This window comes from Sarcophilus harrisii, chromosome 3 (genome assembly GCF_902635505.1).
Source record: "Sarcophilus harrisii chromosome 3, mSarHar1.11, whole genome shotgun sequence".
In the NCBI taxonomy this organism is placed as follows: Eukaryota; Metazoa; Chordata; class Mammalia; order Dasyuromorphia; family Dasyuridae; genus Sarcophilus; species Sarcophilus harrisii.
In genome coordinates, this window is record NC_045428.1 from 607,726,426 (window position 1) to 607,798,514 (window position 72,089).

Consider the following 72,089-nt stretch of genomic DNA (forward strand, 5'->3'; position numbering starts at 1 on the left):
TGAAAGATATATAAACCCTAATCCTCAGATGAATAAATGGAGTTTGCTCTTATCTCCCACTTGACCTGTGTTTCATGTCAGCTTGTCCTCCAGCCTTTCCCTGACCAAGATCTAGAAGCTCACAGGCTGCCTGGCTGCTAGAGCTGCAGGGGAGCAATGTAAGATAATTCTAAGATAATCAACTAAATTCATGTTATTTGGCAATTGTCCCTCATATTTCAAAAACATTATTCATACCATTATTTTTATTCTGATTTTTCTCATTTCGGAATTTAGGGGAAAATATTTTCTTAGAAATACTGGTATTTGAAAAATAATTTCTAGAGGATTATGTAAATGTGGCCTTAGAAAATGAACTCTTCTTTTGATATGGACTCTAAAATCAATGTGAAAAATTGTAGCTAGAATGTTTGAAAACTTCCTGTTTGGTATATTTTCCTTTAAAATGAATATTAAAATTTTTAAACCAAATAATAAATTCTTATTCCCAATTCTTTACTTTTTACATTTATCAAATACAAGATTATAATTTATATGACATCTCACACTGGGCTCCAAATCTGTCATAGGAAGCCATATCACTTAAGAACAGTAATTATACATTACAAAGCTTGCTGGTGTGGCAAAGTGGTCTGTGCAAGACTAAGCAACGGTACAAGAGGGAGAGTTTTTTTGGAACTGTAGCCCTAAACTATGGTGCTGTTCTGGGGATTTAGATTTCTAAAAAGGCCTTACTTCTCCTCAAACCCCAACACAATTTAGCAATATAAAGTCAAAATGGAGACCTAAGCCACAGATATTTTAAAAGAAAATTAGAACATATAACATATAACTTACCACACGGATGGAAAGCCAAAGAATTTAGCAATAAACAAGAGAATGAAGAGGAAAATTAAATAATAAAAACAATTTAAAATCAGAGTAAAAAATCTCTTAATCATTATTGATAGAGAAAGGAGATTAAAACAATTGGTTCCCCTCATTATAAAGACTCTTCTTTGAACACCAATCTTGGGATTTCAGAGAAAAACTCAAATCTATTTTCTGACCTATATACACAGGATAAAATTGCAATGTCTCATGAGATCTCTGCTATAGGAAGAGGCCTTTCCTTATTCATTATATTCACACGTTTCATCTGAAGCAAGATTTCTATACAAAGAATGAGATCCAGCCTTTCTGCAAATACATTTTATATGTTTTTTTCCAGTGTTACAATTGTGATTTATAGTGACCCTTATCTTCCAGGTAAGGGCAAGTTTTCCTTCAGCACATTTGCAAATCTTCTCTCCACTCAGTATCTTCAGATATAAACTCAGAGAGGAACCTGGGCTAAAAACCTTCCCATGCCAAGTCCATAGAAGATTTGTTCCCAAGCAGAAAATCCCTGCTAACTAACAAGATCTATCCTCCACTTTTATGCATTTGTCCTTGATTTCAATATTCTAGGAATTTTCTGAAGGCAATTCAGGAATGAAGTGAGCCTGCATGTTTTTCCACATGGATTATATGAATGAGGTTTTACATCTTGTATGGCAATTCCCCTGTGTAGTCAGGGACTAATATATATTAAAAACTTTACTGTGACATTGATGCATTATTGATAGTGTTGTGAACGGATCCAACCATTCTGTATAACAATTTGGAACTATCCTCAAAAAGTTATCAAACTGTACATACTCTTTGATTCAGTAGTGTTACTACTGGGTTTATATCCCAAAGAGATCTTAAAGAAGGAAAAGAGACCTGTATGTGCCAAAATGTTTGTGGCGGCCCTTTTTGTAGTGGCTAGAAACTGCAAATTGAATGGATGCCCATCAATTGGAGAATGGCTGGGTAAATAGTGGTATATGAATGTTATGGGATATTATTGTTCTGTAAGAAATGACCAGCAGTATGAATACAGAGAAGCTTGGAGAGACTTACATGAACTGATGTTAAGTGAAATGAGCAGAACCAGGAGATCATTGTAAACTTCAATAACAATACTGTACGAGGATCAATTCTGATGGAAGTAGATATCTTCGACAATGAGAAGATCCAATTCAGTTCCAATTGATCAATGATGGACAGAATTAGCTACATCCAGAGAAAGAACACTGGGAAATGAATGTGGACTACTTGTATTTTCATTTTTCTTCCCAGATTATTTTTACCTTCTGAATCCTATTTTTCTTGTGCAACAAGAGAACTGTATGGATCTGTACACATATATTGTATTTAAGATAAACTTTAATGTGTTTAACATGTATGAGACTGCCTGCCATCTAGGAGAGGGGGTGATGGGAAGGAAGGGAAAAGTTGGAACAGAAGTGAGTGCAAGGGACAATGTTGAAAAATTACCCATGCATATGTTCTGTAAATAAAAAGCTATAATAATAATAATAATAAAATCTTTACTACTAAATAATAAAACCTTTACCATGATCCAGACACTTAAAAGTTTTCTTCTAATGTGCACTCTCTGTTGTTAAGCAAGATTTGAGCTTTGTCTGAAGATTTCTGCCCCATGTGGATTTTCTCATGTTTACCAAGACCTTTGCGTCGTGTGAAAGCCTTTCCACAGTCATTACATTCATAAGGCTTCTCTCCAGTATGTATTCTCTGATGGGAAGTAAGACTGCTGCGCTGTGTGAAAGCCTTTCCACATTCGTTACATTCATAAGGCTTCTCTCCAGTGTGGATTCTCTGATGTACTTCAAGGGAGGAGCGCTTTATGAAAGCTTTTCCACATTCATTACATTTATAAGGCTTCTCTCCAGTGTGGATTCTCTTATGTTCATTAAGATTGGAGTGAGATGTAAAAGCCTTTCCACATTCATTACATTTATAAGGCTTCTCTCCAGTGTGGATTCTCTGATGTAGAGCAAGTTTAGAGTTGCATCTTAAACTCTTTCCACAGTGATTACATTCATAAGGCTTCTCTCCAGTGTGTATTTTCTTATGTTCATTAAGATTGGAGTGAGATGTGAAAGTCTTTCCACATTCATTACATTCATAAGGCTTCTCTCCAGTGTGGATTCTCTGATGGATAGCAACATGGGAGCGTTGTGTAAAAGCCTTTCCACATTCGTTACATGCATAAGGCTTCTCACCAGTGTGGATTCTCTGATGGACAGAAAGGTAGGAGCGATATATGAAAGACTTTCCACATTCATTACATTCATAAGGCTTCTCTCCAGTGTGGACTCTTTGATGTTCAAGAAGACTGGAGCTCTGTATGAAAGCCTTTCCACATTGATTACATTCATAAGGTTTCTCTCCAGTGTGGATTCTCTGATGTTGAACCAATTTGGAATAACATTGGAAATCCTTTCCACATTGATTACATATGTAAGATTGTTTTTCTGTATGAATTCTCTCATTTTTATCAGGAATAGATTGCTCTGTCAAAGTCTTTCCATGTTTCTTACATTTATAAGGTTTCTCCTCTCCAGCATGGATTCTCTGATACATATTCTTGTCTTTAGCAACAATGGAACTCTGTCTGAAAGCTTTTTTTTGTGTATTCCATTCACAGTGTTCCCCTCCAGTATGGTTTCTTTTCTGCTTAGCAACAACAGCCCTGTATTCACTATATTGAAAAAGGTCTTTCTGTGAAATCATTTTCAGATTTGCATTCATCTCCTTCATATCAAACCACGTCTCTGCATCTGAAAGAAATAAACACATGTGTATAAATATACTCTCTAATGCTGGTTGAGATAAAATCACTGAATTTTAATTTCTCTAGGCAAAAGGTTTTCAAGTTGAAATGGACAGAATCAATCATTTTTAAATGATATTAGCTCACACTAATAAAGTGATTCAATTAACACAGAGTTCCACACACAATACAATGACATTGGACCCCCACCCCAAAGCTGAGATAAAGGCAAGGTCAAGATTCTCATAATTTAGAAACCAGCCTATGAGCTCTAATGGCTGAGTAACCTGATCCAAATCCCTGCAGGTGAAATGAAAAATAGAACCTGGTAAAGGAGACTTCTCAATCCATTGCACTAGACAGATGTTCTCCATTTCACTTCTAAACTTTTCTTTCAAATTCAATCTCAGGTACCACCTAGCTCTGCACCCCTTAGAATGTGCTTCTTTCCCTCAGTTTTCCTGTAGAGTGAAGTTAATAATTGTACCCATTTCCCAGGTTGTTGTGAGCATCAAATGAGGTAATACCCATAAAACTCTTGGCACACAGTAGGCACCATATGATTGTTAACTATTATCATTGTCACTACGATTTTGATTCTCTCCACCTCAACTCTTCCTCCCTTCATAAACTTTCCTTCCCCTCTCTCTTTCTATGCATATGTCTGTTGAACATGATGCATTTCCATAAAAAACACTTTCCTTTCCCTGGATTACCTAAGTATAAGGTTCATAAACATGCTTATGTTCAAACCATTTCCAAGTTTATTTGCTGGAGTTAAAACTTCTTGAAATCTTCTCTTTGTATACATAGGGCTTAATGCAATGCATAGAACAGTACAGGTATTTAATTGATGTTTACTGATTGGTTGACATTCCCCAGGGCTGATCACATGGCCTAACCCCACTTCAGTGCTTGCATGCTGGTCCCTCTGAGGGGCCAAATCCATGTTTCCATTTCTTTCTCTTTCCTGCTCCCTCTCACCTATGAACAAATCCCATAGTGAAGATAACAAGGGCCTAGGGCTCCTGGTCCTGTTATGGAATAACCAGGAGTATTTCCCTCCCATATCCCTAACCCAAGGGAAGATGTCAATTATGTAGTGAGTGACTGGATTTAAGTGAGGGAGGTGTCCAAGGTCACCAGCCTCACTTTCCCCCACACAGCCATCTGTGTCCAGTAGCCAGTTATAGATCAGGCTTACTGGAAATGGCTCTGGATGCAGATGGCCACGGGAGACCTAGGTCTTATTAAGATAAGGTCTCCAATAGGTCTCCTGTGACTGAGGCTACACCCATCCTGTGATTAATGCTAGGGAGCAATGGAGGCAAAGAATCTCCTCTCTCACCTGGGCTAAAAAAACCTCAAATAAGAAAAACGAATCAATGAATGAGTGACTCTGGGAAGAACCTCAGGGTTTCTGGCCAAAGCAGAAATGACGGCAATTTACACTTAGTTTAAGTCATTGGGGACCCAAACAAAGACCAAATGAGTTTAGAAAGGGACCTATGAATGGTCAATGAGAATCAGACTGATTTTCATTTAAGGTTTGTTCCTTAAGAAAGGAATTGGGGCAGCTAGGTGGCACAGTGGATAGAGCACCAGCCCTGAAGTCAAGAGGAACCCAGTTCAAATCTGGCCTCAGACACTTAATACTACCTAGCTGCGTGTCTCTGGGCAAGTGGAAGGAAGGAAGGAAGGAAGGAAGAAAGAAAGGAAGGAGGAAGGAAAGAAGGAAATCTACCCAGGGATGGCTCAGTGGTAAAGAAAGGAGGGAAATGCTTTTAAGAGCATTTGTTGATAAGGGTATATGATATCCTAGGAGGACAGAGGGGAAGGCAGGAAAGAAGAAAAGAAAGAAGGAAACAGGCAATGAAGAAACAAGAGTGGGGAGAGAGAGAGAAGGGAGGGAAGCAGGCAAGAAGTGGGTCTTCCAACTCATCGATTCTAGCTTTTGACCAGCTTTCCTCAAAGGTTGAGGCTTTTCCTATGTATCTGTGCTTAACTGTAGCCTATGGGGGGGAGGGGAGGAGTGGGGAAAAGAAGAAAAAGTGCACAGCAGAGAACAAAAGAACAACTATAGGAAAGCAAAAAGCGATGGATAGTTCTGAATATAATATCTTTCATTTATGGTTTATGGAAACATTTATGTATTGTTACAGATTTTGAATCCTCCCTTATGTTCTGCTGAACATAAAACATTTTTTAAAATTGTTCTTTTCTGTATTTTTCTATTTTGTTTTTAGCTTTAAATAAATATTAAAAAAGTAAAAATAAATGCTTTTTGGCTTAAGGAAGGTCTAAGAAAAGTCATATTAAATAGCCTGAGCCCTCTTTCTTTGTTCTAGATTGTTGGATGGCCCCAAATTTCCAACAAAGACTTCCACTAGGACCACTGATTCTTCATTAGAAAGGAACTGAAAGACCTTGGAGTCCAAGGCCCTCATTTTGCAGATGAAGAGACTGAGGTCCAGAGATTCAGTGAGGTGCTCAGGATCTCACTACCACAAGAAAATGGATTCCAAGCCAGTTTTCCCTGCCTGCACTCCCATCACATGAAGAAGCCTCCTGGGATACCAGCTTGCACTTCAGCTTGCAACTCACTCACCAGGACAGGAGTTCCTCAGGCCTCCTCTCTCCACATGGGAGATGAAATCTTCTCTGGGAACTGGAAGTCCTGGGGAGGAAGAGGATAGTGGGTATGAGCCTTGAAACTTGTCATTTATTTCTCACTGTAACAAGGCAGGGGTGCGAGCGAGGTCCACTGGGTGGTTCCAAGGATAACAAGGATGGTTTTCAGGATGCTTTTTGCCAGGGGAAGAGGGCAGAGGGGAAAGGAGGCCATGCAAACAATATTTTGGAGTCAGAAGATCCTGATTTTGCTGCCTCCTTCCTAGCAGGATGGCCTCATCCCACTGCTTCCATTTTCTGGACATTAGAGGCAGCTGAGAGCACATAGAAGGGAGCACTGGGCATGCAGTCAGGAACCCCTGAGTTAAAATTTGGGTTTAGACACATCTTGGCTATGCCACTTTGGGCAAGTAATTTCATCTTTTTGCTTTAGCCCCCAGACTTGTAAAATGGGGATAAAAATGGCGCCCAAAACAAAGGGTTTTAGTGGGGATCAAGTGTGATAATGTGCATAAAGGAATCTCTGAGCACAAGGCCTGGATTCCAGCAAATGTAATAAAAGACCTCCTCACTTCCCTTTATCGCCTGTATCTGTATAAGCCTTTGGGGGATGCAGGAGGAAGGAACAAGGGCCCACTTGCTGTAGTAGGGATTTATGAGTTATACCAGGGACAGTGAAGTAAAAATATTTTTTACCCAAAAGAACATTGCAAAGACACAGTGGTTCTGCCCAAGAGGAAGGGGGTTCCTTCTGTTATCCCATGTTCAGTGAAAAGGGGCAGGATCAGTTTTCAGAAGGTTTGCAGGCAAAACTGCCGGGTTCTCATCCTACGATGTAAAGACCACTCATTGAAGAACCAGGCAGAAGGAGGACCCTATCTCTTGGGGACAGGAAACAGCCCTTGGGCCTTTCTGAGAACTAGTAAAAGCCTGCAACTCTGCATCCTAAGGAGGAGATGATGACACTGCTTTTGATAGCAGTTCCAGAGTTCCAAGAGAAGCGCTTCTTACCCAGGGAGAGCAAGTTCTCAGCATTCTCCAGCATGACCTCCTTGTGCAGCTCTTTTTCATCCGGGTCCAACAGACCCCACTCCTCCGGGCTGAAGTCCACAGCCACATCCTTGAAGGTCACCAGCTCCTAAAACACCAACACCCAGAGGACTTAAGAGTTGAAGCAAGCTTCATAACTGACCTAATCCAATGCTCCTCAATTTACAGAAGGGACCTGAAGCAAGGAGGAGGGATCTGCCCAAAGGTGACAGCCCTTACAGGATTCAGAGCCAAAGTCCCCCACAGACCAGTGGAATATAGAGAAACACATTTTATATTTTCTGTTGGAATAAAATTGAGAAATGTTTTACTAGGAAATGGCACTGCCTGTGGAATCAGGAAAACTATGGGTTCTATCAGAGAGAGATGAAGATTTTTGGAGGTGAAATCAAACAGTGCTATGTTAAGAAAATAGCATGAAGTGTTTGTGTGAAGCTAGCAAGTATTATGTGCTGTAGAGCTAAAACATTTCCATGATCACTGAGGAGAAAAAAAGATCTCGTGAATTTTCCAAAAGCCAGAAATTAAGTCTTATCTAGATGAAACCCTATCCTTCCGCCCAATAGTATTTTATTTTTCCAAATGCATGTACAGATAGTTTTCAACATTCAATTTTGTAAGATTATGCATTCCAAATTTCAGAATCACACACTTCATAATAATAGATCTGGCCCAATGATCATCACTTTACAAAAGCAAACTGAAGGAGAGACAAGGGATTTACCCAAAGGTCACATCCTGTATAAGAACTCTTGGAAGCACAGTCATGCAAAGGCCTTCCTCCTACACTGTTGACAGCTAGTATGGACCCAGCTGGAAACATGTTGTCTTCCATGTGAGAATGGAAGGTTCTTGACGGCAGGGACTGATTTTTCCTCCTTTGCATCTCCTATATATATATATACGGAAAGCCTATTCCCTTTCTAAATGCCTGCTATTTTGACACAAGCAATGGTAAAGGGAGAGAAAGGCAAAGTATGAGCTGAGTATGATGGAGTTTTTCTAGAAGTACCTAATTGCAGCTGAGGGGTCTCAGGAGATAAAGAAAATAAAATGGAATAAAAGAAAACCTACCAGGAAGCAAAGAAACAATGGACAGCTCCTGAACCATGGGTCGCATTTATTATATAGGTTTATTTTACCGAATATGCTGTTATGTTCTGCTGGTTACCTGAATTTTTTTTCCTTCTCTTAATTTGTATTAAGGTTAAAACAAATTATAATAGGGACCGCTAGATGGCACAGTGGTTAGAGCACTGGCCCTGAAGTCAGGAGAACCCGAGTTCAAATGCTACCTCAGACACTTAACACTTTCTAGCTGTGTGACCCTGGGCAAAGTCATTTAACTCCAATTGCCTTCACAAAAAAATTGTGTGTGTGTGTGTGTGTGTGTGTGTGTGTGTGTGTGTGTGTAACTAAATAAAATAACCACAAACATGGTAAAGAGAAGGGATTCAGAGATTTGGGAAGATCTGTATGGCCTGAGGCAACAGGAGCTGAGCAGCAGCAGGGGGACAGTTTCTGCCTTGCTCCCAGCTAGGGAAAGGAAAAGAGCTGAGGAAGCCTCCAGGGTTCTGCTCCAGACAACAGGGTCAAGGGTTTGAGGAAAGTCAGTGGCTGCAGGAGGGAGCCCGACCACAGGACACAGAGACAGGCTAGAAGGTGTGCGTGTGTGTGTATAGTGGGGAGATGGTGCTGGACTAAAGCAAAGACAAGATACCCACAGGACAGACACTAATGAGTGAAGTGGTCATCCTTGTCAGTGACTTACATTGAGGGAAAATTTAAACAAACATGGGGGGGCAGCAACTGGGGGAAGGGAGTTAGTGCTCAAGATGCCAAAGGGACAATACATCAGTCTAAAACATAGCAGAAAGGAGGGCAGTGTTGTTCTTACTGCATTCACTTTCCTGCCTACTTTTGTAAAGGATCTACAGATAAGAGAGATGGCCAGCCTACAGACCATCCTCCAGATCTGTGGTAATGTCCTCTTAGGCTGATATTGCCCACATCTTTGGGCAGAACACACTCACCTGGGGTAGGGGTCTGCGGCTCTCAGGGGCCATTTCCTCTGGCTTCAGGCTCCCTGCTTGGGCCAGGCCTTGGTCCTCTGTAGGCTGTTGGGGGGGGATGGTTATAACTGAATAGATGTCGTCCCCTTCTTTTCCTGGACAGGGAGCAAGCCTACAGGAAATTACAGAGGGTGAGGTTCCAGGAGAGTTACTAAACCCCTGGTCCTGCCCTTAGGGCACAGACCCCAACCAACAGAGGGAGGGAGGCTGAAAGCAGGTTCAAGCTGAAAAAGGAAAATGGTAGAGTCAAGATGAAAGAGAACAGGCAAGATATTGCCTGAACTCTCTCCAGTTTCCTATGAAATAACTTCCGATTAAGAGTGGAGTGACAGGACCTACAAAACAATGGGGGAGAAACAATTTTCCAGCCTTAGATAATTTAGAAGGACTGCAGGAAAGACTGATCTCACTTGGGTATAAGGGGAAAAAAGCCCCAACACAGATCAACAACTGAGGCCCAGTGGTCCCTGGTAAGCCAAGATTGGAAAGGTAATTAACTGAATTTGTTCAGGAGAGGAGAAAGTGGTGAGGTGCAAAGTCATCAGCCTCACCTCCTCCTCCCGAGCCCCCTGCTTCCAGTGGCCAGATATACATCAGGGTGACTGGAGATGACCCTGGAAGCAGTGGAGGCCTTGACCTTAAGGTAAGCCCTCAGTCTGAAGGAGGCAACACCCATTGAGTGATTAAAATTGAGGAAGAAATGAAGCCAAGAATATTCTCTTTTACCCAGTCAAAAACAAGTCTGGGAGGGAAAAGTCCCCAGGGCTATTGGCCATAGGGCAGGCAGGAGTTTATAAGATAGAAGGGACAGGGAATAAGATGCCTCTGGGGGGATGGTATAAACTTTAAAATGGGCTCACCTTCTCTTTACTCCTACTTTCCTGACTTGCTTCCTCTCCCCCACCTTCCTGCAGACCCAAGAGGAAGAAGGGATTTAAAGCCCCAGATGGGATGAGAGTGTGTACAACCTCAATGTCCCCTGAGTCAGAAATCTCCCTGCCAGTGATACTTGCCCTTCCCCTCATCCCTTCTTCCCAAGAGATGTATTGTCTAGACAACAGTAAGGAGGTAAGGGCTCTGAGATGGAGCACCCAGGGAAAGACCAGATGAAACCTAAGGCTGACAGACAGTCTAGTCTGGGATTCAGCTCCCAGAACCTATGGTGAGGGAAGGGGCAGGGTACTGGGAAGCCTGGATAAAAAGGAAGAAATTTAAGGGTCGAGAAGTGATTTAGGTGGGTAGTTGAATGAGGAAAAAGAGGATGGCTGAGTCCTGAAATCTAAGCAGAAAATGGGGGAAGGTTCCTAAAACTCTTAGGTAGATCTTAGCCTTAGAATCCTTAAAGTCCAAGATGTGCGGGTCCAGAAAAGCTGGCCTAGGAAACAGCTTCAGTTCCTGCAAGTCACTGTACCTTTGTTTTCTTCTGTTACTTTTCCATACACTTAGGGTACTAATAGTTCCTCCTACTTGCCATGGTTATTGTTAACATAAAATAAGATTTCTCTATCACTTGGAAAATAGATGATACTATATGAAGGTTAGCTATTAATGTTGTGATTTAGAAGGAGAAAACTTTGGAACAAAAGGTTTGGCAATGGCAAGTGTTGAAAATTATCTTTGCCTGTATTTACAAAAATAAAAAATACTACCAGTAAAAAAACTCTGGATTGATTTTGACCTAAAGCTACCTAAAATAGGAGACAAAATTAGAAGCAAAAGAAAGTTTCACTTTCTCTTCATAAAACTCAAAGACCTTTCATAGGAAAATCAACCAGAAGGACCTTGGGGAGAAAGCAGCACTTTTGCCTTTCAAATAATTGTCTTACATGTTCCTTGTAAGACATCTCGAATCAGACAACTGGTTCAAGATGTCCAAAAGACAGTTTGGAACAGAAGGGATTGAGGTTGATTGACCTCAATTTTTTAAAATATTGAATATTACTTTTTTCCCCAAAATACATGTAAAGACAATTTTTAACAATTTCAAAAAAAATTTCTTTTGGCGGGGGGTGAGGGGGGGAAGCTAGGTGGCCCATTGGATCGAGCACCAGTCCTGAAGTTAAGATGGCCTGAGTTCAAATTTGACTTCAGACACTTAACACTTTAGAGCTCTGTGACCCTGGGCAAGTCACTTAACTCCAGTAGCCTTAGGGGAAAAAAAAAATTTTAAATTCCAAATTCTCTCCTTCCCCTTTTCAATTCCTCTCATCCTAAGATGACAAGCAAATTGCAAAGGTTTCATAGGTGCAAAAATGTAAAACACATTTGCTCAAGAATTTTTACCTCATGAAAACTGAGTAGGGCAAGATTGAAGGATTCTAGTCCGAGCTAGCAATGCTGGCCAGACATTATGTTGGGCTGTGGCTGTGGACAAGGAGGAATGAGCACTTCCTAGGAAAGTGCAGTATTTTCAGAGAGGTTTGGAGAGACTTACATGAACTGATGCTAAGTGAAATGAGTAGAACCAAGAGATCATTATATACTTCAACAATGATACTGTATGAAGATGTATTCTGATGGAAGTGGATTTCTTCAACAAAGAGAAGATCTAACTCAGTTTCAATTGATCAAGGATGGACAGAAGCAGCTACACCCAAAGAAAGAACACTGGGAAATGAATGTAAACTTTGCATTTTTGTTTTTCTTCCTGGGTTATTTTTACCTTCTGAATCCAATTCTCCCTGTGCAACAAGAGAACTGTTCGGTTCTGCACACATATATTGTATCTAGGATATACTGTGACCTATTTAACATGTATAGGACTGCTTGCCATCTGGGGGAAGGGGTGGAGGGAGGGAGGGGGGAAATCAGAATAGAAGTGAGTGCAAGGAATAATGGAAAAAAAAATTACCCAGGCACGGGTTCTGTCAATAAAAAGTTATAATTATTTTTTAAAAATAAATAAATAAGAAAGAAAGAAAAAGTGCAATATTTTAGAGAGGAAAAACATTTCCAGGACAGCAGGTGGCAGACCTTGCATGTGACTTAGGTGAGAACTGTTGCTGAAGTTGAGCCTCTGGATAGAATTCAGAACAGAACAGTCAAGAGGAACTAAGGCTTAAGACACAATTAAGAACTAAGAATTCAAACTTCATTATAATAATGATCAGTATTATAAGCTATTAAAAATAAAATAAAACCAAATGAAAATTCAGGATGAGTAAGCAAAGCAAAAGCAATAGCTGACAATAGCTACTTTTGTGTGAAAGGATCTGAGTTGATATTCAGAAGAATATTGTGAGGTTAAAAAAAAAAAGCCACTTTGTCCCAAAGAGTAACATCAAAAGTATACAAGCCTAAAAAGAACACTTAGAAGAATATAAAAAGGGATTCAAAATCAAATAGGAAATCAAATAAATATTGGGGGGTGGGGAGTAGAGGGGAATGAAAGCAATCCAAGAAATTATGAAAACAAAGTTAGTCAATTGGAAATAAGTTTTTTAAAGTCCTTGAAAAATAGAATTGAACAAGAGGAATCTAGTAACATTATAAGACACCAAAAAAAAATTAAATTTGAAAAAATAGAAGAGATATAGTTGATTATGCTTATAGTTTTTCTAATATTGAACCAGCCCTGTACTCCTGGCATAAACCCTATGTGATCATAGTGTATTATCCTGGGGATGACTTTCTGTAATCTCATTGCTAATATTTTATTTAAGAAATTTTGCATCAATATTCATTAGGGAAATTGGTCGATAATTTTCTTTCTCTATTTTCACCCTACCTGGTTTAGCTATCAGCGATCGGTGTCATAAAAGGAATTTGGTAGGAGTCCTTCTTTCCCTATTTTTAAAAATAGTTTATATAGTTTTGGAATTAATTGTTTTTGAATGTTTGGTAGAATTCACATGTAAATCCATCTGGCCCTGGAGATTTTTTCTCAAGGAGTGGATTAATAGCTTGTTCTATTTCTCTTTCTAAAATGGGACTATTTAAATAATTTATTACCTCTTCTGTTAACCTGGACAATCTATATTCTTCTAGATATTCCTCCATTACATTTAGATTATCAAATTTCTTGGCAACTGGAGAATGACTGAATAAATTATGATATACAGATGCTATGGAATATTATTGTTCTGTAAGAAATGACCAACAGGATGATTTCAGAGAGGCTTAGAGAGATTTATATGAACTGATGCTAAGTGAAATGGGCAGAACGAGGAGATCATTATATACGGCAACAAGAAGATTATAGGATGACCAATTTTGAGGGACGTGGCTCTCTTCAACAATGAAATGATTCAAACTAATTCCAGTTTTTCAGTGATAAAGAGAGCCATCTACACCCAGAGAGAGGACTGTGGGAACTGAGTGTGAACAACACTGTAGCATCTTTCCTCTTTCTGTTGATGTTTGCTTGCATTTTGTTTTTGTTCTCAGGTTTTATTTTCCCTCCTATACCCAATTTTTCTTGTGCAGCAAGATAACTGTATAAATATGTATAGATACAGATATAGATAGATATTGGATTTAATATATATTTTGACATATTTAACTAGTATTGGACTACCTGCCATGTAGGGGAGAGGTGACGTGAAGGAGGAAAAAACTTGGAACAGAAAGTTTTGCAAGGGTCACTGTTAAAAAATTACCAATGCATACATTTTGTAAATAAAATTTTTTAAAAAGAAAAGTAAAAATAGAAGAGAATCTGAAACATCTCATAAGAAAAACTGAAGAATAGATCATGGAGAGACAATATAAGAATTGTTGGACTACAGAAAAGTTATTATTTTAAAAAGATTCTGGATACAGTATTTCAAGAAATTATGAAAGAAAACTGCTCTGATGTTCTAGAATAAGAGGGTAAAGGGGGAAAGAAAAAATCAACTGTTCACCAACTGAAACACATCAGAGGAGGAAAACTTACAAGAATATCTTAACAAAGTTTCAAAATTCCCAGGTTAAGAAGAAAATATTGCAATTCAACAAGAAAATAAGACAGACTTCAATAGTCTGGATTTCACAAAACCCAGCAGTTTCTACTCTAAAAGACTTTAGGTCTGGTTACATTAAATTTCATAAAACAAAAGAACTGCAGTTGCATCCAGAATAATTTACCCAGAAAGTTGAATATAATCTGGAATGAAGGGAAAAGGGGACTTATGATAAACTGAAAAGCTTTCAAGTATTTGGAACAAAAAGAGCAGAACTCAATGGAAAATTTAATATAAAAGATCCAGAAAAAAAGAAAACATTAAAGACTAATTCGAAGGCATTCCTTAAGGTCAACTATTTACCTCTAGATGTGAAAATGTTATCAGTGTAACTGTAGGTAGTTTGAAAGATGGGGGCCGAGTCATGTATGATGGGGTAGGAAAAGGTAAAAGGAAACAATTATAAAAACTGGAGAAGAGGAAGAACTAATACTGAGAAACAGATGGGGAAGGGGGTGGAGAGCAGGTAATATTATATATTTACTGTCTGAATTTCCCAGGAAACAATGTGTACATCCAAAAGGATGTAGAGGCCTTTTGAGTATATAGAGGTGAGGAAACTGGGGGATGGGGTGGGGGAGGGACTTTTAGCTGGATGGGATGGGGAATGGGAGAGAAGATCAAGTGACAGGGAGAGGGTAAAATCAGGCTTGAGAAAGAGAATGGTGAGTCACTATAAGATGGAAGGGCATTCAGTTGTTTGGATGGGATGTTTAAAGTGGCTCTTTGTGATAACAAACACCTGGAAATTGCAATGATCCCCCTTCACTCCATATTTATTTTAAATTAAAAATTCCATTATTAGCAATTAGAGACAGTTGATCTAGCAGCGCTAAGAATCCTGAGACTGGACTCAAGAAAGATTGCTTTCAAATCCATCCTCATACTCTTACTAGTTGTGGGTCCCAGGGCACATTATTTCACAGATGTATGCCTCAGTTTCCCCAATTATTAATAGGGAAAATGATAGGACCAAACTCACAGGTGGGACTCAAATGAGAAAAATATTTATATACTTAGTACAGTACCTGCCACATAGTAAGTATATATGATTATTCCTTTCAATTCTTTTCCCACTAACAGCTGGAATTTGAGGGACCAAGGAAGTATAAGGATAAATTTCTTATACCAGGCAGCATTACGAAAAAGGAGGGCCAATTTATGCTTGATAACAAGAAGACCTTTCTAAAGTCTAGACTGTCCCAACAATGAAGGGGTTGCCTTGACAAGTTAAGGGTTCCCTTCACTGCACAACTTCAAGAAAAGGCTGCAGGAGCAGTTTTCAGAGCCTTCATAGACAAAATTCCCGTCTGGTTAGAAGTTACACTAGATGTCACATCTCAGATTAACTCCTATTAAGCAAGTCTTTAATGGTGTATTGCTTTTTGACCATTGCAGAAATGAGGCTCTGACCAAGATCTAACACTTTATACTGAGATAAGGTCAGAATGAGTTCTTGATTCAGATATAGTGGACGATACAATAAACAAATTAGGAGAACAAGTATAAAGGGCTGAAACTCTAAATAAGTGCACTGGAATGAGAAAACCTAGCACTTGAGACTAATTACCTATTGGGCAATACTCTATTAACATATGCTTGGAAAAATGGCCCTTCTCACTATTCTGTGCTGGCTTGATCTTTTAGTATATACAGATAATTTTAGGAGGGATTAAGGGGTGGAGTAAAACAAGTCAGAGTCAGTTTGGAGAACAAGGAAAAAGGAGGTCGGTAGGTAGAGAACTTGTGGCAGTTTTGTCCATCTCCTTTACTTCTCCCCCTAAAGATCAAGGAGTTTTGCTGATCCTGAGGTCAACAGGGAACTAACTCGAACTTCACAAACAAGGGATAGTCTGCCTCTCAGATCTGTGGAGAAGAAGGGATTTCTGGCCAAAAAAGAACTCGAGAATATTATCAAATACAAAATGGATAGTTTTGATTACATCGAATTAAAAAGATTTTGCACAAACAAAAGAGCAGCAGTGCTGGCCAGACATTCTGCTGGGCTGTGGCTGTGGACAAGGAGGAATGAACACTTGCTGGGAAAGTGCAGTACTTTAGGGAGCAAAAACATTTCCAGGACAGCAGTAGAGGAATCCTACATGTGACTTAGGTGAGAATTGCTGCTGAGTTTGAGCCCCTGGAAAGATTTCAGAACATAACACTAAGGAGGATTTGAGGATTACCCAGCATGACCCAGAGCTCAGAAATCAAACTTGACTGTAATAATGATCATTGATATAAACTGCTAAAAATAAAATAAAACCAAATGAAAATTTAGGATGAATAACCAAAGAAAAAAGAACCTCACAATAGCTACTTTGCTATAAAAGAAGATTACGGATAATATCCAGAATATAGTGAGGTTAAAAAACAAGCCATTCCTGTCCCAAAGGGTAACATCAAAGGTACACAATAAGCCCAAAAAGAGTTCCTGCAAGAACATAAAAAGAAATTCAAAAATCAAATAAGAGATCAAGGAAATATTGGGGGGGGGAGGGTAATGAAAGCAATCCAAGAAATTATGAAAAGAAAGTTAATCAATTTGAAAGAGGTAACAAAAATGTTCTTGAAAAATAGGAGAAAAGGAATCAAATGACATGAGACACCAAAAAGTAATTAAACTAGAAAACAAAGAAGAAAATCTGAAACATCTCATTAGAAAAACTGGAGAATAGATCAAGGTGAGACAATATAAGAATTGTCAGATTACCTAAAAGTTATCATTTAAAGAAGAATCTGGATACAATTATTTCAAGAAATTATGAAAGAAAATTGCCCTGAAGTTCTAGAACAAGAGGGTAAAAGGGGAAAAGAAAAACTGTTTTACCAACTGAAGAGATCACCCAGGAAACCTTACAAGAATATCCTGGCAAAGTTTCCCAATTCCCAGATTAAGGAGAAAATACTGCAATCTGAACAGAAAATAAGACAGACTTCCACCCTGCAGAAATAGTCAGGATTTCACAAAATGCAGCAGCTTCCACTCTAAAAGACCATGGGTTTGGTTACATTAAATTTCAAAAAACAAAAGACCTGGACTTGCATCCTGAATAAATACCAAGAAATCTGGAATAGAATATGGAATGAGGGGGAAAAAAAATAAACATTTGACAAACTGAAAAACTTTCATGTATTTGTAACAAAAAGAACAGGACTCAATGGAAACTTTAATGTAAAAGATCCAGAAAAAAAGGAAAACATTAAAGACTAATTCTAAGGCCCTCGTTAAGGCCAATTATTTACTTCTATATAAGAAAATGTTATCAGTATAACTGTAGGTAGTTTCAAAGGTTGGAACTAAAATGTCTATGAGGGGGCAGGAAAGTGTAAAAGGAAACAATTACAAAAATTGCGCGAGAGGAAGAACTAATACTGAGAGGGGGGGCGGGGGGGGGGGGGAAACTGATAACTTTGTAACCTTCCTCTCTGAATTCAGGAGGAAACAATGTATGCATCGGGAAGGATGTAGAAGCCTTGTGATTATATAACAAACACTGGGGATGGAAGGACGGCTCTGGATGGAGGCAGCAGGGGAAGCTGGGGAAGCCTGGGAATAAGTGGGGGTGGGAGTTAAAAGAGGGGGCAGGGAAGCAGGAGGAAAGGAGAGCCCAGGTAAGATCCGGGAGAGAGAAATTCTGACAGCTCAGGGTAAGGAGATCAGGGACACTGCAGGGGCAGAAGGCTTCAGAGGGGGACACGGATCCCGGGAAAGCAGCATGACTGTGCCCTCAGGTCTTCTTAGGAGCTGAGGACATTGTCTGGGACCCTCTGGCGGAGCTTAAGCTTGGCGACCCTAAAGGGAGCCGGAACACAGGGAGCCATGGCCTGGGGTCTGATCGGGCAGCAACCCAAGAGCCTGGGGGATGGTGGGAGCCAGGCAGGAGTTTGGGGGGCCCGTGTCCAGAGTGGATCTTCAGGGCAAGCAGAACCTTGAATCTATCAGGGGCCTAAGTCGGAAGGCAGAAGCACCACGTTTCTAACCGGGATCCAGGAACAAGGCGGGACTCCTGGGCCCTTGTGGGTAAGATCTGAAATTGGGAAAATGTGAATCGGTGATAAATCCGGGGTCGGTAACGTTTGACGTTTGGGAAGTATGGGGGTATGAAAAACAGGGATGGCGAAGGGGAGGGGGGTCTGGGAAGGGAGGGCTGGTCCGATAGCCGAGTCTGGTTGAGCAGCACGTTCCTGGTGCAGCTGAAGAGATGATCCCCCATTAGCAAAGACAAAGACAAGTAGCAAAAGCTCAGAGGTGGGCAGGGAGGTGGGGGTAGACATGCCGGGAGGTGGACGCACCTACCTAGGACCTGCACCTACAGAGCTGCCTTGCAGGAGGCAGAGAGATCTCAAGTCCAGAAGCCCCAGTTTCCAGTCAGCTCTCTCGAGGAGATTTCTCCTGGGCCCAAGAGTTCTCATCTCAGCCAGCCCTTGAGACTTCCCAAAATGAGCTGTCTCCTTCTATGACGCCCAAGAGCAGGAAGTCAGATCCTGAGCTGCTTCCCTGCCCCAAACCCCGCCCTCCATCACGTGAAATGTCTTCACCACTGGAGAGGCCCAACGTCTGGCCTGGACTCCTCCCAGGCTTCCAAACTCCACCTCAAGGGCTCATATTCCACATGTATCACCACCCACCAGGCTGTTCCTCTCTGACTTCTCCTCCTCTCCCCAGGCTGCCACCTTTTCCCACTCGCATTCACAGCTTTGGGGCTCACTCCTTTCACTCTGGAACTGAAAGGGTGGCAGGATAAATCCTGGGCAGCAGCCAAACAGAAAGTAGTGGGTCCCATATTTGAGGTCCTGACTGCAACTCGACTTTGGGAACATCGGGGATTCTATTTATCTTCAAGTGTTAATGCAGATTGGATTGGATTTTCTCCTGATCTAAATTAGAATGCGGGCTCACTTAAATGTTCTCCCATTATAATAATAGGGATGTTTGAGCCTCTACTGGGAGATCACTAAAAATTTGACATTGAGGTCATATGATTAGGGGCTGTAGGAATAAACATTCAGCATAACTGAATCAGAATGACTCCATTCTACTCTGAAGATAGTAGGTCCACAAAATCTGTACAGCGGTTTTTTTCCCACTAGTTTTATATGATTGTTAGAGGTGGACTACAAGAAAAGTTGAACACGGCAGAATCAACAGTTTTGAATTGTGATGCTGGAGATGTTTGAGAGTCCATGGGAAAGCAAAAAGATGAAATTAGTCAACACTTGCAAAAGTTAGTTCAGTATATGAACATGATTATAAAACACTTTTTGCACAAAGTTAGAGCTGAACAATTGGAAAAATATCAAGTGTTATAGATAGATCGAAGTAATAAAATAACAATGACATTTCTACCTAAATTAATCTACTTATTCAGTGTCATCCCAATCAAACTGCCAAGATATTACTTTATAGAGTTAGAAAAAAAATAACAAAATTTATCTGGAAGACCAAAAGGTCAAGAATTTCAAGGAAATTAATGCAAAAATGCAAACAAAGGTGGCCTAGCTGTACCAGACCTAAAACTATATTATAAAGCAGCGGTCATCAAAACCATTTGGTACTGGCTAAGAAAACATATAGTTGATCAGTGGAATAGGTTAGTTGCACACACAATAACCAATGTTTACAAGAATTTGTATGGTAACCCAAAGATCCCAGGTTCTGGGATAAGATCTCCCTATCTGACAAAAATTGCTGTGAAAATGGGAAATTTGTATGGCAGAAACTAAGCATTGACCCACACCTAACATCCTATACTAAGATAAGGTAGAAATGGTTTCATGATTTAGACATAAAGAGAAGAACAAAGGATAATCTACCTCTCAGATCATTTAGAGAAGTATGTGGCCAAAGAACTAGAAATATCATGAAATGCAAAATGAATAATTTTGATTATATTAAATTAAAAGGTTTTTGCACAAACAAAATCAATGCAGCCAGATTAGAAAGGAATAAGAAAAAATTATATCCAGAGGTTCTGAGAAAGGATTCATTTGTAAAATACATAGAATCAAATTAATAATAATAATAAGGCATTCTCCAGTTGATAAATAGTCAAAGAAATGAACAGACAATTTCCAGACAAAGAAATTAAAACCATTTCTAGCCATATGAAAAAAATCATCTAAGTCACTATTGACTAAATGTTATGGGCCAGAACTTGAAACAACTACTAAGTGGAATTGAGGAGACAATGATTAAATCTAGTTTAGCATTGATTTAATCGTATAACAAATAATGGTTTCCTAGTGATATAATGATTGGTTTATATTCAGTGTAGATCATATAAGCTAGGAGCCTTAGCCAGGATTTATTTGGGGAGAATCAGAAGTCAGAGAAGGCAGGCAGGAACTCAAGCTCTTGGAACCAAGGAGAGAGATAGGCCTCTAAGAAAGCTAACTGGGCCCCAGGAAAGGAGACTAGACTTTGAAAGAGATAATAAAGGATTTGGACTTTAACCCCTGGATACTGGTGTGGTGATTACTGAGCTGAAACAAAGGCTGCTTCCAGAGACCCCAAGAAAAACTGAAATAGGAGAACATTACAACTAAAGAAAGACAAATTAAGATAATTCTGAGGTACCACTTCCTGTTTCTCAGATTGGTTAAAATGACAAAAAATCATAATGATAAATGTTGGAGGGGATGTGGGAAAACTAGGGCACTAATACATTGTTGTTGGAGTTGTGAACTGATCTAACCATTCTGGAAAGCAATTTGGAACTATGCTCAGAGGGCTATCAAACTGTGCATACCCTTTGATCCAGCAATACCTCTCCTGGATCTGTATCCCAAAAATATTGTTTAAAAGGGGACTGGATCCACATTTGCAAAAATATTTGTAGCTGCCCTTTTTGTTGTAGCAAGGAACTGGAAACTGAGTTGATGTCCACCAGTTGGGAAATGGCTGAATGAATTATGGTATATGAATGTCATGGAATATTATTGTTCTATAAAAAATTTTCAGCAGGATGATTTCAGAGAGGCCTGGAGAGACTTACATGAATTGATGCTAAGTGAAGTGAGTAGAACCAAGAGATCATTGTACGCAGCAACAACAAGCTTATCCAATGATCTTGGCTCTTTTCAATAATGAGGTGATTCAGGGCAATTCCAGTAGACTTATGGACAGAGGCGATTGCATCCAGAGAAAGGACTAATGGGGACTGCATGTGAACTACAACATATTTCACCTTTTTTGTTGTTGTTATTATTTGCTTGCTTTTTTCTTTCTTATTTTTTCTCTTTTTGGTCTGACTTCTTGTGCAACAGGATAAATGTGGAAATATGTTAAGAAGAATTGTTTAAAATATACTGGATCACTTGCTGTTTGGGGGGGAGGTAGGGAGGAAGGCAGAAAAATTTGGAACAGAGGGTTCTGTAAAGGTGAATGCTGAAAACTATTTTACATATATTTTGAAAAATAAAAGGCTATTATAAAAATTTGTTGTGGTTATTCACTTGGATGGTTATACAATGAACTGTAGCCTAAATACTTCAGCCACATAATGAAAGATGATTTTCATTGAAAAAGCCCTTGATGTTGCAAAAGATTAAAGAACAAAAAGGGGGGGGGATTACAGAGGATAAAATGGATAGATATACTATCTTGGAAATAAAAATAAAAACCATAGTATTATACCAACTTCATGAAATAGTAAGGGAGAGGAGAGCATGGTATACTATATTACATTGAGTTCCACATAGAAAGGATAAGACTCAATGGATGAATAGCAACAACTTCTGACATGGTAATTGTGTTTTTTCCACAGCACAAGTATTTTTAAAATCTCCTAAGGAGGGACATATTAATTAGCAGAATTTATTACCAACAGAGTCTTTCACTAAGATTATTATGTAGAGGATATTAGAGAAGTCTTTAAAAAAAAAAAAAAAGGATAATGGAGACATTTTTAAGTCACTAAAAGAAATATCCGAAGTTTGAGATTATAGAATTTACTCCAGTGGATTTCCTCATAACAACAAATATTAAAATCCCCTGGGGGTGGGGTGGAGGCTAGAGTGTAAAAACAGTACTTCCTTAATTATTCCTCGCACTTAAAAGTGATCACCTTTAGTAAGAGCATTATGCTTTTGATTCTAGTGAAATGACAAAAGACAACCCACCTTCATCCCTGGGTCAAGGGGCCTCAGGCTTATAGGAAAACATTGCTTAAACTAAATTAAGGGAATGTTCAGACATGCAAGCTCCCCAGCATCCCCCTTCCCATGCAAGAAGTCAAGTCACTGTTGTAACCGCAAGGCAGAACAAGAATTGCTTATAAGCCTGTCTCTATGTGGGTTAGGGATGGTACTCTACAAAGAGTCCAATCCCCGGCAGGTAAATAAACAATAAATGATTTCTAAATTGCAAACACCTTGGCTGTCCTGAATTTTATTGCCTAGGCTATTTCATTTGGTGTTCCCACCTAGATAAACCTTTGGCTCAGTCTGACGGTCAGTCTCTCTCCCTGGAGGGCAAAAGAGGTTATGGATCCTAGGGAGTGGCCACCAAGAGATGTTCTTTGGCCTCAGTTTCCAGAAATCTCTTTCTGCGGACCAGGCAAGTGAGACACAAATTTTTAATTCAGTTAAATTGCAAACACCTTGGCTGTTCTGAATTTTATTGCCTAGGCTATTTCACTATCAGAACTGAGTGTGAAAATACTTATCTATTTCCTAGAATCATTTAAGCCCTTTTCGAGAGACTTGTTAATAACCAAAGGAATTTATATAAAAGTCAATAACATTTTCTGAAGTAAAGATTCTGATATTTTGGAAGTAAAGAGACTGGAGCAAGCTTGGTATTCAACTATCCCTGCCAGGAGCAAAGTCAAGACTGAGCCATGGCAGAGTAGAGAGTAGTCCGGGGGATCATTAGTTCTACACACATTTTGGAACAGAAGCCCTACATTGAGAGGAATTCTGAGAAAAGGTCTGCTCTTTCTTTAATGCCCCATATTCTCCTGTCTATTAACAGAGAGTATAACTACACATGCCAAATAGTTAGCCAAATGTTTTAGAAACCTGAATTTTGCCTCAACCATCAAGAGAGCAGTGAGGCAAACTAATGTTAAGCAGGGTGTGTAATAGTAACCTCAACTTTAAGTTTTTCCTAGCCATAAACTTTGGTGTTTTGAACTTTTAAGTTTTTGTATAAAACCAAGAAGAAGGAGCCACATGTAAATATTGTTATCTTTGTATCTTCCCTAACATCTAACCCAGTCCTTAACAAATTCTTTTCGAATGGAGACAAGAATAAATGAGAGAGAAACAGATTGTGTTTTATAATATAACAAAGATCTGTCTCTTCCTCAACATTACAGGTTATCCAATTTTAGCAAAATTTAGATTCCTGAATACCATAGCCTCATTAACACAAAAGCTTTAACTAAGCTGTTTATGCTGCCTTGAACAGGTATTTTGGCCCATTCCATGATACCAAAATCTTATATTTGTCAAATTTCCTCTGATGACTGTATATTTTGTCTAATTGTGTCATTGCCTATACAAGGAAAGAGATGTCCCCAGAAGAGAAAATTGGTATATTTATAAATGTGTGACATGGTATGACATAAAATAGGAAAACATTATTCTCATTAATGTGGTCTAGAGCTGGACATGAAGTAATCCAGAATTTTGTTCCAGAGCTCCAAATTGTTTAGAAGCCAGCTGTCAATCAAGTCACCGCAGCAATATAGAATCCTTTCTGGATTTAGCAATAAATGATCAAGAATCATGAGATCTAATAGGAAGCTCCTGAATATTCCCATTTCTTCCTTCTCTCTTAGATGCCATGGACCAGTTGATTCTCCTGTTGCCCCAGTACTGCAGTTTGGAAATCTCACCAGTTCTTGGGCTCTTCAACACAAGGAGCACATGTTCTGGGGCTTTTTTCCTTTTTTTTAGCTGGATGGAATTGGACACAACAACTTGATTTGCAAGCCATGAAGCCCAACCATTATTTGTGGCATTTCCCTGAGTGTGAAAATGCTGGTGACAATTCTGATGGGCTTTTTTCTTTTGTCATATCTTTTATGAAAACAAGAATTTTAACCATCCTTTACCTTTTTATTCCATGTGAGCCACACTATGGCCTTCTCCTGAATAGTGAAATCTTGACCAAGTGAAGCCTGAGGAATAAATTCTCCCACTTTCACCATGACTTCAAGATCATTCCCAAAGCTCCCATAGTTGAGAATATCATAGTTTGCCACAGAGTTACTCTTCTTATCTAAGATCACCTGGTTCCCAGCAGTATAGTTAAACTGGATGTTCTTCAGAAAGGAATGGAGCTGAAAGAGAAGCAAATTAGTTGTGCAAGTTGACCACCAGAGTCTCACAAGGATGTTTGGGAGAAAATATGCTTTCTAGTATTTTCTTTAATATACTCAAATGAGCAAGGACAGTACAATCCTAGGATTTTTCAAGTGTCACAGAAGGGGAATGGATAGCTAGTAAACTGGATAACAGAATTGGGTTGCAAAAATGTTCTCACCTGGCTAAAAGGTTGGGCCAAATCTCAAAATGGAAGTAGGCATTTTTCAACCTTTAGGAAAAAAGGCCTTTTCTCTGTTTGATGAGAGTGGTGTTGGGAAGGAAGGGACAGAAAGAGGGCTTCTGATACTGATTTAGAGCAAATGGGGTGCTTCAGAGCTCATCTCTAAAATTAATCAGACCTCTTCCAGTACAATTCATCAAACATTTATCACTTTTATTAGATGCCCACTATTTGCTGGTCAGCTACTTTGACAAAGTCACATGACTTTGCAAACCATGCTGGTTTCATAAGGTGTAATATGAAAATAATAATTACTAACCATCAAGAGTTTTACATTTTTTTTGAGGATACTTTACTGAATCAGATGATTAAATACACTGCGATTCCAGACAGAAGAAAAATTACCAAATTGGAAGTGAAAGAGTACATTTTTATATTGCATCTACTATGTCAGTACATGGTCCTAAGTATTTTTTTTTAACCAATATTATCTTTTTTGAAAAAGGAATTCAGAAAAAAAAATTTTTAAATACGGTACAAAATCTGAGCCCATAAGGAAGGATTCTAGAAGCCAGATGTGAGGTAGCAATATGTTTTAGGCTTAAGTACTTGTTTTGGTTGGAGTTGGTTGAAGAAACTAATTAGAGTTACATCAGAGTATATCTAGTAGAGTAGTTTTACTGAATCATAAAAAATGTCAACAGGAGATTAAGTTGGTAAGCTAGAATCAGAGAATGTGGGACTTTGAATTCCAAGATGAGAGTCTTTTATTTTCTCTTAAAGGTTATAGGGAGTTAATTATGGTTCTTGACCAAAAGAATTTTATATGGTCTCAAGAGAGAGACATGTTCAGATATTCTTTAGGATAATCACTTTGTTGATCTTTGTCATCCATTCCCAACAATATTATAATTATTGGTGTTTATATTTTTGTATTATACATATTTAGATTTATTTTATAGTCCTATATACATACCACATACCTATAATATTGCTCCTTATTTATTTTATATTCATTTTCTATATATACACAATACACACATATATAATTATATACATGTGTATAGAAATATAGATGTATTTAAACACATATGTTTTTCTTGCCTTCTACTATTGTCATATTTTTGAGAGGAAAGTTTTTTATCTCTGTATTCATTTTCCATTGTATATTCTAAAATATAACGTTCTCTGGGAGCAGTTTTCTTGGGGGGCTTCTGGAGGCAGTCTTCCTTTCAATTCAGTGTAATCACCCCAAATGCAGCCAGGTATTAAAGTCCAAATCCTTTATTGTTTCCGTCAAAATCTTGTCTCCTTAATTTGAGCCTCCAGCCAGCACAAAGGTGGAAAATGGAATGAATCTGTCTCCACCTCTGAGAGTGGGCTTGTGTTTTAGTGGGTTTGTCCTTTAGTGGGTTCCTCCTCTTATATGCTCTCTTAAAGGTGTGAATCTTGTGGAACTCTAATAAGTACTAAGTACATTAGTAAACTAGAGAACTGTTAAGTACCATGATAAATTAGATAATTATTGTTTATCAATTCCAGTGACTTAGTACCTTGTAAGAATCATAACAGTATATCATCTTATTTTTTACTTGGAACCATTTTAAATGCCTATTTGTGGATGAATTGGCAGCTCTGTAAATGCTGAGTTGCAGAGAAGAAAAACAAGAATCTAAAAGGACAGTTTATATACTTTTCCATTCAACAAGCATCTATTAAGTGTCTCTCATTCAATTTGCCCATCATGCTAGTGCTGGAGACTAAAGCCAAAAAGAAGAGAAATCACAGTTCTTCTGAAGCTAATATTTTAAAAAAGCCAATATATAAATCCTTATTTAAGAACTAACATCCCATATTAAGATTTGCATAGGATCAGCTGGATGGCAAAGTGGATCGTTCACTGGTCTGGAGTCTGGAGAATTTGTGTTTAAATCTGAACTCAGATACTTGACATTTCCTAGCCGTGTGCCCTGGGTAAGCCACTTAATTTTTGTCTTGCAAAGGAAAAATTAAAAAATTAGATCTAAAGCTGAAGAGGATTTCAGAGGCTATTGAATTCAACTTTATTTACTGATGAAATCTACAAAAATCAAGTAACAGATTATGTAGCACAGAGGAAATATATTTCAGAGGCAGGATTTAAACCTAGGTTCTTTGACTTTAGAGCAAGAGCTCTTCCCATGGTACTATGCTCTCATAGGGAAAGACCTCTAGGAAAAGGAGACATGCATGGTTCTGACTTCCTCAGCCCCTAGTGGAGACATGGCTTCTGTAGTATTGATGGTCCTATCATTCCCTGACATTCCCTTTGTCAAAGACCCCCAGGAACCAGTTGAAATGGATTCTCTCTCATGTATCCTGTCACAGGAATCTGAAATGACCAGAAATGAATTAAAACATCTTGAGTCCACTGTGCAGAGGTTATTCATTGAAAAAGAAAAAAAAAGGGTGAGCAGCATTACTGGTCCCTTATCTCTTTTGTGAATATGGCAGTTCCCTCCAAGATTTGCACTTCAGTGCTTAGAGGGGAGGGGAAAGAAAAGAGGATATCTTACCTTTCAGGGGTAAACAACCCTGTTGTCTCCATCTATACTGGATTCCATTTCTGATGTTACCAGGAACATTTCATGAAGAGCTCAGGCTATAGCATACACAGCATTGTAGATGGTGTAACTCTGGTCAGACATGGTGTCTAAATAGCCCAAATGTACTGTGTCTAAAGAGGCATTTGGTGAACAGATGCCTCCCTCTCCCCCTACATGTTTATATGAACATCCAAAAGCTGAATTCCAGAAATTTTAAGGAAAATATCCCCTGGGTGTTTGTCAGGGTGAATGGTTTTCAGATAAGGTTTAAACCCAGGAACCTTTCTTGCCTGATTGGAAAACATCAGAGCCCCATGGAAATAACTGAAAGAGAAATAGGTTTTTTGTTTTGTTTTGTTTTTGGAAATATTCCAGTGGCTGCTGGTGATCACTATGGTCCAGAATATGGTCATTTATGGTCACTATTTTGGATCGCTATGGTATGGTCTTTGTAGAAGGCCAGGAAGATTCATGGTAAACAGGCATAGGAGGGAATTTGCATCTCCATAAAGGGCAATCACATTGGCTTCAGAATCCAATATTCTGCACATGAAACTTGTATACAAAGTCAAATCCAGTGACTCAGCAAGGACAGTTTTTTCCATGTAATCCACACAGATATGATTCCTGACCATTTCTTCTTGAAGATTCCTGAGAAATTTCTCACTTCTAGAATCAGCTGAGGCAACAAGACTCACCCAGGTCCATTTGAAATGCAACATTAATGGAACCATTGCAAGGGATAAAGAAATGTCCTTGGGGTCCATGTGATAAACAGAAGGAAACTGAAGTGGGTCACTGGTAAGTTGATCCAAAAGACCATAACTTATCTGAATAGGAAGCAAACATGAGCTTTTTTCAATTTCATGAGATTATTCTGGCAAAAATTCCCCTACCCCACCATTCCACATCTGAACCTGTTCTCTTCATTCCCTTCCATCTAGAATGGACTCATTCTTCATTTCTACCTGGTAAAATACTTCTGATTATTCAGACCTCCACCTAGGGCTGATCTCTTTCATCAACCCTGCCCTGCTGATACAGATATGAGTATTTTCTGTCTTTCTACTTCTTGATATCTCTAGCATTGAACATGGATTTGAAAACATTAAATGTTTAATAAATGCATGGAGGATTCAACTGCAAAATGTTTAAAGTTCTGAAGGTCAAAATAGGCTGCTTGCTATACGACATAATAAAAGGAACAAGTCTGATCTCCTCAATCTCTGTGTTTTCTATTTCTTCTCTGAGTCACTTGAAAGGTAAATTAGATACCAGAATTTCCCAAAGCTATTTGGGGGCAAAATTGTGGTAGATCCTTCAAGGCCTGTCTCTGTCTTTCAAACAGTATAGACTAAATCGAAATTATTATTTCCTACCGGTGGGAACTTTTGGCATTCATATGGTCGCATGGAGAAAGTCATTTCAGAAGTAACTCCTCCAATGACCACTACAGACTTGCCCAACCTCTCACAGCTGTAATTTGGAATGGTCTGTCCCTGGCTTGAGAGCCACATAAAGGAACTCTTCAAGGTCCTCTCATCATTGTGACAGGCATTGTAGATGTGGAATCCCAGAGTAATGATGGGTAACAGATTGAAGTTCCTGTTGATTTCTTCTACAGAAAACATTAAGATGAGGACCTGATAATAGTGTTTGGGCAGAAACCTGCAGTGGGAGGGAGATTGTCAGGGACAAGGATTATTTCTGGTTCTGCTCTCACCTGAACAGGAACTGAAAATTTCAGAAGTAGAATTTCCTCAGCCACATGAAGGTGCAATTTTCGGCCCATGATATGTGGCAAGTTACCTTTTAATTCCATTTTCTAATGATATTTTTATCCTGAATATTTTATTCTATTACTAGCAATGAGGCCTTTACTATCTTAACCATATCTGGCCTGAAAGCATCAGGAGCAGTATGAGAGAGTCTTCCCCCATTCATCTCTATTCAAATTTATCACCACATTCAAATCATTACCACAACTAAAAGCTACCAGTTCATCTCCAAAAATTACAAGCTGTTATTCAATGGACTACCAATCTTTTAGATAATCAATTACTAAATTTTCAAAAAGTGGAACAATTTAGTACAATCATAAAAAAGAAGACAATTTTTTTGGAAAAACTGGTTGTTAATTTGGTAGAATTCTCACCAAAAAAGATATTTCAATATAACCTCCAAATATTACATTTAGAAAGAAAAATAACTAACATAATAAAAACTTAGAGGCATATGGAAAAATTTCTCTTCAGCATTATGAATTCAAGAAGAATTCATGACCAAAACAGTATATAGATTAAATACAAAATTTTTTATATATAAGATTTTTAAAGCTTTTTTTTGTCCCCCCCCAAATCCAATGCAACCAAAATTAGAAGGAAAACAGTTAAATGAAAAAAATCTTTTTATTACAATTTTCTTTTGGAACAATTTTCTTGGTTTCCAAGATATTTGGGGAATCATTTCATGTTTGTAAAAATAAGTGCTATTTTTCAGTTGGAGGAATTGCTAAAGGATTACATCCATATGTCCATATGGATGTAATTAAATGAAACAATATGCTACCAATCATATTCAGTCAAGAGGAGACTTTTAGGAACTAGAAAAACAAGAACAGTTTTTACTTTAATAGCAATCTTGCAGAAGCAAACAATTCCAAAAGACTTCAGAAATCTGTGGAACACAATGATCTAGGATGATTGCAAAGGATTGATTATGAAGAATATACTCACATCAGTATAGAAAGTTGATGAATTGATGCACAAAATAAAATACTTTTGATTTGTCCACTATGGGAATTTGTTTTGTTTGATTATGTTTAGTTGTTTCAAGTGTTTTTCTTTTCTTTTTTCCATTGGGTAATTGGAAATGATACAGAAAAATAAACCCTTGGTAACTGAAAATGTAAATTAAAATATAATAGAATAAGTACTTACTGCTGCTCTTTAATGTTAGATTTAGGGTGAAACCAAACCTTTTCCAAAATGGATAATTGGTAAATCTTTATATAACTAAATGAAAAAAAAAATCCTCCAATAACAAGGTTCCCATCTCTGTAGTATATGGAGCTGAAAGCGCTTTCTAGGTAGCAGAAGAGAGAACATTTTCCAGTCCAAGACAAGGTCCACCTGTTTTCTAGCCATTTTGGGGATGCATTGTACAAGAAGCAAAGTAAAAACATCTGTAACAACTTCAGGTACCTGGAGAAGGGAGAACTCTCTCCTGCAGGTAAACAGTATCTTTCTTGAACTTCTCAAACTTTACTCTAACCTTCACACTTGTGGAGACCGAATGTAATATGACTGACACATGTCTGTAGAGGCATTGTTGGCTAGGTCAGAGGGTATTTATGAGAATTTACCGTTAATAAATGATCACTGAAATGATTTGCCCTTAATAAATGCTCACTTGTGGATAGGATCCTGTGTTTGCTTCCCAATGCCCAAAGAGAGGGAGCTTAGTTCATGAGGGGCTGTTAGAACCTGCTGCTTGGGGTTTTGCACTTGTGTCCCTGTGCCTGAGTGAAAAACTCATTTTTCTCAATTCTCCTTCCCAACTTCTCTATCCTTAGCACTATTAATTGCTATCAAGTGGATAGGAACCCCAGTGACCTCTCCAGAAGCAGGGAAATTTTATTCTATGTGAGAACCTGTGTAGGAACCTGGGTAACTCTAATCTGGTACATCATAGTAGAGTCTATGGGACATGACAAGGCCAAAAAGTAATAATGATTGAGTGGCCAATATCTGGATGATCTTAATCTCCTGCCCCACACTCTCAATTCAACAGCCTTGAGTCTCGATCTTCTTGCAATTATTTTTTCACTAGTTCTTCCAGCAAATATAGAAATGTTTTCCTGCAGTTATGGCCTGGCAAAATCCCCCAAGGTCAACTGGATTTCTAACTAGTTCTGCCGCAGAAGAACCTACCTTTTATTTCTGTAGTCACTCAATTCTCAGCCCTACAATAGTGCATGCCTAGTATTGAATCAGGCATATCATAACTCAAAACAAAGGACCATATAATATCACTCTAATTCCACAAATACCACATATTTTTATACTTTGATTATCAGTGATACAATGAAATGAGTCATTTAAACTTATGACAGAATTCAATAACTAAAACATTAATAGCAACTTACAGCTACAGTGACAGATGGAGTTTTCTCAATGGAGAGGATTTTATATCAATGAATTAATGGCTCTAATCTCTAATCATAAACTTTATGTGCAGAGTCTGAGAATTCAAAAACTAAAACACCAATAGTCCTTTCTGTAAACGAATTTTTAGTCTCCTTAGGGAAAAAAATTTGATGTAAGAAAAAACAAATGCTTCTTTGCTTGGATCTGGGATGATGCTTTCAGCCTGATGCTATACCAATGTGGTTTATATATGTGCCTCTCATCCTGAGCCATTTGGAATTGGTTCATGTCTTTTTTCGCCACTCTGATGTAGTCATTCTCTTCTACAAAAGTGAAGATATGCTGTAACATCCAGACTTGGGAGTGAAGCCTCTGCATAGTTTAAGAGGAATCTTGTGCTCCTTGTAGCCAGTAATATCTTTTACAAGGCCGGATGGCATAATCCTTTTAATAGCGAAGATGAGGGGTAAGAAAATAATCTGAGCAAAGTGAATATGAGAACAAAGGGGAAGAAAAATAAGGAAAGGAAGAGAAATAGAGAGAAAAAGAAAAGAAATAGGAGAAGAGAAATAACAGGAAAAGAACAGGATGATGATGATGATGATGATGATGATGATGATGATGGAAGCATTATTGGTTTGGAGAAGAAAAACATTTAGAAAGGAAAGAAGGATGATATTAACATATAGGAAACAAAAGAGAAAATATGATGAAATGATTTGCATTCATATAGGACTTTCCTATACTGTTTCAATTCTGTTTAACTTCTGTAACATTACTATCATTTTAAAGGAAAATAAACTAAGGCACAGATACAAGATAAAGCTTTCTCATGATTCCATAGTAATTTTAACAGGATAGAATATAAATCTGTGTATCTTGTTTATAACTTCAGTACTTCTGCCAGCATACCACATTGGTTATCAATGAGGTCATTCAGCTCTTTAGAGTATATCAAAAAGAGTTTAAATTTGATCAATTCAAAAATTAACCATGATTCTAACAGTCTTAGTTTTAACCACCATTCATGAGATAATCTAAAACAATTCACTTTAGCTACTTTTCTGTGGAGAACTACTCTTAATTATTGAAATATCATTGAATTGTCTGTCATTTTTAATGAAAGTTGAACTTAGTTAACTGCTTGAGAATTTTATTTATTTGCTTGAGAATTTATGAGGAAAATTCCTAAAGAGAATGGAAATTGGAACTTCCATCTTGAGAGAACTGCATTGTTGAGATGTTGTTCGATTGTTTTGAATGGATGCAATAGCGATGAGTATTGAGTAAATTCTAAGTGACAATGTCTTCATTTTCCTGCTTTTGAAGATTATAGGGTCATTTTTTTTATTATAGCTTTTTATTCACAAGATATATGCATGGGTAATTTTTCAGCATTGACAGTTGCAAAACCTTTTGTTCCAATTTTTCCCCTCCTTTACCCTACCCCTTCCCCCAGATGACAGGTAGACCAATACATGTTAAATATGTTAAATACAACATATGTATACATGCCCATACCGTTATTTTACTGCACAAGAAGTATCAGACTTTGAAATAGTGTACAATTAACCTGTGAAGGAAATAAAAAATGCAGGCGGACAAAAAATAGAGGGATTGGGAATTCTATGTAGTGGTTCACACTCACTTCCAAGAGTTCTTTCACTGGTTGTAGCTGGTTCAATTCATTACTGTTCTACTGGAACTGATTTGTTTCATCTCATTGTTGAAAGGGCCACATATATCAAAATTGATCATCATATAATATTGTTGTTGAAGTATATAATGATCTCCTGGTCCTGCTCATTTCACTCAACATTAGTTCATGTAAGTCTCTCCAGGCCTTTCTGAAATCATCTTGCTGGTCATTTCTTACAGAACAATAATATTCCATAACATTCATATACCACAATTTATTCAGCCATTCTCCAATTGATGGGCATCCACTCAGTTTCCAGTTTCTGGCCACTACAAAGAGGGCTGCCAAAAACATTTGCACATACATGTTCCTTTCCCTTCTTTAAGATCTCATTGGGATATAAGCCCAGTAGTAACACTGCTAGATCAAAGAGTATGCCCAGTTTGATAACTTTTTGGGCATAGTTCCAAATCACTATCCAGAATGGCTGGTTATGTTCACAATTCTGCCAACAATGTATCAGTGTCCCAGTTTTCCTACTTCCCCTCCAATATTCCACATTATCTTTCCCTGTCATTCTAACCAATCTGATCTCAGAGTTGTTTTAATTTGCATTTCTCTGATTAATAATGACTTGGAGAATCTTTTCATATAACTAGAAAGTTTCAATTTCATCGTCTGAGAATTATCTGTTCATAGCCTTTTATGACCATTTATCAATTGGAGAATGGCTTGATTTCTTATAAATTACAGTTAATTCTCTCTATTTATATATTGGAAATGAGGCCTTTATCAGAACCTTTCACTGCAAAAATGTTTTCCCAGTTTATTGCTTCCCTTCTAAACTTGTTTGCATTAGTTTTGTTTGTACAAAAACTTTTCAATTTGATATCATTAAAATTTTCTATTTTGTGATTAGTAATGATCTCTATTTCTTCTTTGGTCATAAATTCCTTCCTCCTCTATGATGACTGCACTAGCACCCAGGACACCCAGCCGGAGTCATGATTAGCAAAAGGCCTTAGTCTTTATTCTTGGTCTTTAGGGGTAGAAGTGAATCTCCGTAACCACCTTCTTCTTCATCCACCGTAAAGAGTGAACCTTGCTCATCTTGCTCCACCCCTTAGTCCCTCCTACAATCCTCTGTATACACCAATGATTGAGCCAGCACAGGATAGTGGGAAAGACCATTTTCCAAGCATATGCCTATAGAGTATTGTCCAATCAGTAGTTAGCCTCAAGTACTCGGCAGTCCTGACCTCAGTTCATCCACTCAATAGTTTCAGCCATCTACACTCCTCCACAGGTCTGAGAGGCAAACTATGCTATGTTCTTCTACTTTATTTATAATCTCAGTCTTTACACCTAAGTTATGAATGCATTTTGAACTTCTCTTGGAGTACAGTGTTAAGTGTGGGTCAATGCTTAGTTTCTGTCATACTAATTTCCAATTTTCCCAGCAGTTTTTGTCAAACAGTGAATTCTTATCCCAAAAGCTGGGGTCTTTGGGTTTATCAAACACTAGATTAATTTGTGTTTTGATGTCTGCATCATTCTTTAGCCAGGACTTTAATGACTTTCTCCAGCTTTTCAATCGAAAGTCTCAACTGTGACATTAAGAAGAGCACCATATTGTGGGACTACCACCTTATTCTTCAGTTATGCACCATTTACTATAGCCCAGAATCACAAGAACTTTTTGCCTGCCATATCATCCTGGTGACTTAAATTGAACTGTGGTACATTTGAATACCTAAAACTTTCATTTAAGAGTGATATCCAGAATTAATTTTTTAATTATCATTCCACAATTTCCACCAGAAATTTCAGGAAATTTTACTGACTCCTTTTTCCTGCCCCATATTTGTGAAAGTAAAATTTTGAGCTTGTATAAGAGTTTACATCTATTTTTAATTCTTCTTAGAGTGACAGCAAGATTATCATGTTTAAAGATCTTTTTTCTAAGCAAGGATGCCAACTATGATTTCTCATTAATTTATAATATGTTCAGAATCTAAGGCTAAACACCAGTCCACTAGAAATCTTTTTCTAAATTGATTTAAGTAATTAAGAATTTCTTTTGGAACCAAAGAATTTCAATTCCTTGTAGCAGATTCTTGCCTACACATCAGTATCTTTACCAAAATAATAGTATTAGGTACTTCCTCCAATACTGCTAATTTTTTTATTGCTGTCTTTAAAAGAAAAATTCCCATTCCAAATCCTGTTCCTTTTTCTCATTTCTTTTCCACTTCTTAAAAAAAGAAAACTATATAATTCCTATTACACATGTAAAATAATGAAAAACACATTTCTATGTTTGCAATGTTGTGCAAAAAAAGAATGAAAATAAATCTCAGAGATTCTCAGTTTTCTTCCTGAAAGTGGATATATTTTTCATCATGAATACTTTGGAACTGTAAATTATTGTATTAATCAGAGTAGCAAAGTCTTTATAATTGATTAAAATTAATATTCCTGTTACAGTATGCAATTTTCTGGTTCTTTTGCTAAAATTTAAACAACTCTTTGCAACATTCACATTAATTACAATACATTAGAGAATGAGATCCTTGAAGGCAGCGACTTCAGTTTTCACTTTATTTGGATATATCCATGCTTATTGAAGTGCTTGACACATACTAAATGCTTAGCCAGTGATTATTCAATTTATATCTATGTAGTAATCTTGTCAACCTAGCAAATAAGTTCACTTTTGTATGGCCTCTTCTTGACAGAATTATTCTGGCTCCTTGAAATTTGATCTTCCTTTTCTTTTTATTTATATTTTATTTTTACAATTAATTAAAAGTTTTTCTTTAATGGAATAGAGAAAAACTCAGAATAAAAAAAAATATGTTCCAATTTAAACTCTTGGAACATCATCTCTTTGTCAGGAACCTAGCATTATGATTCATCATGAGTCCTATGGTATCATCTCTTTTCTCGATGTCTAGAAGTAGTTCTCCAAATTATTCCTGATTTCACTGGTTTCTATATTTGTGAAACTGCCTGTATTGAATTCCACCTTCTTGCATTTAGGTCAATATTCTGGCCTTCTGAGATCTTATTTGCCCTTTTCTTCACACAAAAGCACCTAGATACACATACATACATATAATTTTTCCAGAGAGAGAGGAAAAAAGTACACATTATAATTTCCTTATGCAATTTTGATAAAGACTGAGGATGCCTTTAACTCATTCTTTTATGAGGCAAAAGAGACCTAATTGAAGTCTCTTTCCAAGCTTAATATAGGTTGCATTTCAGAAGATAACTGATGGTTTCTTTTCATGTTTTGAACTCTGGTTATAAGAGATCTGGGCAGTTTTATTTTATGTATTTATTTGCTGAGGCAATTGAGGTTAAGTGACATGCCCGGGATCACACAGCTAGGAAGTGTTAAAACCACATTTGAAATCAGGTCCTCCCGGGTTCAGGGCTTGTGTTTTATCCAAAGCACCACCTAGATGCCCCAATTTTAAAATTTCTTAAAATATGATGGCTAAGCTGTTTTTGGGGTTATGGATTTTAGGAAATCCAATTCTCCTTAATTATATTTTCTCCTCCATGTTTTCCTGGTTGATTGATATACAGTTCCTCTTATTTTTCAATATTAGATTATGATTCTTACAAGGTACTAAGTGGAATTGATAGACATTATCTAATTTAGCATGGTTCAATATAATTGATTTAATCCTACAAGGAGATGTTATAGGCCAAAGCTTGAAACAAGGTACTAAGTGGAATTGAGGAGACAATGGTTAAATCTAGTTTAGCATGGATTTAATTCTACAATAATGGTCTCCTAGTGATTTAATAATTGGAGTGTACTCACTATACAGTATATAAGCAAGAAGCTCTCAGGGCCAGACCCACAAGCCTACTTTCGGAGGCACAGTCATATTCATTCCATGTTCCACCTTTGTGCTGGGTGGAGATTTGAAGGAAGCTAGAGGCTGAAGCTGGCAGAGGCAAAGGACTAGCGGCAGGAACCAGGGAGAGAGACAGGCCTCTAAGAAAGCTAAACAGGCCCCAAGAAAGGAGACAAGACTTAAAAGGAAACAATAAAGGATTTGGACTTTAACTCCTGGCTGAATCTGAGGTGATTATTGAACTAAACTGAAACTAAGGCTGCTTCCAGAAGCTCCCCAAGAAACCTGCTCCCAGAGAACACTATATTTTAAAGAACATTACATTAGATCTTGCAATATTTTTTTTTCTCAAAGATCATTGATTTTGAGTATAGTCTAATATTCAGAGTTTTTCATTGGCATAAAATTGTGTTCTTCATGTGACAAGTTGTTTCATTTCGTGGAGAATTCATTCTTCCTTTGCTCTCATTTACTGTCAGTATGTAACATTCATGGGGTTAATTTTTATGCCTTCTACCATTGCATGATTTTACTCCTAACTTTATTTTCACTTGTCTACAGATAGAAGAGAAAAAAAAATTAGAATTAAAACAAGTTTGTGAGCCATCAACCTGCCTCTGCTATGTTCCTGTGCTCCGATAAGCATAAGGATCTCAAAAAGTGCAGAAGCAGATGTTGCTGAGGGAGTATTTCCAGGTGGTGCATTCTTTATGATCTCCAACAACTTCCACCTCAGGTCAAGGACTCATTGTAAGGGATGATTGTCAAGGACTGAGCAGGCTTGATATCTCAAGACATAAGTCACTTAAAGATATAGCAACTTCTTTGGTCTTTTGAAAACAAAGAGGTACCATCATCTGGCAGAAAACAAGGTAAGATAAAAATGTTTTCAATTTAAGAATTCTATTGTCTATAATACTGTAGATTTTGTGTATTATAAAAATTAAATAGTATCTGGTGACTGTTTTTTTTCTGAGATTATAACACAGACCATCATAGAATGCTAGGGAATTATTTGTGAGAAAAATGCTGTGCATTTTACCACGTCTTATGTCTGCACCATTTTACAAGATAGTTCATGGTTGCTGTGCTATAGAAAGTGCAAATTATTAGAATATTTTTAAATTAAAAAATAGGTTTTAAAAAACCTATTTGTTTCTAACACACATTGCTTTGTGAATCCGGTTGGGACAGCAAAATGAGTGTAAAAGGAAAAAACCGTAACTCCCATTTAATTGATGGAAATGCTTTTCAACTTGAAAATACCTGAAGGTAATTTATGAGCTGTGCTTTAATTGAGGCCTTTTTTGGGAGCTCTTCAGCTGGGCTATTGGGCAAAACTAAGTTTTTGCCTAGCCCCCAGCTCCAGACCCAGCCTGAGGAAAAGTGTCAGAACTAGCCCTAAACCCAGCCCCACATAAGGTGTACAATTAGAAACTTGTTTCACTTGGGAACCTGATCATCATTATTTTATCTGCGTAATATGTATATTCAACTTTACCAAATGAACTATTGAGCAAGTATTGAACAAGCTACAGGGTGCTTTGGCATTCTGAAAATATTACATGGAAAATCAGTCAATTGTCTAAGATACAACATAAAATAGCTGATTCTCATGTTCTTGATATTGATCCTCATGATATTGCAAATTGAACTGCATCAGTCAACGCAATTCTTTTAACAATGTATCAAGCTTGCTGTTGCATTTTCTGCCTTGGATATATTTTGTTACCCTAACATGTTTCCTCCTGTACCACTCCTTAGATGAGCTTCAAGCATCCCTTCTTTTATCTCAAGGTAGCACAGAAGAACGAGGAGATGTTGAGGGCCACCTCTGAGGAAGCAGAGGATATAGACCAGCTCAGGTTGTCCCCTGTTTGATAGCTGTGAGAACTCAGGATGGTGGCTCACCACCCTTCTGTTCTGTCTCTAGGGAAAAGCATGTCCTTGGAGATTGCAAGGAAGGGAGGAAACTGTGATTCATAGTGTATAGTCCCATGAAAAAAGATTAATGTTCTTGGGAGAACACAATATTGCCTTGGTGAAAGATATAAAAACCCTTATCTTCAGATGAATAAATGGAGTTTGCTCTTATCTCTCACCTGACCTGTGCTCCATGGCAACTTATCCTCCAGCCCTACCCCCACCAAGGTCTAGCAGCTCACAGGGTGGCTGCTAGGGCTGGATAGGCAGCAACATGAGATAAGTCTAAGATAATCAACTGAATTCATGTTATTTGACAATTTTCTCTCATGTTTCAAAAACATTATTTATGCATTATTTTTATTCTGATTTTTCTCATTTTGGAATTTAGAGGGAAATGTTTTCTTAGAAATACTGATATTTGAAAAACAATGTATAGGAAATTCTGTAAATGTCTTCTTAGGACATGAACCCTTCTTAAAGTCTTATTCCCCAAGTCTTTACTTTTTCCACTTGTCAAATACAAGATCAGAACTTATATATCACACCGTTTGGGACAATAACCACCAACCCCAAATAGTTCAACTACACTTTTCTCAGAGTCAGAGCAGAAAGCAGTTGATTTCATTTCTGCAGGAATAGGGCATCACCTCAAATAGTGCAATCTAGTGAAGGAAGGAAGTATAGGTGACTGACCACGATTTTTTACACTCTGGACTGAGTAATTTCACCAGTGGACTCCAGCTATCCCAGACTTTCTATCAGGCTCACAATGTGTCATAGGAACCCATTCCACTTAAGAACAATAACTATACATTACAAAGCTTGCTGATGTGGCAAAGTGGTTCATGCAAGACTAAGCAAGGGTACAAGGAGGAGAGTTTTTCTGGAATTGTAGCCCTAAACTATGGCACTCCTCTGGGTGTCAGCTTTCTGAAAAGGCCTCACTTCCCTACAAATCCACCTGATACTATTAGCAAGATAAGGGCAAAATGGAAACCCTTCTTTGGATACCAATCTTGGGATTTCAGAGAAAAACTACATCTTTTTCCTGACCTTTATACACAGTATAAAATTGCAACATCTAATGAGATCTCTGCTGTAGGAAGAGGGCCTCTCTCCTTCATTATATTCACATGTTTCATCTGCAATAAGATTTCTACACAAAGGATGAGATCCAGCCTTTCAGAAAATACATCTGTATAATATTTCTTTGCAGTGGGAATATTGTGATTTATAATGACCCTTATCTTCCAAATAAGGGCAAGTCCTCCTTTGCCTTCAGCACATTTATAAGTCGTCTCTCCACTCATTATCCTCAGATGTAAACTCAGATGAACCTGAGCTACAGACCTTCCCGTACCAAGTCCATAGAAGACTTCTTCCCAAGTAGAAAATCCCTGATTAACGAGTTCTGTCCTGCATCTTTATGCCATTATCCATGATTTCAATCATCTAGGAATTTTGTGGAGGCAATTCAGGGATGAAGTGAGCCTGAATGTTTTTTGATGTGGATTATATAAATGAAGTTTTGCATCTAGTATGGGATCTCCCATGTCTAGTCAGTCATATATATATATATTTATATATATGAAAAACTTTACCATGATCCAGAAACTCAAAAGTTTTCCTCTAATGTGCACTCTCAGTTAAGCAAGATTTGAACTTTGCCTGAAGGTTTCCACATTCATGAGATTTCTGTTTAATGTGGATTTTCTCATGTTCACCAAGACTGTTGTGCCATGTGAAAGCCTTTCCACAGTCATTACCTCCATGAGGCTTCTCTCCAGTGTGGATTCTTTGATGGAAAGTAAGATGGCTGCGCCACGTGAAAATCTTTCCACAGTCATTACATTCATAAGGCTTCTCTCCAGTATGGATTCTCTGATGGGAAGTAAGATTGCTACGCTTTGTGAAAGCCTTTCCACATTCATTACATTCATAAGGCTTCTCTCCAGTGTGAACTCTCTGATGGGAAGTAAGATTGCTACGATTTGTGAAAGCCTTTCCACATTCATTACATTCATGAGGTTTCTCTCCAGTGTGGATTCTCTGATGTAGAGCAAGGGAGGACCGATTTATGAAAGCCTTTCCACATTCATTACATTCATAAGGCTTCTCTCCAGTGTGAATTCTCTGATGTACATCAAGGTAGGAGCGATATATGAAAGCCTTTCCACATTCATTACATTCATAAGGCTTCTCTGCACTGTGTATTCTTTGATGTTCACGAAGACTAGAGCTCTGTATGAAAGTCTTTCCACATTCATGACATTCATAAGGCTTCTCTCCAGTGTGGATTCTCTTATGTGCTACAAGGTAGGAGCGCTTTGTGAAAGCCTTTCCACATTCGTTACATTCATAAGGCTTCTCTCCAGTGTGGATTCTCTGATGGTCAGCAAGACTAGAGCAGTGTGTGAAAGCCTTTCCACATTTGTTACATTCATAAGGCTTCTCTCCAGTGTGGATTCTCAGATGGACAGCAAGATGGGAGCCATATGTAAAAGTTTTTCCACATTCATTACATTCATAAGGCTTCTCTCCAGTATGGATTCTCTGATGGACAGCAAGATGGGAGCGATATGTGAAAGTCTTTCCACATTCATTACATTCATAAGGCTTCTCTCCAGTGTGAATTCTCTGATGTAGAGCAAGTTTAGAGTTACAGCTGAAACTCTTTCCACACTGATTACATTCATAAGGTTTTTCTCCAGTGTGGATTCTCTGATGGACAGCAAGATTCGAGTGAGATGTGAAAGTCTTTGCACATTCATTGCATTTGTAAAGCTTCTCTCCAGTGTGGATTCTCTGATGTAGAGCAAGTTTAGAGTTGCATCTGAAACTCTTTCCACACTGATTACATTCATAAGGTTTTTCTCCAGTGTGGATTCTCTGATGGACAGCAAGACTGGAGCAATCTGTGAAAGATTTTCCACATTCATTACATTTATAAGGTTTCTCTCCAGTGTGGATTCTGTGATGGGCAGCAAGTTTAGAGTTGCATCTGAAAGTCTTTCCACACTGACAACATTCATAAGGTTTTTCTCCAGTGTGGATTCTTTGATGGACAGCAAGACTGGAATGATATGTGAAAGCCTTTCCACATTCCTTACATTCATAAGGCTTCTCTCCAGTGTGGATTCGCTGATGTACATCAAGGGAGGAGAGCTTTGTAAAATCCTTTCCACATTTATTACATTCATAAGGCTTCTCTCCTGTGTGAATTCTGCGATGTTCATGAAGACTGTAACTGCGTACAAAAGCCTTTCCACATTCATTACATTGATAAGGCTTCTCTCCAGTATGGATTCTCTGATGGTCAGCAAGATGGGAGCGATCCATGAAAGCCTTTCCACATTCGTTACATTCATAAGGCTTCTCTCCAGTGTGGATTTTCTGATGTTCCCGAAGACTGTCACTCCGTGTGAAAGCCTTTCCACATTTTTTACATTCATAAGGCTTCTCTCCAGTGTGGATTCTCTGATGGACAGCAAGTTTATAGTTGCATCTGAAACTCTTTCCACAATGATTACATTCATAAGGTTTTTTTCCAGTGTGGATTCTCTGATGTTGAGCCAAACTGGAATAACATTGAAAATCCTTTCCACATTCATTACATTTGTAAGATTGTTTTTCTGTGCAAATTCTCTCATGTTTAGCAGGAGTAGATCGCTTTCTCAAAATCTTTCCATGTTTCTTACCTTCATGAGATTTTTCTCCAGCATGGATTCTCTGGTTCTTGACAAGGGAAGAGGATACAAGAAAAGCTTTATCACATTCATGACACTCAGGTTTGTTCTCTTCAGGATGTATATTCTTATCTTTAGAAATAGTGGAACTCTTTGTTAAAGCTTTTTTCTGTGTATTCCATTCACAATGTTCCTGTCCAGTATAGTTGCTTTTCTGCTTAGCAAGAATAGCCCTGTATTCACTATATTGAAAAAGGTCTTTCCAAGAGATCATTTTCAGATTTGCATTCATCTCCTTCATATCAAACCATGTCTCTGAATCTGAAAAAAAAAAAAAAACAACAACACACATGTGTATAAATATACACACTAATGCTGGCTGATAATAAAATCATTAACTTTTAATTTTGCCAGGCAAAAGTTTTCAAACTGACATGGACAGATTCAATTATTTTTAAATGTTATTAGCTCAAACCAATAAGGTGATTCAATTAAGACAGAGTTCCACATACAGTACAATAACATTGTAACCCTAACCCTAACCCCACAACAAAGCTGAGACAAAGGCCAGGTGAAGGTTCTCATACTTTAGAAACCAGGCTATGTATGAGCTCTGAATCGCTGAGTAACCTGATCCAAATCCCTGCAGGAGATTAGAACTGGAACCTGGAAACTGAGGCTTCTCAATACATTGCACTAGACAATGTTCTCCATTTTAGTTCCAATCCTTTCTTTTAAACTCACTCCCAGACACTACCTAGGTCTGCACCCTTGAGAATGTGTTTCTTTGCCTCGGTTTTCTTGTAGAGTGAAGGTAATAATTGTACCCACTTCTCAAGTTGTTGTGAGCATCAAATGACATAATAACTTTAAAATTCTTGGCACACAATAGGCACCATATGCTTGTTAATTACTGTCATTGTCACTATGATTTTGATTCTCTCCACCTCAACTCTTCCTTAATAAACTTCCCTCCCCCTTCCCCCTATATACATATGTCTGTTAAACATGATGCATTTCAATAAAAAACACTTTCCTTTGCCTGAATTAGCTAAGAATAAGGTTCATAAACTGTTGCTTATTCTCAAACCATCCCCAAGTTTATAAGTTGGATTTAAAATTTCTTGAGAGCTTCGCTTTGTACACACAGGGCTTAATGCAATGCATAGAACAGTATATGTGCTTAATTGATATTTCTTGATTGGTTGATATTCCCCAGGGCTAATCATATGGCCTAACCCCACCTCAGTGCTTTCATGCTGGTGCCTCTGAGGTAACAAATCTATGTTTCTATTTCTGTCTCTTTCCTGCTCCCTCTCACCTATGAACAAATCCCATAGTAAAGATAACAAGGGCCTAGGGCTCCTGGTTTTGTTATGGAATAACCAGGAGTATTTCCCTCCATATCCCTAACCTAAGGGAAGCTGTCAGTTATGTAGCAAGTGACTTGGATTTAAGTGAAGGAGGGCTGCCCAAGGTCACTGGCCTCACTTTCCCCCACAGAGCCATCTGTTGTCCCGTGGCCAGGTAAAGATCAGGATTACTGCAGATGGCTCTGGATGCAGGGGGAGACATGGCCCTAAGGTAAGGTCTCCAACAGGCTGCCCCCATCCAGTGATTAATGCTAGGGAGCAATAGAGGCAAAGAATCTCCTCTCTCACCTGGGCTAAAAAAATCTAAACAAATAAATAGGAATGAATGAATGAGTCTGGAAAGAACCTCAGGCTTTTTGGCCAAAGCAGAAATGACTGCGATTTACACTCAGTGTAAGTCAATGAGGACCCAAAGAACAAATGGGTTTGGCAAGGGATCTATGGGCGGTCAATGAGAATCAGACCGATTTTGATTCGAGGTTTGTTCCTTAAGAAAGGAATCAGGGCATCTAGGTGGCACTGGATAGAGTACCTTGAAACCAAGAGGACTCAAGTTCAAATCTGGCCTCAGACACTTAATACTTCCTAGCTGTGTATCCCTGGGCAAGTCATTTAACCCCATTTGCCAGAAAAAAAAAAGAAAAGAAAGAGAAAAAAAAAAAAAGATGGGTCAGTCCAAGGATGGTCAGTTCTTCAGTAGTGAAGAAAGGGGGAGAGGGGATGCTTTTAAGAGCATTAATAGGGGTATATGATATCCTAGGTGGACAGAGGGAAGGAAGGAAAAAAAAGAAAGAAGGAAACAGTCAAGGAAGGAAGAAGAGAGGAGAGAAAGCATAGGAAGGAAGGGAGGGAAGGATGCAGGGAGAGAGTCTTCCAGCTTATCGCCAGCTTTCCTCAGAGTTTGTTAATTGTCCTGTTTATCTGTGCTTAATTGTAGCCTATGTGGGGGAGTTGGCAGAGGAAGAAAATGGGGGTAAATAATAAAGTAAAAAGTGTACAGCAGAGAACAAAAGAAAAACTACAGAAAACAAAAAAGAAATGAATGGTCCCAAATATAGTATCTTTCATTTATGGTTTATGGAAATTTATTATTACAAATTTTTGAATCCTCCCTTATGTTCTGCTGAAAATAAAACATTAAAAAAAATTTTTTTTCTTTGACCTGTATGTGCAAGAATGTTGGTGGCAGCCCTCTTAGTAGTGGCCACAAACTGGACACTGAGTGGATGCCCATCAATTGGAGAATGGCTGAATGAATTATGGTATATGAATGTTATGGAATATTGTTATTCTGAAAGAAATGACCAACAGGATGATTTCAGAAAGGCCTGGAGAGCCTTACTTGAACAGATGCTGAGTGAAATGAGCAGGACCAGATCATTATATACTTCAACGACACTTGATGACCAATTCTGATGAACATGGCTCTCTTCAACAATGAGATGAACCAAATCAGTTCCAATAGAACAGTAATGAATTGAACCAGCTATACCCAGAGAAAGAACTCTGGGAGATGATTATGAACCATCACATAGAATTTCCAATCCCTGTATTTTTGTCCACCTGCATTTTTGATTTCCTTCATAGGCTAATTGTACACTATTTCAAAATCTGATTCTTTTTATACAGCAAAATAACTGTTTGGACATGTATACTTATATTGTATTTAATTTATATTTTAACATATTTAACATGTATTGTTCAACCTGCAATCTGAGGGAGGGGTGGGAGGAAGGAGGGGAAAAATTGGAACAAAAGATTTGGCAATTGTCAATGCTGTAAAATCACCCAAGCACATAACTTGTAAATAAAAAGCTATAATAAAAGTTTTTTTTAAATTGTTCTTTTCTGTATTTTTCCATTTTGTTTTTAACTTTAAATAAATATCAAAAGAGTAAAAATAAACGCTTTTTGGCTTAAGGAAAGCCTAAGAAAAGTCATATTAGACAGCCCAAGCCCTCTTTCTTTGGTTGTAGATTGTTAGACAGCCCCAAATTTTCAACAAAGACTTTCACTAGGATCATTGATTCTTCATTAGAAGGGAACTGAAAGGCCATGGAGTCCAACCCCCACATTTTACAGATGAAGAAACTGAGGTTCAGAGGTTCAGTGAGGTGCTCAGGATCTCACTACCACAAGAGTCTGAAAACGGATTCCAAGCCAGTTTTCCCACCCCCACGCCCATCACATGAAGAAGCCTCCTGGGACGGCAGACTGCACCCTAGCTTGCAACTCACTCACCAGGACAGGAGTTCCTCAGATCTCCTCTATCCACATAGGAGATGAAATCTTCTCTGGGAACTGGAAGTCCTAAGGAGGGTGAAGATAGTGAATGTGAGTCTTGAAACTTGTCATTTATTCCTCATTGGAACAGGGCTAGGGTGCGAGGTCCATGGGGGCAGGGAGGGGAGTTCTAAAGGCAACTCAAAGATGGGCTGGTAGCACAGAGAAGGGAGTACCAAGCCTGCAATCAAGAAGCCCAGAGTTCAAATTTGGATTCAGACATGTCCTGGCTGGGACTCTGAGCTAGTAATTTCATCTGTTAGCTTCAGCCTCTAGACCTGAAATTGGGTATAAAGATGGTGCCCAAAACAAAGGGTTTTGGTAGAAATCAAGTGCGATAATGCACATGAAGGAAACTCTAAGCACAAAGCCTGAATCCCAGCAAATGTATGAAAAGAGTTCCTCCCTTGCCTTTCTCTCCTTGTATCTATACAGGCCTTTGGGGGATGTATGAAGGAGGAACAGGGGCCCACTTGCTGTATTGGGGACTTATGAGTTACACCAGGGACAGTGAGGTAAAAAATTTATTTTTTTACCCCAAAGAACATTACAAAGACAAAATGGCTCTCCCCCCAAGAGGAAGGGGTTCTTTCTCCTATCCCATGTTCAGTGAAAAGGGGCAGGACCAGGACCAGGGGCAGAATCACTTTTCAGAAGGTTTGCAGACACAATTGCCAGGTTCCCATCCTACAATGCAAAGACTACTCATACAGGACCAGGAGATCATTATATACTTCAACAACAATACTATATGATGACCAGTTCTGATGGACCAGGCCATCCTCAGCAACGAGATCAACCAAATCATTTCTAATGGAGCAGTAATGAACTGAACCAGCTACGCCCAGAGAAAGAACTCTGGGAGATGACTAAAAACCATTACATTGAATTCCCAATCCCTGCCCACCTGCATTTTTGATTTCCTTCACAAGCTAATTGTACAATATTTCAGAGTCTGATTCTTTTTGTATAGCAAAATAACGTTTTGGTCATGTATACTTATTGTGTATCTAATTTATATTTTAATATATTTAACATCTACTGGTCATCCTGCCATCTAGGGGAGGGTGGGGGGGTAAGAGGTGAAAAATTGGAACAAGAGGTTTGGCAATTGTTAATGCTATAAAGTTACCCATGCATATATCCTGTAAATAAAAGGCTATTAAATAAAATAAAATTAAATTAAATTAAAAATTTAAAAAAAAAAAAAAAAAAAAAAGACTACTCATAGAAGAACCAGGAAACAGGAGGACCCTGTCTCTTGGGACAGGAAACAGCCCTTGGGCCTTTCTAAGAACTGGTAAAAGCCTGAAACTCTGCACCTTAGGGAAGGGAGGGTGACACTCCTTTTGCTGGTAGTTCCAGAGTTCCAAGGGAAGCGCTCCTTACCCAGGGAGAGCAAGTTCTCGGCATTCTCCAGCATGACCTCCTTGTGCAGCTCTTTCTGATCCAGGTCCAACAGATCCCACTCCTCAGGGCTGAAGTGCACAGCCACATCCTTAAAGGTCACTAACTCCTAAAACACCAACACCCAGAAGACATAAGAGTTGAAGCACGCTTCATAACTGACCTAATCCAATGCTCCTCAATTTACAGAAGGGACCTGAAGCATGGAGAAGGGATCTACCCAAAGGTGACAACCCTTACAGGATTCAGAGACAGCATTGAAACCAAAGTCCCCCAAAGACCAATGGAATATAGAGAAACACATCTTATATTTCCAGGTGGAATAAAATTGAGAAATGTCTTATTAGGAATTGGTACAGCCTGTGGAATCAGAAAAGTTATGGGTTCTATAAGAGAGAGGTAAGGATGTTTGGAGGCGAAATCAGATAGTGCTACATTAAGAAAATGGCAGGAAGTGTTTGTGTAAAGCTAGCAAGAATTATGTGTTATAGAGCTAAAACATTTCCATGATCACTGAGCAGAAAAAATGATCTTGCGAATTTTCCAAAAGCCAGAAATTAAGTCTTATCCAGATGAAAACACTATCCTTCCCCCCAATATTATTTTATTTTTCCAAATGCAAGTACAGATAGTTTTCAACATTCATTTTCATAAGATTTTGTGTTCCAAATTTCATAATCCCATACTTCTTAATGAATCTGGTCTAATGGTCATCAATTTACAAAAGCAAACTGAAGCAGAGAGAGACGATTTACCCAAAGGTCACATCCTCTATGAGAACACTTGGAAGCACAGTCATGCAAAGACCTCCCCATCTACACTGTATACAGCTGCTGACATATTGTTTTCCTTGTTAGGATGGAAGCTTCTTGAGGGCAAAGACTGATTTTTCCTCCTTCGAATCTTCTCTATATTCCCACAGAACCTTTTCCCTTTCTAAATGCCTGCTGCTTTAACGCAAGCAATGATAAAGGCAGAGAAAGACAAAATATGAGTGGAATATGATGGAATTATTCTAGAAGTGCCTATTTGCAGCTGAGGGGTTTTGTCAGGGACTTTCCTCCTGGGAAATGCCATGTATGCCATGTCAGCTGGTGGGGTGGGCCCAGGAGGCACAAGGGGCTCGGACTCTGAGGCAGGAGGTTATGTCTCCAGGTGTTTCCTTGAGAAGGCGAGGGGTGTGTCCTCTTGCTAGATCTTTTCTGAGGAGGCAGCACTAACTGCACGTATCTCCCTTCTGCGGATTCACATAAGCAGTGCTGAGTGGCCTAAGCACGGGGTATTCAAGGGGAGAGTAAATATAAATGTAAATAATGTAAAATATAAATATAAATGACCAGCTTCTAATCCATAGGAAGAAGGATGGGGAGAGAAGTAGAGAGAGGCAGAGATGTAGAGAGATTCAGACATGCAGAAACAGAGACACAGAGACATACATCCACCTGCTCTTCCTTCCTGCTAAGCCCTGCTGAGATTGCAATAAAGAAACATGGGCTGGTCTCCATGTCTGTCCGGGGAAGATGGATATGTATGGCCCTGGCAGTCAGTAGCCTCGGTGGGAAGTAACAGGAGATAAAGAAAATAAAATGGAAGAAAAGAAAACCCATCAGGAAACAAAGAAACTTTAGACAACTCCTGATCCATTTCTAACATTTATTATGTAGGTTTGTTTTGTCAAATCTGCTCTTATGTTCTGCTGGTTCCCTGAAATGTTTTTTCTCTTATTTTGTATTTAAGGTTAAAACAAATTATAATAGGGACCACTAGATGGGTCAATGGATATAGTGGCCCTGAGGTCAGGAGAACCCGAGTTCAAATCCTACCTCAGATACTTAATACTTCTCAGCTATGTGACCCTGAGCAAAATCATTTAAATCCAATTGCCTTGGCAAAAAAAAAAAAAAAAGAAAAAAAGAAATTATAATAACCATAAAAATGTTAAAGAAAAGGGATTCAGATAGATTTGGGAAGCTCTGTGTGGCCTGATGCAGCAGGAGCTGAGCAGCAGCAGGGGGACAATTTCTGCTCTGCTCTCAGCCAGGGAAAGGAAAAGAGCTGGGGAAGGTTCCAGGGTTCTGCTCCAGAAAACAGGGTCAAGGGTTTGAGCAAATTCTGTGGTTCCAGTAGGGAGCTTGGCCATAGGACACAGAGTGGCTACAAGGTTTGCATGAAGGTGTGTGTGTGTGTGTGTGTGTGTGTATAGAGGGAAGATGGTGCTGGACCAAAGTAAAGACATGATATCCACAGGACAGACACTAATTCGTGAAGTGGTCACCTTTGTCACGGACCGAAAATTTAAACAAACATGTCAGGGCAGCAACTGAGGGAAGGGAGTTAGTTCTCAAGATGCCAAAGGGACAGTGAATCAGTCCAAAACATGCAGAGAGGAGGGCAGTGTTGTTCTTACTGCATTCACTTTCCTGCCCATTTTTGTAAAGGATCCAAAGATAAGAGAGATGGCCGGCCTCACCAACCATATCCGGGGAAATGGCCTCTTGGGCTGATGCTGCCCACATCTTTGGGCAGAATACACTCACCTGGGATGGGGGTCTGCAGCTCCCAGGGGCCATTTCCTCTGGTTTCAGGCTCCCTGCTTGGGCCAGGCCTTGGTCCTCTGCAGGCTGTTGGGAGGGGATGATTATAACTGAATAGATGTCATTCGCTTCTTTTCCTGGACAGGGGGCTAACCTACAGGGAATCACAGAGTATGAGGTTCCAGGGGAGATACTAAGCCCCTGGCCCTACCCTTAGGGCACAGTCTCCCAACAAGGAGGCAACACCTATTGAGTCATTAAAGATGGGGAAGAAATGAATCCAAGAATGTTCTCTTTTACCCAGTCAAAGATAAGTCTCAGAGGGAAAGTTCCCCAGGACTATTGGCCATAGGGACAGTCAGGTGTTTACAAGACAGAAGGGACAGGGAATAAGATGACTGTGGTGGGATGGTATAAACTTGAAGATGGGCTCACTTTCTCTTACTTCTACTCTTCTGACTCCCTTCCTTTCCCCCACCTTCCTACAGACCCAAGAGGCAGAAGGGATTTAAGGCCCCAGACGGGACGAGAGTGTGTAGAACCTCAATGTCCCCGGAGTCAGAAATCTCCCTGCTTCTGATACTTGGCCCTCCCAGCATCCTTTCTCCCCAACAGACAAATTATCTAGAAAATAAACTGACTGTGGGATAAAGTAAGGAGGTAAAGGCTCTGAGATGGAGCCCCAGGGAAAGAACAAAAAAGCCAAAGGCTGGGAGACAATCTAGTCTGGTATTCAGCTCCCAGAACTATGGTGAGGGAATGGACAGGAAGCTGGGAAGCCTGGATAAAAAAGAAGAAATTTAATGGTGATTTAGTTGAGTAGTTGAATCAGGAGAAACAGGATGGCTAAGTCCTGAAATCTAAGCAGAAGATGGGGGAAAGTTCCTAAGACTCTTGGGTGGATTTTGTGCTTAAAATTCTGAAAGGAAATGTGGAAACAGTGAGCCACATGCCTGGGAAAGAGCCCAAGATCTGTGGGTACAAAGAAGTTGGCCCAGGAAACAGCTTCAGTTCCTGCAACCAAGGAGGGTTCCTGGTGTCAGAAAGAGCCTGTGGAACCTCATGTCTGAAGGCTCTTAATCAATTCACCAAACAGGAGCTGGAGGCAGAACTAGGACACTGGGTCCAGGAGGGCAGGTGAAAGTGGGACTCCTGGGTTACTATGGGAAATCCTGCCTTTGAGCAAACATAACCCTATGGTAAGCATGAGGAAGAGGCAACACTGGATATTTGTGAAGTATTTGGGAACCTGAAAAAGAGGTAGAGGCAAAGAATTCATTAAGCAGCCAGACCTGGAAGTGAATTGTTCTGACAGATGGGGAGGACACTGGCCATCAGAGAGATAAGAAGTATGAATGCTTATGCAAGGGCAGCCAGCACAAGCCAGGACTTGTGAGGAGCCCTGGCTCACACCTACCTGGGTCCTGCCCTAGCAAGGAAGGTTTGCAGCAAGTAGAAAATGGCAGATCCAAGAGAATGCCCAGAGATCTCATTTCCAAGCCTTCCTGCTTATTATTTATTCCAGAATGTCCTGGGAGGCTCAAGAGCCCCAAGCAGCCTAGCCCCTGAAGCCTGGATGGTAGGACCTCCCTCCTTAAATAATCCAGGGTGATGACTTCTGAATGCTGCCTGCCTCTCCTCCTCCCAGTCCTGCCCACCATCACATGGCCAATGGCCATTGGAATGGTTCTTCTCTAGCCCTAGACTCCTCCCAGGCTTCCAAAGTCCATGCTAGGACTCTAGGACCAGGTGAAAACCAGGCCACTTACCCACCAGGCTGTTCATCTCATGTCCCATGAGCTTCTCCTCCCCCAGGCTTCCATTACCTGATGTTTTTTTTGGAAGAAGGATTCAGGACTTTTATCTTGCCACTGGACTTGGCTGAGTACTGCCTCCCTTACATCCCATTCAAACATAAATCAAGACATCTCCCTTTTATTTGTGGTCTTCTAGAATAAAAGCCTTTCCACAGTGCAACCATTATGATTTTCACGTTATTTGATTTCATATCATATTTGTAATGAATATTTTATGTTATATTCATAATGAATATACTAATATAGATTTCTCAGAGCTGCCTTTTCTGGCATAGGAGGCAGGACCCAAAATGAAACGTAAAATGATCAAACATTTTAATAATGTATATTCTTGTGCTGTACTGTACTTATGGACAATCAGTGAATTGACTGGAAAACTACAGAAAATTGTACTTATCACAGAACTCTGTGCTTTGGAAAGGGGGTTATCACAACCCTCAAGAATCAAAACAATCCAAGAACTCCTTCCATAGGGAAACCAATCAACCTCAGGGAATGATTATAATCTAACTTACTTTCCCCCACCCTTCCCACTTAGGGTTTGTGTATAAAACCTCTGCCTGTTGTGCAACAAGTGGAGATCTCCAGCCCAGAACTTCCAATTTGCAAACTGTATTCCTCACTGAGAAAGTGGTAACTTAAACAGGTACTTAATTTCTAAAACTTGCCTCTAGTCTGGCTCCCCACACATTCATTACATTTATGAGGCTTTTCAAAAAGATAAACCTTCTACCTTTGAATAATAAGATTTGAAATCCAACCAAAGATCTTCCCACACTGATTCAGTATGCATATTTTTATTGCTTTATACAGTATAGCTATTATTATGGTTATCATTTAAAATTTTTTGAACAATTCTTACAGAAAATTCCATATAGAATTTTCTTACTTGTTACTTTGAATTTTATAATTTTATAATTACTAATTCATCTGTCTGTCTCAGTTTCCATATTTTAGAGAATGTGGAAAATAACAAAGCCAAGCTGTAAGGCTAAGTCAGTCCAACAATAAACACTTATTAAATGTCTCTTCTGTCAGATGCTGAATGACAGGGATTTTCAAAAAAGGTAAATAACAATCTCTGCCCACAACAAATGCACAAAATAATGGGAGAAACAAGCTAAGAAATAACTTGCAAACAAAGGTAAGACAAATAGGATATCATTGAAAAGAGGGAAACACTGGAAGCCAAGAGTACTTAAAGATGAAGTGTACTGTGAAAGCTGTCTCACAAGATGGAAAGAGTGTTTTAAAATTGAGATAAGGTTGGCTACACCCCAAGCACAAGTTTCTTTCTCCAGAGATCACCAGTTTTACCAAGAAGAGGATCATATAACCCTTTTTTTGTGGGACTAAGTTAGGGCTAAATTGGCATTAAAACTCCTAAATATGTGATTGGGTTAGAAGTTTTTCCTCATTTACAACTTAGAATGTGAGGTCATTTCTGCTGACTAATCAAAGGTGCAGAAATGTTGCAGGGCTGATATAATCTAAGTGGAGATAAGAAACAGGATTCACATTGTTAATCAGAGAAATGCAAATTAAGACAACTCTGAGATATCACTGCACACCCATCAGATTGGCTAGAATGACAAGGAAAGATAATGCAGAATGTTGGAGGGGATGTGGGAAAACAGGGACACTGATACATTGTTGGTGAAATTGTGAACACATCCAGTGGTTCTGGAGAGCAATTTGGAACTATGCTCAAAAAATTATCAAACTGTGCATATCCTTTGATCCAGCAGTGTTTCTACTGGGCTTATACCCCAAAGAGATACTAAAGAAGGGAAAGGGACCTGTATGTGCCAAAATGTTTGTGGCAGCCCTGTTTGTAATGGCTAGAAGCTGGAAAATGAATGGATGCCCATCAATTGGAGAATGGTTGAGTAAATTGTGGTATATGAATGTATTGGAATATTATTGTTCTGTAAGAAATGACCAGCAGGATGAATACAGAGAGGATTGGCGAGACTTCCATGAACTGATGCTGAGCGAAATGAACAGAACCAGGAGATCATTATATACCTCAACAAAGATACTGTATGAGGATGTATTCTGATGGAAGTGGATTTCTTCAACAAAGAGAAGATCTAACTCAGTTTCAATTGATCAAGGATGGACAGAAGCAGCTACACCCAAAGAAAGAACACTAGGAAATGAATGTAAATTGCTTGCATTTTTGTTTTTCCTCCCAGGTTATTTATACCTTCTAAATCCAATTCTCCCCGAGCAACAAGAGAACTGTTCGGTTCTGCACACATATATTGTATCTAGGATATACTGTGACCTATTTAACATGTATAGGACTGCTTGCCATCTGGGGGAGAGGGTGGAGGGAGGGAGGGGAAAAATCGGAACAGAAGTGAGTGCAAGGGATAATGTTGTAAAAAATTACCCTGGCATGTGTTCTGGCAATAAAAAGTTATTAAAAAAAATGTAAAAAAAAATTATTGGTCTACCTGAAAGTCATGATCAAAAATAATAATAATAATAAATGCACTGCTGTGCATTTTAAGCATTATAACACATATGTATTATAATAATAAATACATTTTTGGCATTTCAACCCATTCAAAAGCTTTTTATAAGTAAGTTTAATGCTTAATTTATGCTAATATCCAAGTTATGTTATAATTATATTTTATTTACCTTGTAATATGCTTATTAAAATGATTAATTAAAAAAAAAAAAGAAACCGGATTCATGGAGGACATCTTGGTTGTGAACCTGAGAGACAGAGTAGTGGGGACCTTATCAGGCAGGAAGAAGGAAGAGACTAAAAAAGAAAATGAGTTCAGTCTTACAGGGTAATTGTAAGCAATCCCAAATTGAGAACTAGTTCGATATATCTAAAAGACATTTGAAACAGAGGGGATTGAGGTTGATTGACCTCACTTTTTAAATATCAAATAGTATTTTATTTCCCAATTACATGTAAAGACAATTTTAAAAATTTTTTCAGTTCCTAATTTTCTCCCTCCCCTTTTCCCGTCCTCTCACCTTAAGATGATAAGCGATTTACAAAAGTTATATAGGTGCAATAATGTAAAACACATTTCCTCAAGAATTTTTACCTCAGGAAAACTAAGTAAGGCAAGAGTGAAGGATCCTGGATTATTTCCCAATTCACTGTTGATTGATAATCTTGTCAATAGAAACCAACATCCAGACCCACTCCTTAGTTGATTGCTGACTGATAATCTGTTCAGTAAGAACCAAGTAACAAAGACTACTCCCTAGCCCTTCCCTTAGGTCATAGAATTAGCCTACCTGTATTCGAAAGTGGGATCACTATCTCCTTGCTTCTGTTTCTCGTAGAATTCCCTTTGTGTTTTAACTGGCTTTGTAATGTATTACTATTCCAATAAAGCATTGCCCTTTGGCTAGGGGATGGGTTCAAGCCTGTAAATTCTGATGTGATCCTCGGTCACCAGTCTAGGCCCCCAAACTTTTGGGGTCTCTCACCTGGTCTGCCAGAGAAGGCAGAAGTGCTACAGGGTAGCTTTTGACAAAGATGAGCCAGTCCTCTTTCATGTCATTTTGTCTGGTTAGAAGTTAGACTAGATGTCACATCTAACATTAGCTCCTATTAAGAAATTCTTTAATGCTGTATTGCTTTTTGACCATGGCAGAAACCAAGCATTGACCAGGATCTAACACTCTATACCAAGATTAAGGTCAGAATGAGTTCTTGATTCAGATATAGTGGACAATACTATAAACAAATTAGGAGAACAAGGATAGTCTGCCTCTCAGATCTGGGGAGAAGAAAGACATTTCTGGCCAAAGAAGAACTAGAGAATAGTAACATACAAAATGGATAAATTTGATTACATTGAATTAAAAAGGTCTTGCAGAAACTAAAGGGCTAGCAGCGCTGGCCAGACATTATGCTGGGCTGTGGTTGTGGACAAGGAAGGAAGGAACACTTCCTAAGAAAGTGCAGTACTTTAGGGAGCAAAAACTTTTCCAGGACAGCAGTTGATGGATCTTACATGTGACTTAGGTAAGAACTGCTACTGAGGTGGAGCCCCTGCATAGAATTCAGAACAAAACAGTAAGGAGGAGCTGAGGGTTAAGGCAGCATGACCCAGAGCTCAGAAATCAAACTTGTCTGTAACAATGATTATTATTATTATAAGCTGCTAAAAATAAAATGAAATGAAATGAAAATTCAGGATGAATAAGCAAAGGAAAAAGAACCTCAAAATAGCTATTTTGGTATAAAAGAAGCTCTCGGGTAATAATCCAGAAAATAGTGAAGTTAAAAAACAAGCCATTCCTATCCCAAAGGGTAACATCAAAGGTAGACAACAAGTCCAAAAGAAATTCCTGCAAGAACATAAAAAGGAATTCAAAAATCAAGTAACAGATCAAGGAAATATGGGGGGAGGGGTAATGAAAGCAATCCAAGAAATGATGAAAAGAAAGTTAATCAATTCGAAAGAGGTAATAAAAAAGTTCTTGAAAAACAGAATTGAATAACAGGAATCGAGTGACTTTATAAGACACCAAAAAATAATTAAACTAGAAAAGAAGAGAATCTGAAACTTCTCACTAGAAAAACTGGAGAACAGATCAAGGTGAGCCAATCTACGAATTGTTGGACTATCTAAAAGTTATCAGTTAAAGAACAATCTGGATACAATATTTTAAGAAATTATTAAAGAAAATTACCCTGAAGTTCTAGAACAAGCATGTAAAGGGGGAAAGAAAAAATCTACTGTTCACCAAGTGAACACTGGAGGAAACCTTACAAGAATATCCTAGCAAAATTTCCCAATTCCCAGATTAAGGAGAAAATACTGCAATCCAACCAGAAAAGAAGACAGACTTCCACCCTGCAGAAATAGGCAGGATTTCATAAAACCATCAGCTTGAACTGGATTTGGTTCCATGGGTTTCTACTGGGCTTATACCCCAAAGAGATACTAAAGAAGGGAAAGGGAGCTGTATGTGCCAAAATGTTTGTGGCAGCCCTGTTTGTAGTGGCCAGAAGCTGGAAAATGAATGGATTTGGTTACATTAAATTTCAAAGAACTGGACTTGCAGCTTCAATAATTTACCCAGAATTCCGGAACAGAATATGGAATGAGGGGAAAAAATAAACATTTGACAAACTGAAAAACTTTCATGTATTTGTAACAAAAATACCGGGACTCAGTGGAAATAAAAGATCAATTCCAAGGCACTAATTATTTACTTCTACATGAGAAAATGTTATCAGTATAACTGTAGGTAGTTTCAAAGGTTGGGACTAAAATGTGTATGAAGGGGCAGGAAAAAGTAAAAGGAAACAATTACAAAAATGGGGCCAGAGTAAGAACTAATACTGGGGGGGGGGGGGGTGCATCTTCTGTTCCCCTATTCTATGAATTCAGGAGGAAACAATGTATACATACACCGGGGATGGAAGGATGGCTCTGGATGGAGGCACCAGGGGAAGCTGGGGAAGCCTGAGATCTAACCCGGGGAGGGAGGGGTAGATGAGGCGAAGTTTCAGGGCTTTAAGAGAGGGGGCAGGAAAGGAGGAGGAAAGGAGAGCCCAGGTAAGATGTGGGAGAGAGAAATTTTGAGACAGCTCAGGGTAAGGAGATCAGGGACACTGCAGGGGCAGAAGGCTTCGGGGGGACACGGAACCCCGGGAAAGCAGCACGACTGTGCCCTCAGGTCTTCCTAGGAACTGGGGAGGTTGTGTGGGACCCTCTGGTAAAGCTTAGGCTTGGCCACCCTAAAGGGAGCCTGGACCCAGGGAGCCATGGCCAGGGGTTTGATCGGGCAGCAGCCCAAGACCTGGGGGATAGGAGGGGAGAGAGGCAGAGCCAGGCAGGAGTTTTGGGGGCCCGCGTCCAGAGTGGGTCCTCAGGGCAGGCAGAACTCTTGAATCTATCAGGAGCCTAAGTCTGAAGGCAGAAGCACCACGTTTCTAACCGGGATCCAGGAACAAGGCGGGACTCCTGGGTCCTTATGGGCAAGGTCTGAAATTGGGAAAATGTGAATCAGTGATAAATCCGGGGACGGTGACGTCTGACGTTTGCGAAGTACTGGGATGGGAAAAGAAGGGATGGCGAAAGGGGGGGGGGGGGGGCTGGGAAGGGAGAGCTTGTCCATTTACCGCAATTACCGAGTCTGGTAGAGCACCATGTTCCTGGTGCTGCTGAAGGTCAGATGATCCCTCATTCGCAAACATAAAGGCAAGGAGCAAAAGCTCAGAGGTGGGCAGGGAGGTGGGGGGTAGATATGCCGGGAGGTGGACGGACCTACCTGGGACCTGCACCTACAGAACTGCCTTGCAGGAGGCAGAGAGATCTCAAGTCAGAAGTCTCAGTTTCCAGCCAGCTCTCTCGAGATTTCTCCTGGGCCCAAGAATTCCCACCTTAACCAACCCTGAGACTCCCCAAAACGAGCTGTCTCCTTCTAGGACGCCCAAGAGCAGGAAGTCAAGTCCTGACCTGTTTCCCCGCCCTAAGCCCGGCCCTCCATCACGTGAAAGTCTTCACCACTGGAGAGGCCCAACGTCCGCCCCAGACTCCTCCCAGGCTTCCAAACTCCACCCCAAGGGCTCATATTCCACCTGGGTCACCACCCACCAGCCTGTTCCGCTGGGAGATCTCTTCCTCTCCTATTCCTACATTTGGCTCTCACTCCTTCCTCTCTGGAGCTGAAAGGGTGGATAGATAAAACCTGGGCCGTAGCCAGACAGAAGGTAGTGGGTCCCATATTTGAGGTCTTGACTGCAACTCGACCTTAGGAGAACCGGGGATTCTATTTACCTTCAAGCGTTGGATTTTTGATTGGATTTTCTCCTGATCTAAATTAGAATGCGGGCTCACTTAAAGAAAGACTTGTTCTCCCATTATAGCAATAGGGATGTTTGAGCCTCTTCAGGGAGATCACTACAAATTTGACACTGAGGTGATATGATTAGAAGCTGTAGGAATAAACCATTCGGCATAATTGCATCAGAATGACTCCATTCTACTCTGAAGGCAGTTATGTCCAAAGGGTCAAATGGTCAGAAGGATCAAGTGATTTTTCTAAGTGTGTGGTTCAGAAATGTGAGGGATCACCATTTAATAAAAATAGCTGGAGAGATCTCTAGAAGCAAAGCAAAGTTTATTATACGTTCTCGAGAGAATCAGGCATCCCACCCGTAGAGGGGACAATGAAAGGGAGGAAGCATCTTCTGGGGCAGGGTTACTGCCCCTAAATCCCTAAAGCAAATACCCCCTTCCACCACTGACCCTCATCCTCATTGGTTAAGGATCTTAAATTCTAAACGTGGGAACTACCTAAGAAATTAAACTTGACCAATAAGTACATAATTGCCCATATTCGTCTGAAATAGGGAAAAAATGATGTCATGGGAGGATAGCAGGAAGGGGATTTAGGTACGCCCCGACTCAATTTTCAAAGTCCTTCAGTCCTATTCAAATTCTGAAGTAGATGAAGCCTTACTCTATTTCACAACTGTCTTGAAAGATCTCACCTCATCTCGTTTAGTCCCCCCTCTTATTTGTACACTGAGATCTCTTCAAATTTTTGTAACATAACTTCACATTCCCGATCTAGTTCCTCATCCCTTCTGGCTCCTGTTGGGCTTCTTGGGCCACTTGCTCCCAGCCTTGTCCTTTTAACACCATCCATCTAACAGACCCTTCAGTTTTCTCTTCCAACCTAATCATTCTAGATAATGATTTTGGACTATTCTGATTATCAATTGGATCAAACAAGGTATGCAAGTAGGGAGTAATATAAACGCCACTAAGAGCTATGAGACCAAACCAAAGGAGCTGCTTCTGTAATGCCAAAGGTCACTTTTAATGGGGTGACCAGTTCCTCCATTTGATCTATTTTGTAATTCTGCCTTAAGGTTATGACGGTCCCCTCTTAATGGTTGAGATAAAGGTGTTATAGACATTCCTTAATGTCATTAGAATATCAGCAACCTCCATCTATCAGGTTATCCCCACCTAGGTCCCTCCATTCTGTCATTGTTCTTGTATTCCATAAAAGGCTTACTGTCCTGATACTCAGGCTAGATTCTGAGATTCTGCTAGATTCTGAGAGGAGACTATCGTCTCCTCTAGCCTGGGATCCATTGATCCCAGTATTTCTCTCCATTTAATAAATTATTGAATTGGTCTCTAATCTCTGTCTTGCTCAGTTTCTTTTGGCATTACACTTCCACCAGTTTTCTCAAACCAAGACCACCAGGAAGTATTGAATGGTGACGTCCAAGTCTGTACAAGAACATGAGCAACTTTCCTAATGTTCTTAAGTGATTTCTTTTACTAGATTTCCATTGTCTTCAATCTTTATACAACATCTTGATAAATTTAGTTTCGCACAAACTCCCCCTTCCTCAGCCAACAAGTAATCCACCACAAGTCTATGTTGTAAAACAGCCTCTCTGGTTTGAGTCACTTGGTCAGCCAAAAGATCTTAGTGCCTCAGCCATCTGAATGGTGATAATCTCTAAACTGCTTGAAGCCTAATTAACCTGTTCAACATATATATTGGGGTTCTATATCCCCAATTTCCATCTTGAGCCCGGTGGCTGGCCCATACTCTTTTAACTATTCTTTCTGGAGGCCAGGTATCACCCCAACCATTTGTATCTCCAGTCTGAGTAATGGAGATATTGTGATGCTGGAGGAACTGAGCAAGACAGAGATTAGAGAACAATTTAATAGTTTATTAAATGGAGAGATTTTCTGGCACCAAATGATCCATGTTTAGTCCTAGGGCTGAAAGAGAATATCTTTCCAAAGAATCCAGCATCAGGACAGCAAGATTTTTTATAGGATAACAAGAACAATGACATAATGGGGGAAGTACCCTCATGGGAATAACCTAAAAGGGGGGGGAGGCACCTAGGAGGGCACAATGGATGAAGGTACTGGAGAGGTTATTGATATTCTAGTGATATCTAAAATGCATAGACCTTTATCCTGTCAAACATTAAGAAGGAATGATTATAGCCTAGAGATATACCTTTATCTCACCAAACATTAAGAGGGAAAGGTTATAACCTGAGGCAGAGTAACTAAATAGAACAATTGGAAAACTGGGTTAGGACATTAAAAGGGAACTGTGGCGCAACAGTATCTAAACCCCGTGTCCCTCTTCCCAAATCATCATACAACTGAATCCCTAAATATTGGTTTGCCTGTTCAGGAAGAAAGAAAAAATTTGGCCTTATTAGTCCAATATAACAAATCCTTCTCCAATTCACAGGTAGGTGAGTATAATGACTCTTTAGAGCAGGTTGTTCCCTTGAGAATATGTCTGAACTATTCCTTGTAAAAGGGTAATATTGTTGGTCTCTCATTCCTAGGGGACCTCCCTCCACAAAGGTGACATACTGACATTTCCATAAACCTTACTCCTTCCTTCAACTACAATTGACAACTGGCCATTGATCTGTTAAGTTAGGGATACTCCAAAATGTGGGAAACAGAGTCCCATGTTTCCCAAGTGTCCCTGGGGTGACATTGTACCAACCCCATTGATAACTGTACCCAATGTATATGTTCCCTTTGGAGTGGGGAGAGAGAGAAACAATGCAAAATTTAAAATATAAAAATAAGAGAAAAGAAAAAATTTAAATATATGGAAAAATAATCACACCAGAAAGTCACAACAAAAACCTTAGATATCATATTTCAATAAAACTGCCTGTTCTATTAGCACTAGAGAGCACATTGGGAAGGGGAGTGAATTAATAGGCACTTTTCAACAGAAATCCCAAATGAAAAAAAATTTCATGAATACTATAGCCAGAAGTCCAGAAATTCCCAGTCAAAAAATTCTGAAATTATCCTGAAGCAAATAGTGTTAAGAACTGAGGAGTTGGAAAAATATTAAATGCTCTTGGATAGGGCGAGCAAATATAATAAAGATGACAATATTACCTAAACTAATCAATTTATTTAGTGCTATACCAATCAGACTCCCAAAAAACTATTTTAATGACCTAGAAAAAATAACAACAAAGTTCATATGGAAAAACAAAAGGTCAAGAATTTCAAAGGGAATTAATGAAAAAAAAATCAAATGATGGTGGCTTAGCTGTACCAGATCTAAAATTATATTACAGAGCAGCAGTTACCAAAACTATTTGGTATTGGCTAAGGAATAGATTAGTTGATCAGTGGAATAGAGTAGGTTCAAGGGATAAAACAGTCAACAAATATAGCAACCTAGTCTTTGACAAACCCAAAGATCCCAGCTTTTGGGATAAGAACTTACTGTTTGATAAAAATTGCTGGGAAAATTGGAAACTAATATGGCAGAAACTAGGCATTGATCCATACTTAACGCCGTACACCAAGATAAGGTCAAAATGGGTTCATGACCTAGGCATAAAGAATGAAATTATTAATAAATTAGAGGAACATAGGATAGTTTACCTCTCAGACCTGTGGAAGGGGAAGGTCTTTATGACCAAAGCAGAACTAGAGATCATTACTGATCACAAAATAGAAAATTTCGATTATACCAAACTGAAAAGTTTTTGTACAAACAAAACTAATGCAGACAAGATTAGAAGGGAAGCAATAAACTGGGAAAATATTTTTACAGTCAAAGGTTCTGATAAAGGCCTCATTTCCAAAATATATAGAGAATTAACTCTAATTTATAAAAAATCAAGCCATTCTCCAATTGAAAAATGGTCAAAGGATATGAACAGACAATTCTCAGATGAAGAAATTGAAACTATTTCTAGTCATATGAAAAGATGCTCCAAGTCATTATTAATCAGAGAAATGCAAATTAAGACAACTCTAAGATACCACTACACACCTGTCAGATTGGCTAAGATGACAGGAAAAAATAATGATGATTGTTGGAGGGGATGCGGGAAAACTGGGACATTGATGCATTGTTGGTGGAGTTGTGAACGAATCCAACCATTTTGGAGAGTAGTTTGGAACTATGCTCAAAAAGTTATCAAACTGTGCATACCCTTTGATCCAGCAGTGTTACTACTGGGATTATATCCCAAAGAGATTATAAAGAAGGGAAAGGGACCTGTATGTGCACGAATGTGTGGCAGCCCTTTTTGTAGTGGCTAGAAACTGGAAACTGAATGGATGTCCATCAGTTGGAGAATGGCTGAATAAATTGTGGTATATGAAAATTATGGAATATTACTGTTCTGTAAGAAATGACCAACAGGATGATTTCAGAAAGGCCTGGAGAGACTTACACGAACTGATGCTGAGTGAAATGAGCAGGACCAGGAGATCATTATATACTTCAACAACAATACTAGATGATGACCAGTTCTGATGGATCAGGCCATCCTCAGCAACGAGATCAACCAAATCATTTCTAATGGAGCAGTAATGAACTGAACCAGCTATACCCAGAAAAAGAACTCTGGGAGATGACTAAAAACCATTACATTGAATTCCCAATCCCTATATTTATGCACACCTGCATCTTTGATTTCCTTCACAAGCTAATTGTACAATAATTCAGAGTCTGATTCTTTTTGTACAGCAAAATAATGTTTTGGTCATGTATAAAAAAAAAAAAAAAAAAAAAAGAACTGAGGAGTTATAGTCAAGATCACAAAAAATTCAGCTGTCATTGAAAGGGAATAAACTAATTGGAATGGAATACTACAAAAAGTAAAATTTACAATCAAGAAGAAGTTACCAGGCGTTCACAGAAATTGCTATGTTCTTTTCTGGGATGAAAAGACTAATACTAGGCAAAGATGCATGTCTAGACTGACTTCTTGGAGGTTCCAGTCAGAAGGAAGGAAGACTCACATCATATTAAACATGGGTATTGCATCCTAGATATTGGATGCATTTCCCATTTCTTAGAAGCAGGGGTATCTTGGGGATATTCTTAGTGGGTTCAGGAGGGTCAGCACAGGTTAATAGTTCTTAAAACTATTATTCCCGTTATTATCTATAAATTCCTAGAATATCAGAAATGATGTTCCCTATTACCAGGTCTGTACTCCAAAGTAATCCCCTCAAACCAGAGGGAAAGCTTTTATGTACACAATAACATCTATAATGCCATAAAAATGATCAGTTTTAGCATAGACTAAGATCTCTATAAACAGCTAGAGAGCAAAGTGAACAGAACTAAAAGATAAATTTATATAATATTATTAAAAAATGTGGGGTGACATGATCAGACCTGAGTTTTAAGAAAATCCCTTTAATGGCTGGATAGACTTGAGGCAGGCAGATCCTATGGTAGATAATTGCAATGGTCCAAACAAGAAGTGATGAGGGTTTATACTAGGATGGTGGCAATACCAGACAATGGGCCTATAGGGAAAAAAATCAAAGAATATGAGGTCAACGTTCCTGAGACTTAGTATGCTTCCCCTGTGCCCTGGTGGCTGCTGATTCAGTGCAGTCAGCCTAGAGGTGTTTACACCTCACTTAAAACCTCAGCCACTGGAGAGCCTGGCTTTCCTGAGATCTCCTCAAGGAGTCTTAGGAGACAACTGTTTTTATCCTCTTTATTTCTGTTTGTCTGTGGAGGAAAGTTGGAAAACCTGGACATTTCTGACCTAGTCTGGCATCTTTTGAGAATGCACCAATATCTTGTAATAACATTGGTTCCTTCCCTCTGAGAGCTTCATCAATTTCTCTTTTCTAGGCCTTATTTGTCTAGAGTTCTGTGTTTGTTGTATCTTCTGTTGTATTGTGCTCTTTGAGAACAAGGATCATCCTTTTTTTTTTTTTTTTTTTTTTTGCCTTTCTTTGTATCCCTAGTGTTTAGTAAAGTAATTGGGACACAATAGATACTTGACCAATGCTTGCTGACTTGACCTGACTTGATTGAAGAACTCCATGAAAGGAATCCACTATTTCTCAAGGAAAACGATTGTCCTTCAGCTAACCTTACATAATACAAAATTTGTCCTCATATCAACTTGCCCTTATAGCTTCTATCCATTGTTTTTGTTTCTGCCTTCTCGGGCCAAACAGAAAAAATTGAATCCATTTTCCTTTTAACAGCCTTTCAAATATTGAGCATAGTTATGTTGATACACATGTCAACAGCCTGGTCCTTTTCAGGTCAAATATCTGCAGTTTCTACAGCCTTCTCCATCCTGAGAGGTTTCCTCTGGAAATTCTCAAGCTTCTCAATAACCTCCTCCATAGTGGCACTAAGAACTGAACATACCTGTATAGATGTAGTCTGCTCAAGTCACTGAAAAGAAAAATCTCATTCTGGGAAGCTATTACAATTTTAATGCAGAAGCAGATAACTGTAGATTTTTTTTGATATCACCTCATAGTGCTGACTCATATTGAGTCACATATTCATATTGAATATAGTTAACTTGATCTCTAATGCCTTTTTGTTAGGATTCTTACAAGATGCCAAGTCAGTGGAATTGATGAGATAATGAGAGATTAGACATTCTCTAATTTATGTGTATTTAGTACTTACTATATTTCCATAAGATTCACACCTTTAAGAGAGCATATATAAGGAGGAGCTCTACGGGCCAAAGAACAGAAACCCACTAGAATCTCTGAGCCTCAGCCAGGATTCATTCAAGGAGATTCACAAGCCAGAGAAGGCATCTTAAGCTCTTGGAACCAAGGAGAGAGATAGGCCTCTATTAAAGCTAACTGGGCCCCAGGAGAAGAGACAAGACTTACAAGGGAAAAATAAAGGATTTGAACCTCAACTCCTGGCTACATTTGAGGTGATTATTATACTGAAACTAAAATGAAGGCTGCCTCCAGAAGCCCCCCAAGTAACCTACTCCCAGAGAATATTATATTTTAGAGGAGATTATTACATTTTGTTGCCCAACATGGGGCTAACTAAACTATGTGAAAAGGATGAAGAATAAGATAAGAATGGAGTTAAGTACAATTTTAAGTGTGAAGCTTCACAGTAGGAGAAATTAGGTCATTCCCTATCCCCTGACCTACCTCCCTCAATTAACCTTTCATGGGTGGAGGAAGGAGGAGGGGGAGAGGCAGTGAAACAAACAGAACCAGCTATTAAGCAGCCTATTACAAGATTACAACAAGCACTGGTTAAAGCAAAAAATGAAGGAAAAGATATATCTGATTTAATAAATGCATATCCTGTGATTAAAGAGCTTGACTCTTCAGGTCAAAAAAAGGAGAAGATACATTCTTTTTGATCTGAAAAAAATTAAGGATTTGAAAAAGGGTTGCACTCTTTATGGGGCTACATCATCTTATGTTAAGATGTAACTAGATAATGTTGCTTATGAAATCTTAACCCCTAGTGATTGGAAATCCATAGCAAGGACATGTTTAGAACCTGGACAAAACTTGTTGTGGCTTTTGGAGTATCATGAATTATGTAGGATTCAAGCCCAACTCAATAGGCAAACAGGAGTTAATATACAAGTCACCTTTGATCAACTAGCAGGTGAAGGTCAATATGCAAAGAATTCAGCACAGATTAATTAATCCCATAACAGTGTATGAGGAAATCGCTTCTTGTGCAATAAAGCTTGGGGTTCCCTCCCAGGGAAAGATGAAGGTAAAGCCTTCACAAAAATAGACCAAGGTCTCATTAAACCCTTTGCGGATTTTGTGGGACTTTTGCAAACAGTTGTCACAAGAACTATTGGAGAAAATGCAGGTATAAGAATTATAAGACAAGTGGCTAAGGAAAATGCTAATGAGGTTTGCAGAAGAATTATATGGGAACTACACAAAGGTGATCCTTTAGAGGAGATCATAACCTGCTGTGCCACAGTGGGCACAAGTGTTTATTATACCCAGACCATTATGAACATGGGAAGACAGGTCCTTCTTGGAAAGGGACTTCTAGAGAAAATTGTCAATGTTTTCAGTGTGGAAAACTAGGACATCTGAGAGCCCAGTGTAGGTACAGAGATAGAGTGAGAGGTCAGGGTGAGAGAAGACCTAAAACCCTATGTCCAAAATGCCACAAGGGCTTCATCTGAGCCTCAGAATGTAGATTGATCAGGGAAATGAGAGGTGGGGCCCAGCTTTAGGGCCCCAGATGGGGCATGATGGCAGCTGAGGTTACACCCAGAGAGTCTTTAGAAGTTCAGGACTCTGATGTGATCAATCAGTCAAAAAGTAATCAGATGTCAGAAAGGGATAATAATTGGGAGAATACAGGCTTTTTTAACCCAACAAAAGGGCAGTGTCCAGTGCAAGCAGCTTCAGTGTAATTACCAGATGATGTGGAGAGATCCAGAAAGTGGAAAATAAAAGGGACCAGATAGGTTAATTGCCTGGGAGAGAGGGTTTGCTTCTATTTCTACAGATGGAGAAGGAATTAGATGGGTGCCAATGAGCCATATTTGCCTTGTCCATCAGAGAGAGAGACAGAAAAATAGAAAAACCTCAAAACAAAAGAGAAGACCTAAGAACAGAATCTGTAGGAATCATTAGATTCCCTAACACAAGATGAAACTGTTGAAAGACTTGAAAACCAACAGGAATCATTGGATTCCTTGAAATGAAATATTATTGATGCAGGACTTTAAACCTTGCAGGAATTGTTGGATTCCTGGCACATAAATTAATGGACAATAGATTCCTTTTGGACCATTTCTTGGACTTATGGATATGTATAATTCCTCATGTGGATTCATGTTATTTGTTACATCACTACTAGCCTGTGTTATATTGCTATGTGCTTATATAATTATGTGTAATATCTTCCATATTGATGGATTTATGTATACCTGTTTCAAATGAGTCCCTTCAGAAACCCACTAATCTGATTTGATTTCCCATTTCCTTTGGTGTTTTCATCTCCCTTCCTACGATGTCAGGGAGGGCATGACCAACTCTTTTATGGTGTTTTTACTCCTTTTTTGAGCAGTCAGGGAAGGTGTGATCACTTTCTTTTTGGGGGTTCTCTCCTTGAGAAGTTAGGGATGTTATGACCATTTATGTTCTAAATCAAAAGAAAGGGGGAGATGTTAGGATTCTTACAAGGTGCCAAGTCAGAGGAATTGATGAGATAATGATTCTCTAATTTACATGTACTTAGTATTTACTATAATTCCACAAGATTTACACCTTTAAGAGAGCACATATAAGGAGGAGCTCTCAGAGTCAAAGAACGGAAGCCCACTAGAACCTCTGAGCCTCAGCCAGGATTCATTCGAGGAGATTCACAAGCCAGAGAGGGCAGCTCAGGCTCTTGGAACCAAGGAGAGAGATAGGCCTCTATTAAAGCTAACCAGGCCCCAGGAAAGGAGACAAGACTTAAAAGGAAAAAATAAAGGATTTGGACTTTAATTCCTGGCTGCATTTGAGGTGATTATTATACTGAAACTGAAATGAAGGATGCTTCCAGAAGCCCCCCAAGTAACCTACTCCTGGAGAATATTATATTTTAGAGTAGAATATTACACCTTTTTTTCAGATAAAATGTTTTTTTAAAACAAACCCAAATAACATGTGATTATAAAAAATGTTTTACAGATGCATTTTGTCAAAAAATTTCTCAGCATTACCCGTATTGAACCCTGACTTTAACCCCCAAAACATCACATCAAAATACACATAATATTCCATGTTGTATGCCACCACTCCTCTGCTCAAAAAGAGGAGCTTTATTTTAATATCTCTTCCCTAGGATTTTTACTGGATCTCCCATTCTTCAAGACCAGTAACTTTTTAGCGATCTTTTCATTCAAGGCAAACAGTAAAGTTGACTAAAGAGAATTCAAAGAAGAGTGGCAACTTGGCTGCTTGGTTGTTGCCCTTCCCTCTGGAAGAGTAACAAAATGACATTATTATGTTAGAGTGGAGTTACAATATGTTGGACTGTGGCTGATCAGACTAATTTGAGCTCAGACGTAGGTCAGACACAAATAGTCCCTATATACATTTGGAATGGCCACTCTAACTTTGCACAACTTGAGTTTCTTTTGGATCCATTCAATTCTGCTTTTTTCATAAAGTACTGCACCTTCTCTGATGAGGGTATACCATGCTAGGTAATCCTGAGACAGGCTCTCTCATGTCATATAATCAGTCTTAAAGTTTTTAAGAGATACCTTGAGAGTGTCCTTGTATTGTTTTTCCTGACCACACTGTGAGCTCTTGTCCTGTGTGAGTTCTCCATAGGATAACTTTTTTGTTAAGTGAACATTTGGCAGTTGAACAATGTGAACAGGCCAATGGGAATATACTATGTGTAGCAGAGTTGGAATGCTGGGAAGATTAGTTCAAGAAAGGACCCCAATGTCTGCTATCTTCTTCTGCCAGGTCTTCAGATCTTCAGAATCTTCCTCAGACAATTCAAGTGGAAGTGATTCAGTTTCCTGGCATGACACTGAAAGCATGTCCATGTTTCACAGGCCTACAACAACAAGGTCATCACAACAACTCTGTAGTCCTTCGTCTGGTGGTCAGTCTAATATCTCTCCTCTCCCACACTTTCCTTCAGAGTCTCTCAAACACTGAGCTTTGACAATGTGTGTGTCAAACTTATTATTAATATGTACATCCCTGGAAAGAAGACTACCAAACTAAGTGAACTTATCCACAGCATTCACAACTTCACCATTTACTGTAAGTGAGGGGTCCACATATCATTCATGGTGATGGAGAACATGTATTTTCTTGATGTTCATTGTTAGGCCAAAATTGGCACAGCAGCAGAGAATTTGCAAGAGTATGGGATTTTGTATGAGGGAGTACTGAGGCCACCTTGACCTTTGATGCACAATAAGTTTTCTGCCATGTTGTGGAAATGCCCTTGTTGAGCAAGGAGCATTGATTTGTGATCATGGGATCTAGTAAGCCAGAGCGTCACAGACAGTGGCTATGCCAGCAGGTATGCCTGAACAGAATCTTTCACCTGTGATCCAGCTGCTGAATTACTGGATCGGCTTTTCTCCCATTGGTAGATACCATGCATATGCAAAGCCACGAGCTGCTTCTCTGAATGGTGACTGGGGATTGCCTACTGTCCATGTACAAAAATATATATCAACCAGGCTGTATGCCTATAGCAGCAGCAGCAATTTGTTCCTATGCTGCTATGGGGTAATTAATCTGTGATGAAGTGTCTGCATACTGACCTTCATCTGTAGTTTGCCAAAGGTGATCTGTATATTGACTCCGGTTTGCCTATTTTGTTGGGCTTATATCCTACATAATTCAGTGTACTCTGAAAGCCAAAACAAGTTTTGTCCATGTTCTTAATATGTCCTTTCTATGGCTTTCCAATCACTAAGCCAAAATTTCATAAAGCCAAATTCTCTAGTAACATCTTAATGCAGCCCCATAAAGAGGACAACCCTTTTTCAAATCTTTAATTTTTTCCAGATTAAAAGAAGTGTATCTTCTCCTTTGTTGATCTGAAGAATCAAATTCATCAATAACAGGGTATGCATTTATCAAATCAGATATATCCTGTCCTTCTTTTTTAGTTTTAACTAGTGCCTTTTGTAATCTTGTTATAGGCTGCTTCATAGATGGTGCTGATTGTGTCACTACCCCTTCCCCGCCTCCTACTCCTTCTACCCATAAAGGTTTAAGTGAGGGAGGGAGGTCAGGGGATGGGGAATGCTTTAATGGCTCCTGCTGTGAAGCACTACACTCCTTAATTTCATCAGAATTGTACTTAACTCCATTCTTGTCTGATTCTTCATCCTTTTCACTTAGTTTATCAGTTTCCTCCCCCTCCTTCACTTTCTTCTTTTTCCTTATTCTAATACTTCTATAATTTCTTAAAGCCAGTTATATTAAGTTATATGTATAAAATGTTTCTTTAGAAATTTGCTTGGTGCCATTATCATTGTAATATTCACAAAGTTGTTCTCCTACTAATTTCCACTCATCTGGATCTAATTCTTTTTCCTTTGAGAACCAAAGATATGTGTACTGTACTGTTTCTAAAAGTTCAATGATTTGCTCCCAAATTACAATCAGACCTTGGTCTTTTATTAGTCTAACTATACCTGTATATAATTATGTATAGAGAGCTCTCCATACATTTTCCTTGAGGTGGAAAAGAAGGCTGTTTTCTAAACATTTGTCCCATTTCAGCTGAAGTACTAATTTACAAAGTTTCCTTCTTGTCTATTTTTTGTATTTACCCTAATTTCTGGGTCACAGATATAGGTTCTTTGTCCCTGTTCAGGTGCTAAAATGTAAAGTTCTTGGTGTGTTTTCCTGGAGGTCTTTGATTAGCCTTTCTTTCAGTTCATTAATCACCAGGAGAACAGCCAGGTGTTAAAGTCCAAAAGCCTTTATTGTCTCCTTCAAAGTCTTGTCTTCTTACCTGGGCCTTTAGCTAACTTTCTTCAAGGCCTTCCTTTAAGTCTTGGTTTCAGTGGAGAAATGCAGGAGGCCAGGCCAGTCAACTGGAACCAGATCAAAGATAGAATTGAATCTCTTTCCTTTGTTCTGAGAACTTGAGTTCCCACCTGTCTTCTCTGACCTCTGAATGAACCAGGCTGAGGCTTCTAGCTTATATGCTCTACACTGAGTATATTCCAATCATACCACTAGGAAACCATTATTTGTTGTAAGATTAAATCAATCATACTGAATTTAGAGAACTATTAAGTATCATGCTAAACTAGATAACTGTAATGTTCTCTCTAAAATGTAATGTTCTCTGTTGAGGTTTTCTTGCGGTCTCTGCTGGTCTTGGGAGTGGCCTTCCTTCCAGTTCAGTAATCACCACAAGTGCAGCCAGGTGTTAAAGTCCAAATCCTTTATTGTCTCATTCAAAGTCTTGTTTCCTTTCCTGGGGCCCAGTTAGCTTTCTTAGAGGCCTATCTCTTTCCTTGGTTCTGTGAGCTTGAGCTCCTGCCTCCTTCTCTGCCCTCTGAATCTCTCCGAATCCAAAGGTTTTTGCTTTAGCCTTCAGCCACCACAAAAGTGGACAATGAAATGAATCTGTCTCTGCCTCCAGGAGCTTCTAGTGTGCTTATCTTTTTTGGCCCTGAGAGCTTCTTTCTTATATGTTCCACACTGAGTATACAT

At 38.9% G+C, this 72,089-nt stretch overlaps 1 protein-coding gene across 5 annotated transcripts; it reads right to left on the minus strand.

Annotated features, from left to right (window-relative positions):
• Positions 1-2,359: 2,359 nt before the first annotated feature.
• On the minus strand, positions 2,360-58,577 carry LOC100913679 (zinc finger protein OZF-like). Of its 5 annotated transcripts, none has more exons than XM_031963977.1 (5): positions 58,381-58,577; positions 50,300-50,450; positions 47,745-47,871; positions 6,255-6,323; positions 2,360-3,653 (listed from the first exon to the last, which is right to left on the minus strand). In XM_031963977.1, exons 2-5 carry the CDS (start codon positions 50,330-50,332, stop codon positions 2,437-2,439), a joined length of 1,446 nt encoding a protein of 481 aa, XP_031819837.1. In that variant the 5' UTR covers positions 50,333-50,450; positions 58,381-58,577; the 3' UTR covers positions 2,360-2,436. The 5 variants fall into 5 exon arrangements, with proteins under 5 accessions (XP_031819837.1, XP_023356957.1, XP_031819835.1 ...); XM_023501189.2 differs by lacking the exons at positions 47,745-47,871; positions 50,300-50,450; positions 58,381-58,577 and adding exons at positions 7,289-7,415; positions 9,361-9,511; positions 18,643-18,859; XM_031963975.1 differs by lacking the exons at positions 2,360-3,653; positions 6,255-6,323 and adding exons at positions 37,374-43,020; positions 46,314-46,382 and having other exon boundaries at positions 50,300-50,383.
• Between the last annotated feature and the right edge of the window lie 13,512 nt (positions 58,578-72,089).

Coding starts and splice junctions, on each gene's coding strand:
- LOC100913679 (XM_031963975.1), bottom strand. CDS start 50,332: ATGGCCCCTGGGAGCTGCAGACCCCCATCCCAG. Junction 47,872..50,299: donor GCTGCAGACCCCCATCCCAG/GTGAGTGTATTC, acceptor TTGGTGTTTTAG/GAGTTAGTGACCTTTAAGGA. Junction 43,021..46,313: donor TCTGAGGAACTCCTGTCCTG/GTGAGTGAGTTG, acceptor TTTTTTTTTCAG/ATTCAGAGACATGGTTTGAT.